Consider the following 60,948-nt stretch of genomic DNA (forward strand, 5'->3'; position numbering starts at 1 on the left):
GCCCCGCCCACTCAAAAATAAAGACCAAAATAAATAAATGATTCACATTCCGAGGAACAAGAGGGCATTGCTGGACTACAGAATTTGGAGATTTCATTCCGACTATTTGGATAAGTATAATTAACCGTAATTAGTTGACTGGGTTACAGATAACAACCTCCGATTAAGTCAAAATTACATCCCTCAGATGCGCTCTTAAAAAACTGAAATTTTGACCTCGGTCCCATATTTTTCCGATGCACTCGAATACCTCTCAAATTTCCTGAAAAATGGAAAATAATTCATTTTCTGATTTAAGAAGATTATCCATTACAAACAATAAGTAAACGTTCACTTTTTCTTTATAATTATAAAACTGTTCATACATTTCTTCCACACACTCTTTTCTGGTAAAATAAATTTCTTCGTAAACTCTGAAACACTATATGTGTCCCCCATAAATGAAAATTGTAGTTAGTTACACCGTCATTAATACAACAGAACTCTAACTCATCACATGAAATCGAGTGTATTGGCCAGGTGTAGTATTAAATTTATTATCACAAAAACAACGAATTATGTTCAACTACTTGCCTATTGAACAAGTTCTGGAAACTTCTTTCCCTATAAAAAATTATGTACATTGAATTAGGCGATAAATTAAGAATGGCTTTAAAAAAATGTAAACTTAAAAAATGGCACAACAGATCATACCGTCCGCTTTTCTTCGTAAGTACTGTTTTATCGGATCCCAATAAGTGACCTTTAACGATATTACTTCGGGATTGCTTCTACAGCGGATAAATACTTCGTAGTTAGATTCGAAAACCATAGTTGCGAATAGGGCAATACTTAACATTATGATTAAAACAAATCCACAAGTTTTAAGAGAAGTGAACACTCTGCGAGATTTTTTATTAGGTGCATTTGGCAAATTTATCCTACCATCAAGGTGATAATGTAACAAAGGTGTTTGACTACGGCTCGAACGATGCGATGGATTGGTCTCGATCATTCGCGAATTATTTTCAACAAGTTGAGATTCGGACGACGAGTGTTCGAACGAATCCCGAAAATAATAATCACTAAATCGGTCGACCGAATCTTCGTTAACTAAAAATTCGCTCTATTGAATTACAATATCGTGTTAATTGAGCTCAAACCTGGAGCACGACGTCTTAAACCACCTAAATTTTCTTGATCCTCTGTTACGGTCTCCAAACCAGAGTCAACGAAACTTTGAGAAGATGGTCCCTCTAGTCCCGAAAGGAGTCCCGTACTAGTCGACGGCTCCATTCGCGAACCACCGACATCGGAGTGGCTCGAACGAGGTAAACTGCTATAACCTACTCAAACAAATTCAGATTTACTCGTTACCGAGATAAAATTGCCTAATTCATTACCTAAGTGTGGCTGCAATGGTGTTGACGGTGTTGCAGGAACACTAGAAGCTTTTCGTCTTAAACTAGATGTGCGTTGAATTGTAGGTTGCTCCCTGCTAGGAGATCTATTATCTTCCAAAATTTCCCGTTCCGTCCGACCCGTGTACTTAAACTTAGAACCCCACGAGAATAATCCTCCTCCCGAAACCACTGAGGGAGCGTCTGAACTACTTGGTAATCTAAAACAAAGTGCAAAATACATCCATTTCTATTATTCAAATATAACAATTCAGTCACATCGCCTGCCAGAATGTCTCTGATTCGAGCCTTCGAGCATGAAATATACTTTTATTGTTCATTTACAATTAAGATTGACATTTATAGTTGGTACCATTTATAACGAGCGGTCGCATTAGAATTAAAAAAGTAATTTTTCCTATTTACACATGCACCGCTTCATAGTGAACTTGAACAAAGATATGTCTGGCGATAATGAGCCATAGCAAGAAACGTATTGCGGCAAGCGAGAGCGGTTGCCCCGATCTCTTCAGACCTAAAAGCTTCGTTACGTTGTGCGAAAATCCGAGAACGTGATAGAAACTGGTTTAATGGCGTACGCGAGTCGCGATTGTTTCGTTCAGAAAATAGGGTCCGTTTTAGTATTTCTACCGGGCGAGATTCAAATAACGAAGGAGATGGGAGAGAGATTTTGTGCGTGAAGATTTACTATAAATTGTTATTCGCGACCATAATGCACCGTTTGTAGTGCGTTGAAATTAAATTTGAGTAAAGTTATAGAAGCAGGCGTGTCATTTTGTGTACGATAGATTTTATTCCGGGGAAGATTGCGTGGTGCATTTTCAAGAACTGGAACATGCATTTTATTGAGTGAACTTTATATGGATAGTAGTAAAGTATTAGCGGTGTAATTTCGGGTAAAAACATATTAAGTGGCGAGAACTCCTAAAATTCAGATTTGTGTACGTTCGAGTACTGCTATTGCTGCTAGTTGCGCGATGGTTAAGAGCGTGTACCTGAATATCGCACACCTTGTACAACGGATTATAAAAAAAACAGCAAGTAATTTAAGATTTATTATTTTATTTGTCGACCGCCTGCGTGCGGGGTAATATGTCCAAACAGACTTTGAAAACTTTTCTTTCTTTCAGGGATTTTATTTTAATTTTTTTTTCATGTGCTTCGGAATAAATTTTTGTCATTGTCAATCCATTAATTGTGTGTTTATTCGAATCCATTTTACGACCCGAATAGTTTTCATGTCAGATTTTTCTTTTCGTGTCGAAGAATTATGTACACAGTAATACTTTTACACCTTGTGAACTAGTGTTTAACGGCTTACGTTAAAAATTGTCAAGAAAATTAATCTGTGCATCTTGCTCGCATCAAAATCTAGTAATACATAAATTAGGCAACATTTAACGCCAATACACTAGTGGTATTTTATCTCTGTGCATATAACCACAGTCTCGAATATCAAAACATGTCAACATGTCATTCTTGCACTGAGGTCGTTGTGAAAAAGACCTAGAGCATTATCTTAATGCCCAAGACATGAGGTTGATTCATTTTTAGTGACCACATGTATTTTGGTCAAAACATGTCAAAATTCATGCACCAAAATCGCTGGGAAATAGACTAAAAGCATTATTTCGATGCCCAAGATATGAATCTGATGTATTTTTGGGTGACCACATGAATTTTGCTCAAAACATGCCAAAGTTGTTATTCTTGCACCGAGATCATTGGGTAAAAAACCAACAGTATTATTTCAATGCTCAAGACATGAATTTGATGCATTTTTGTTGACTATGTATTTTGCAAGGTTGAAATAAATGGTAGTTGGAAAAGTGATGAGGATTATTATTCTTCCACATATTATAATATATACATATTTTCCTGCTATCGAAACACATTTTTCCCAGCGAATAGGCAACAGTGCAGCGCAGTTGCTCTTAAAATTTGGTTTTAAAGTGTTTTTTAACATTAGTGGTTACCATAGCTATAGTGGTTAGTGGTTATTATTAACGATAAAATGGCCATTTTACATATGGTAAAAAAAGTCAGTGTGTAAACATTGTCAATAAACAGATTGATTTATAACGATTATTGTTATTTATCACTTACTTGTACTCAAATTGATAACATGTAAACACGCGAATTTCACTATTTATCACTTCGGCATTGATATTGGAACTTCTATTAAACACAATTCAATTTGCTTACATAGCAAATCAAAAACTTCTAGAGAATTCTATAGTTAGCATATCATACTTCCTGGAAAGTACATGTCATATTCGCTTTCAATCCAAGAATAAAATCTTGCCTTGTGAATTACATTCAGAGTTGTAAATAATGCTGATAAACCTGCGGATGATTCAGTTTTTGCTCAGGGGGCAAAAAGTGGACACTCAACTCTAGTTTGTCTGTTATGATAAAAAAAGTACTTATTCTGACTTCTTGCAAATTGAATAACTGTCAAAATCAATTTTTTGGCAAGTACATTCATTTTCCATCTATAAAAAGCTCCCGGTTACAAATAAGATGGTAAGCACTGCGTATTTTTTTGACATGTTTTTCAATTTGATTTTATAAGAAGCGTTTAATTTATTTTTTAGGAAGCACTTTCTTTTTTTTTTATTGCCTTTATTTTATAGTGGGCGGAGTGTTAGCAATTTGCTATTCTTCCCACTCAACCCACTATACAATCACAAACAGCCATGCCTTACCTGGGATTCGCCTTAAAATTGCAGAAAAAATCGCTCTTAAATAAGAACTTTTTTTTGGAAAAGTGCACATAATAAATAATGACCCAAAGGGTTTCTAACAGAGCCAATTTTATGTTTCTTTATCAATGTATGTAACCGTTCCCGCAATCAAATTTTGGGTTTCTTTGATCCAAAATGATGCTAAAGTAGAACTAAGTGGCTAAGTTGACTTGTTAGCATAACTCAAAATTTAATGGGATTTTTGCAGGCGTATTACTTGTCGTGTGAAGACGGCACCTATTAATTTTTAGACCGGTAGGCCGTACCCTTTATGGATTAACAGTAGCACCTTTAAATGCAGACATTATATTAAACTTGTGTAAAGCTGCGCAAGCGCGAATGCGCATAGGTAAATTTCCTACTTTTGGGCCAATTTTACTGACCTTTTAACAGTAGCATCTTTTAATAAAAGCAAATCAATCGATTATTATAAACTGCGCACGTGCGATTGCGCAGAGGTAAATTTCTGATTTGTAGACCGATCTTGCTCAAATTTTAACAGAACAAATGTTAATAAAAACAACTCCAAAAAGTATAGTAAGTTTTTCTTGTTGTAAAGTCAATCCGGGGACCTACGGTATACTGATTTTTTTAAAATTTTTTAGCCGTTTATACCTAAATATACATTTGTATCTCTCTTCCCCATGCCTTAAATTCGAGGGATGGTCTTTTGTAAATTAGTAATGTACAGGATGATTCAAATTCGAGGGCCACCATGGGTATCTCCGATCTCGGGAACTGTAAGAGATAGAATAGGTAGGTAGTTTAAATTTGGCAAAGTTGTGTATTTTGATGCTTAACAAAATGCAGTTTTGAAAGTGAAAATTCTGACTGCTTTCGGAGATATCCGGAAAAAAACGAAATTTTGAAAATCGTTTTTGTTTTTACTGAAGGTATTTACAAAGATATTTAATAATAAATGACACATTATTATGGCCACTTTTTTCCCTCTACAAGATGCTAGTTTAAAATTTTAAACCCGACATTTCGTCTCCGGTTAACTATCATCAACTTTGTTTTTTCTTATGGAAGTAATTTTTACTTTTTGTGTCATTTCATAGAGAATTTTTTTTTGATTTCAAAAATGTACACATCCATTTTTTTAATGTTTGTAAAATATCTTTTTTTGCCTAGAAAACTTTGTCTTAAGTAACGTACGTAAGTAGTTTCTTGCGTTTTTACGAATTAATAGCGTTATTTCTTATTAAAAATAGATGTTTTATATTTTTGAAATCAGAAAAAAAATCTTTATCAAATGACACAAATATTCAAAATTGCTTCCATAAGAAAAAACAAAAATGGTTGCCTGGAGACGAAACGTCAAACTTAAAATTTAAAAGTAGCATCTTGTAGAGGGAAAAAAGTGGTCATAATAATGTGTGCTTTATTTTGAAATATCTTTTTTAATAACTTCAGTAAAAAATAAAAACGATTTTGCAAAATTTCGTTTTTCTCCGAAAGTACCACAGATCTAATATATAATAGCACAGACAAATCTGTGATAATAGGTACTATAATTGAATAAAGAGCTTTATTCAATGATACTATTGAAGTTCAAAAATTTTAATTTGCAACAAGGTATGGATTATAAATTTATGGTATTTTAATCTGCAATAAGCAAAGATAAAGAATAAGGAAGACGGTCAAACAAATCGCATTACAAATAAACACCCACACAAGGTCGCCGCTTGCCAGACATCAACAACAATATACAACCCTTTGTTCTAAAAATTACGTAAAATTTTGATATTTGTTGTAAAGGAATGTTACCTATCCTCATTTCTATTACTTATTTCATACAACGGTAGGTAGAGTGTACACCGTTTGCAATGAATAGTAAAGGGAAACCAAATAAATATCAAGCAAGGAGTTGACAATATAAAAATATACCAGTGAAAGATCTTTTTTTTGCTGTCAGCAAATTCTACTATTACACGCTCTGTTGAACCTTGAAAGAGAATCGCTAAATGATTTAACATAGGCAACTTACATAGCCTGCTATTTTTTTTTTGCTCGTAAATTTTTTGTCTTTTATTATCCCCATTACACAGTACTAGCCTAGTTAAAAAGTAAGAACAACTCCATCGTAAGTTAAAAGCGCTTATTTCATATGTCTTTATCGTATTTTTTACTGACTTCATAAAACTCTTGGTGGCACCCTCTGTGAGAAAGAAGCTACACTGTTGACCGCGATATTAGTCACAGCTGCGTAGTTTATTTCCATTTCTCCAGTTCACATGCCCATTTTTCAGAACTTCATTCACCACTTTTTTTATGAAAATTTTTGAGCTTCACATAAATTGCCAAAATATAGATAAGTATTCACGCTACCGATCCCATACACTCGTATTGCTTAAAATGCTCCCTAATTTTTGCAATTAATGCCTAAAGTATGAACTCTTTTGACGCATGTTTTCTAGATTTTATAAACATATATTAATGGACAAAATATCAGTTTATATTGTATGGAAACTATGCTCTGTACATCTATCTACCTAATACATATTTTTCCGATCATATAAACCCCTTGCTTATGAAATGGTGAATGAAGTTCAGAGGCAATGCACGCCCCATTGAATTACATGTGCGTCACCAGTTGCCCATATTCTCTAAATCCAAACCTTAAAATAAGTAGATAAAGTGTTAAGCAATTTATGCATTATGGTTAGCGTATATCTGTGGCCATAACAAATACTTACTGCACCTTCAAAAAAAAAACTGTAAGAATTAAAACAAAATAAAGAAAACTCATTCAAAAATTAGAAAGTAAGAACAAAGGTTCAAAACCTTCACCAAAATCTAAAACATTCACAAAAATGCAGAAAATTCCATGGTGTGGATCTTAAAATGATACCTGAGTAATGAAGAACTTTCCTGAGAAGAACTACTGCGTATACTTGTTGGTCGCGTAACCTTGTGAAAGCGGAGGTTTTTCCTAGTTCCCCGTTTGTCTCGTTCGTGTACTGCTAACTACATGCAGACACTGATAGGCATACGCCTCCATTAAAAGGAGCATAAAAAAATTACCCATCACCTGCAGTGAGTCCACCAAAACCTTTGAGACACTGCCCCCCCCCCCTCTTAGGTGTCATCATACACAGCACCAATAACAAAAACAATGAAAGACTTCCACAAACTATTTACGCCTAAACGCCAAAACACGCAACTTACGTAAAAAATAACATCTGCTCCATGGCACATCTCCACACGTACTTGCACGCTGCTCCAGAAGGACACTTAAATCCGATCGTATGTTTCTTCTAAAAGAATAGGGCGTCAGACAAACTGTCATTGGCTAAAATATTCTCTCGTACCTCATTATAATTAAGATGAACTATAAACATTTTACCCTCGTAATTAATCTTTTGTACGTCCAGCCATCGAAAATGGTGCGTCTTTCGACTACCTTGAACGGTTAAAATGCCGCTGTAATTTATTCCTAGATATAATTGAGCTCCCTTATGATCCTTAAAAGACGAAATGAATTTCGGTCTTTCAACGACGATTCTTACTTTAACAGGATGTGGATCGACACCGTAAGTGTCTAATTGGCATGCGAGCTTAAGAAATCCATTTTCAACCTGCGACGGTGTTTGCCCTTTTAAGGTTCTCTGGTGAATCTCCATAATTTTTTCTTCTATAGCTTCAGTTTGCTTCAACAAGATTTTGTAGCAACTCACATAGTGACCGGTATGCATTTCAGGAATATAATCTCCAATTTCGCCTGTAACACAGAAAAAATTAAGCGCTAAGGTAGGCGTGAATAATTAATACCTTGTATTATGTATCCCGCTAGCATGGCCGCTTCACTTGGTGCACAATAAAGCCTACCATGCAGTAAATCCCTTTTCAACTGCAAATAGATTTGATAACGTGTTATTTCTTCCTTAAGACGAAAAGGATCAGGCGGATAGAATTTTATACGAAAACTAAAGAGTACTGGATCCAAATCTTTAACTTGTTTTATAATAGACTTTCCTAAATCTAACCAATGCTAAAATTGTACCGTTGACAGATTGACGGTTTAGTATTTGAATGTATTACCCTTTGCTGTGAGACATCGACATAACGCAATCCAAAGTAATCTTGTTCCACAAGATTCAGTTGTTGGCACACATACTCCAATAAATATTTTCCTTTGTGATTTGGCTAGCGGGATTTATGTGGAATATAATGATAGATTTAACGTGTATTAATCTCACCTTATATTCACATTCCAATATTTCTGTATCTTCTAATAATCTTACAGTGCACTTATAAACTATGTTACTGTCACCTTTTGAACCAAACATAGGCATATTTACGTTTGATCATTTAGCTTCGAATTCTAATATACATTTTGTATAAATCGGCAACGTGCGAATATTCTTTCTAAATTGTACAATTCAAATAAGTACATTTTTTATAGAAAATATAAAACGTTTACATTTTGATAATACTTTTTAATTTTGACAGATTGCTTCGCGCACAGTCGGCGACATCTCCAGTGGCCATTAGCAATCAGCGGGAAGTGTCTCTGGTGTCGACACATATAATTAGGGACGCTTTACACCCTTTTAACTTTAACATTGCCATTGTAGGATGACCGTCGATTTTAAATAAATCCACTACTTATTTTCCAACGTCTATTTTTCGTCCTTTCCATACATTGCTAACTTCACACTCTAAAATGTACAGGGTGTTCTATATCACCTATACCATCATCATTGAAAGTGTAAAAAAATCCTACATATTTAATGATAACGATAATAACAAAATATCATAATGCAAAATTTTCAATAAACCAGAAACAGTGTTGATAGCTTGAGACTGTATCGTTTTTTTTTAATTACAAAAGACACTCTCCTCTCCATCCCATGAGAGAGTGCAGACGCAGCGCAACTGCGCAATAGACGTGATCACGTGGTCATGTTTATTTGAACCTAAAAATTAGCCTTTCCCGCTTTTGTGTTTTCTCTGATAACATGATAATTGGACATAATTTGTGTCTGCAATGAAAAATTCTCATGATTTAGCATTTGAATCGCCGTAGAAAAATATCAAATTTGCACTCTCATGTAGAATTAAAACGAAAAGCATTTTTTTGTTTTTCTCTCTTGCTCTTAAAATTGATTCTGATGACCATTAGACCATATTTTACGTATGATAAAGATATAGAGGCGTGTACCAATGGCGACTCGTGAGCTTTACAAGAGGGTAGGCAAAAGTAAAAAAAAATCACGTACTTATACGGAAATAACCGAACTCAAGCAAATGAATCAAATTATAACCGTATTTGACGCACAGACAAACTGTGCCCTGAAAGAAAGTTTTAAAACGTCTAATCTGCTTATAATCCGTTATAAAATGGAAATAGTCAAATAAAAATAACTCACTGACTGACATGTTAATTTATTTCCGCCGTTTATCTTGGCGATTACGTGGGCACGTGTTCCTGTGCCCTTTAGTATCACTCGCCACTGGCTATATGTGCTTTGCCCTGCGCTGAGTTTCAGATAACATTTGTTTAGTATTAATCTTAAAGGTTGATAGATATTAGTGTGGCAACCCTGCATCAATCAAAATTCTACCTTTCTGTTCTATTCTATTCATAAGGGGAGCCCTCACCAAGCAGCATTTAGGCACACCAAAGGCCCATTGTGCCTACCCCATTTCTTCCGCAACTAGGTTTAGTGCACGTTCCCCTCAATAAAAGATAGGACCCTGAAGTTTAGCCTAAGTTGCTTCACCTTCCCCGGCTCCAGATAACTGTCGCCAAAAGAGCAGATGTCTGTCTCTGATCAAGGCGACCACATGCTCAGTAGTTTCATCTACCTCGCCACAGACCCTGCACGTACGTGAGCTCTTCATACAAGCCAAATTATATGTTGTGCAGGTGATAGTTGACCATCCAGTGCCCCATAAGGACGCAGGTGATCTTCCTAATCTGGCTTCTATTCAGTTATAGAAGACCCAGATTTGCCAAGGGGTCCTGGACTGTCTGAGTCTGCTTGCTTGTTGCCACTGAGCCTGGCATTGACTGGTCACCCAGTCTCTAATCCTGTCCCTGACAACGGAGTGAGCAATGTCTAGGGTAGGAAAAAGAGTTACGGAAAACTTTCCAGCAAATGTAATCACTTAATTCTTCTTCAATTTGCATTTTACAATTACATTATAATAGTTTTCAACCTGTACGACAACATTGGGGAATTTCATTTCTCTCATAATCGTGATCTTGCATTGATATTTATATTATGGTTAGCAACTGCCACCACGGAAATGAATGTAAGTAGTTATAAACAGTGATGTTCCCATCGATTTCTTTGAGAGTGTACTCACTTGAGTGGATGTTTCCTTTAAAACGCGAGGGGGGGGGGGGGAGTAATCTCTTGACAAATTTATAAAAATCTAAATTGGTAAAAAAAACATGTTTGCGGATAACATACGACCTTCTTCGCTTGATGTATAATTATCATGTCCAGTGGCGCCTTGATTGAGAGTATACGCTATATGTCTATCCTTGAGAGTATACGGCGTATATGGAGTATATCCTATGGGAACACCACTGGTTATAAATTCTCTTATGTAACGGAGCTTGACATTAACACTAGGGGTCTCACGGGCGAAGAATAATGTGATTTGAGCTCAGGCGGCCGCCTTTGGCTAGGACATGATCTATCTCATAAAAATATGTATAGGGGTATCATATATTGGCATAACATATACATAGCAGGGTTTTATTGTGATCCATCACATAACAAATATTCGAAAGTCATGAAAAATAATCACATTTGGCAGTTATGCACAATAAGATAGTGGCAAAATACCATTCTCTTGTATAGCCATAATAAACTATAAAATATTAGCATAATTTGTTCTCAAAGATGGGGGGGGGGGGGGGGAGTGATTTGAAGAATAAATTATTACGCCCCCATATAAAATAAACAAAACCCCCGACCCATCGCACAAGCTGATAACAAAAATCATAATTGAATTTAGTTATAAAAATATAAATAGGTAAAAACAAATATAAATTGTGCACAACTCTTATGCAGATAAAGCGCATTTTTTAACCGAAATAGCTTTTGTTTTGAGATCACCAATGGATATACTTCTTGCAGACGTCTCAATCGCCCTTTGTGAGTACCTACCTTATTCCGACAATCTGTTCTGGAGGTATAAGAGAATATACCCGATCACGATAAGAGGGCTATGGTTGGTAGAAATTACTTCCTTTCATTAGAGTACCATGAAGGATAAAACTAGTTCCACTCTCCCCCCCCTCCCTTACTTTGATAAGAGGACAGGAACAAGGGGAGTAGTTGGTAGAAAACGGTGCCTTTCATTGATAGCTTTAATTAGAATACAATGAGAGATAAAATTATAGTGCAAGGAGCCTTATTGTAACGGAAACGCTCCAGACATGACGTCACGTTTGGCGCTCTGGAATTTTCTACGCGCGCGATAGTGGATTTGTGTAGGAATATTCGAGAGTGTACGCGAATGTTCCTGGAGTTACATTGCTTGCGTGTATAAATGGTTGCGGACCGAACATCGCGGCAGTTTTACTACCGAACGAGATCGAGCGCGGAAATATAAATTGCGAAGTGTGTGATATAAATAATCGATATAAATTGTACGGTTTTTATAGTGTTTTAGTTTTGTTTAATAAATATTGATATAAATCGAACCCGGATTTATAAATCACGTTACATTATGTTAATTAACATCGCAACAAAACAAAGAAACAGGTCTTGGCAAAATACTGGTATAAAGTAATTAAAACAAAACCAAGCGCAAATAATCAACAATCTTGAGCTTTGATTAATAAATCAAAAAAAAAGGTGGATAGCCCTAGGCACGGAACATGTGGAAATTTTTTTGTTAGCAGAATTCCACCCCTGGAACAGGTAACAATATGGGCCCTCACGTGGTAATTCCCAGCATAAACTTGAAATTCGAGAACAGTCCCGGCATTATGTGTCGTAGCTATAAGGAGAGGAAGTTCATAAAACGTGTATCACACATTGTATAAAAATTTAATTTTTTGCAAAATATTCAATATAATAACATCTATAAACTGCTTACAATTAAATCGCATACCTATGCCTATCTACAATCGTTTGTAGGATCAAAAATTAGCGCTAAAGTCATAACTGACGATGATAAATAAATAGAAGTCATCTGAAATCTGAGCTTTACTTTCTTCAATATGACTTTAGGTACCTTTGTCCGTAGATTTCAATCTGTTAACTAAAATTAACTATTCGATGTGTGCACCAAATAATTCAACAAAGTTTCGTGAAAGATCTCGTTTTTTTATAAACTAAAATAATATTGGCTAAAATATTTGCCAATTAAAACTACGCATAAAAATTAACTGATTATTATTATTTTTATGACTAGATAATAGACCAGTAACCACCACAAGGGATTTTTCTGTTACAGGAATAAAGTTTTTACAAATGTAACGAAATCTGCAACAACTGATAAATTTACAAGCATCATTTGAAGGAGTCAGACATCTTTTTAAATACATTCGAGACTAGTATCACAGTAATATAAGTATCTTGTTTCTCAATTGAGCTTACATCCCTTGACTAATCGATACTTAACTTGGCGGCGTTATTGTAACAGAAAGCTATAACATAATGTAGGTACCAAGTATTTGGTTTAACTGTATGTAGATTCTCATCTTCGGCAATAAATAAAATCATAAAAAGCTAACTAATCACTGGTTTCTCTTTCTGTGCAATCTAGACCATAAGATCTGCTTTCATTGTCTCTTACTCTGACATTAAAGTGGACGGTGTTCAACGCTGTCAAAGATAATAGCAAGATGCCCGCAATTTTGCCATTTAGTTTTGCAAATTTATTCTCCTCATAAAAACATGATGAATGCAAAATGAAGATTTATAAAATCATTAAAACAAGAAAAGTATCACGTTAAGGTACATTAGAGCACACTGATTGTTCCCGATTAAGAAGAACGGAAGACCGGTTGTATTTTAAATGACTTTTAACAATGTGTCCGGCTGTCAGTGCAGCCATAAGTGATAACTCGCCAGCTAAAACTGCGCCACACACGATTCTAGCTAACTGCTTTGCATTTTCGCCCGGAGTTACTGGATGCGCACCTTTTACACCCAGAATGTCTAAGCAGGCCGCTTGCGCGGGTAATATAGTACCACCACCCACTGTTCCAATCTCAATAGAAGGCATCGTGCAAGATATGTATAAATCTTCTCCGCTCTCTCCCCAAGGTTCCATCAAAGTGATACAATTACTGCTGGCAATGTTTTGTGCGGGATCTTGACCTGTAGCAATAAATATGGCAGTCACAATGTTGGCAGCGTGAGCATTAAATCCTCCCAAGCTTCCAGCGATCGCCGATCCAATCATATTCTTGGAGATATTAACGTCAACCAATGAATGAACGGACGTCTTCAACATTGTCTTAACGATCCTTGCCGGGACAACCGCCTCGCACACCACCGATTTTCCTCGACCCTCAATCCTAAAAACCGAATTAATTTCCTGCCCCCTTCGAAAACAATAAACGTACCAATTCACAGCGGCCGGCTTCTTGTCCGTACAGAAATTCCCGCTAAGGCTCAAAATTTCCATATCCGGATAATGTTTCTGTACCATTTTCAAAGCGACCTCCGTCCCTTTCGAAATCATATTCATTCCCATCGCGTCGCCGGTTTTCGCGACGAATCTAACGAACAGGTAACGTCCTGCGATACGTATATGTAACCTGGAGAGTCTAGCGAATCGGCTACTGCCGTCGAAACTCGCTTTGACCAATGCGAAATTTTCGGGTTTCTCCAGCCAAGCCATGGCGTTGCTGCAACATAACCAAAAGTTAATACATTTTTTGTGCACTTACTTTAGGGAGATCATGAAAAGGTGGTCCTTTTTTGGACAGGGTACTATGAAGATATAACTAGGAGAATTTCAGCCCCTTTCCCCCTTCTGTTACACACAATCCCACAAAAACTAAAAGGAGTGAGGAACTGGAAAAACATCAGAAGACTATTGGACAAAGCCAAACGACAAAGGCGCGAAGAAACATGGGAAGAGTACAGAAGCGCGTTAGTCGAGTACAATTCCATGATAAGAACAAAAAGACCACTCCAATGGCATTGGGAATCTTAAGAAACTCGATGGGAAATACAGTGAGCTCCAGAGAAACATTAGAGCTCCTCACAAGCACTCAACTTCTCATGTCCATGAACCTAGCAGGGCAAGGTCAGCAGAACACAATCAAACATATTGCATAATTAGGTGTTAATTAAGTGCCCTATTTCCGAATTAAATGCTCCTTTTTTTTTAAATTACTACATGTTCTGCCAGGTTCTTAATTTAAATAAAAAGAAGCATTTAATTCAGGACTAGGACACTTAATTAGCACCTAATTATAGTTAGTTCACTTCATTTTCTTGGGTTTTAAGGGAGTGCTCTGCTGAATTCATATGAACCTGGCAGAACATGTGATAATTAAAAAAAAAAGGAGCATTTAATTCGGGGATAGGGCACTTAATTAGCACCTAATTATAGTTAGTTTACTTTTCATTTTCTTGGTTTTTTGAGGTAGTGCTCTGCAGAGTTCATATGAACCTGACAGAACACATAATAATTTAAAAAAAAAAGAGGCATTTAATTCGGGAATAGGACACTTAATTAGCACCTAATTATAGTTAGTTCACTTTTCATTTTCTTGCGTTTTGGGTTTTCTTGGGTTCTTTGGGTTTTGTGCTGAGTTCATATGAACCTGGCAGAACATGTAATAATTAAAAAAAAAGGAGCATTTAATTTGGGGATAGGGCACATAATTAGCATCTAATTATGCAGTATGTTTGATTGTGTTCTGCTAGATTAATGGACATCAATTTCTCGGCTCACAAAAAGTAACTTTTCTTCAACAGATAGAGGCAGAAGGGCAGGTACGGTCTCACTCCAGAGTTAAAAGCGAAGCCTCAAAAATCTTCACACAGGAGAGGGTAGAATTGGCTCTAATAGCCTTCAAACCCTTTAAGGCGCCTGGTGGAGGGGGAACCTTATCAGCACTCTTCCAAAAGGTTGTTGGGCACATACTAGAAAACTGTGTGTTTGGCTTACATACCCAGAACGTGGCAGGAGGTGAATGTGCTGTTCACACCAAAAGGGGGACGTTCAATTGACCTGCCCATGGCGTATAGACCCATCGGCTTCAGCTTGTTCCCGTTGAAAAGAATGGAAAAAGTCTTAGACCAATTTCTGAGAAGCGAGGTTCTAACAAAACGTCCGCTTCACCCCCAATAACACGCCTATCAAAAGGAAGATAGACAATCACGGCCCTACATAGTGTAACATACACACTTGAAAAAGTGCTCCTGTCAAAAGAAGTGGCTTTAACCACGTTTACGGATATAGAGGGCGCTTTCGATGACACATCGCATCGAAGCGGTCGCTAAAAACAAAGGTCTCACTTTCACAACAATAGATCTGATAACACGATACAGTGGTATCTGAGCAAATGCAAAAGGCTCTGAACATCGCACTGAAGTGGTGTACAGATAACAGGGTAATCCGTTAAAAACGGTGGTGGTGCCTTTTACCAGAAGGAACCTATTATGGGGGGCACCGCCATCGATCTTAGTAAAGAGTTCAAATAACTGGGAATGTAGGCCTGAAGAAGGCTACTGAGCAGGAACTGAGGCTTAACGCCTAAAACGATCAAATGGTCGTATGAAACTATCATCAAACCCATGGTCACATATGCTGCAGTCATATGGTGGCCAAAACACCTGCACAAAAACAGCTGAAGAATATACAAAGGCTACCCTGTTATGGCATGAAAGGAGCCATGACCACCTAGTAGGACACCTAGCAATTCTTGAAGATTTTTTAAAAAAGATCGGAAATAATGCTGATAAAGTACAACCTAGAGGTACTCCCAGTAGTATCCTTACACAAAAGGGATTGGGAAAGAAACGCGCCCACCTTTAGGAAAGGCTCTACGCAGTGGTACACACACAGTTCTAAACAAAAAGACGGTAAAACTGCCGTTCATGCTATTCACGGTATTCTAATGAAAGGTCTCAATGAAAGAAACTGTTTTATACCAACTACCTCTTCATTACTCCTTATCAAAACAGAGGTTTGAAGGGGGGAGAACTGGTTTTACCCTTCATGGTACTCTAGTGAAAGGTCTCAACGAAAGGAATTAATTTCTACTGACCACAGTCCTCCTCCTTGATCCCTTATCGTGATCGTTATATATCTCAAGGGCGGAGTGTCGAAGGAGAGTACTCACAAAGGTAAAAGGAATCGTCTGGCCGAAACATATCTATTGGTCAAGTCAAAATGAATATCTCAAAAATGAAGTTTTCAAAGAGGGTACTCGTAAGCGCAAGTGGAACAGCTCTGGACGAGACACATCCACTGGTGATGCCAAAACTTTTAGTACAAATTCCTGCAGAATGAAGTGTTGGAGGAGGGTACTCTCAAAAAGCGGTTGGAAGGTCTACACAAGACATATCTACTGGTGATGCGACAAGGAAAAAAGGAAAATGCAATATTGCTAAGGACTCCTCCAACAGCTTGATTCTTCTTGCATTATTTAGCGTATATTTTAGATGTGTACCACGCAGCCTTTAGATGTTCATGTGTAAAGTTCCCCCTTCTCATTAAATACTTATCGTAGATAAACCCACGTTTTTTCCATGATTATTCATTGAATGTATTAATGAATCTAAACATTTAATAATTATGATCATATTATGATATAATTTTATAATGAAGAAAAGAGAACAAAGAATAATGAAGTATCTCTGTATAGTTTATTGTCATAATGACCTTGAATGGAACATAAAACGTGTTAAAGCTGGCTTCCCACAATCCATCGCAAGCCGGGCCGCACCAGCATACGTCAACACACCGTGGGAAGTGCATCTGTGATGTGTGGAGAGGGGTGGAGAGAGTGGTCGCCACTGGAAAAAAAATCAAAGAGAAGATCCAGCATCTATTCCCAAGGTAGAAGACGATATTCCGAAGGGGGATGAGCAGGAGCACCCAGTCGAGCCGATTAGCGACGAGGAGATAAGGGAGGTGGCAAAGAAAACCGCCAGAAAGAAAGCGCCTGGGCTGGATGGCTTGTGGCTCCAAGGATGCTAAATCCAGCATTCAACTCGGTGCTGCCCACGAGAATTTACCAAGCCATGCGGAAGAGGGTGTTAGTAGTTACCAAAGAAGGACCCAAGATCTGTTAGGCCTATAGTGGGAAGCTCCCCTAGAGAATTATGACCAGGAGGCTCGAGGAAATGTTTGCGCTATCGGACAGACGATATATACAGCTTCCAGAAAGGTTAGGGGACCAAGGATGCTCTCCATGGTCGAGGAGGCATGTGGAGACCTAGGGAGGTGGCGGTGGTGACTCGACCGGGAGGGGGGTGCCCAAGTAAATGAGAAGTTTGGTGCGCAACTACCTCACTCATAGAATGGCAGAGGCAAAATTACCGTCAGGATTGGTGTACCGTTTCGACATTAATGGATGCATTTCGCAAGGATGGTTCCTAGGGCTGGAAGTTTCCAGAGCGGTGGACTTTCTGACGTATGCAGACGCCCTGATTGTGGTGCTAACTGATAGCAGCCTCAACACGGCGGCAGAAGTAATGAGTCAGACGGCGAGCTGGCCTTAGTGGAGGCAAAAAGGCAAACTGGGCTATTGGTCCCCTATCCCGGTCGAAGTTGCCGGGACACAGGTCCCCCTCGCAAGATATGTGGACGTCCTCAGGGTGAGGATAGGTAGGAGCATCAACTATATTATGCACATGGAAAGGGTATTAGAAAAGGTTAGCCGCATGGGTGCACAGTTACAGACATTCTTTTGGAACTGGGGCGGTCCTCGCGAAGGAAGAAGGAGGGTGTGGTAGCAGAATGTCGCTCAGGATCGCGGTGGCGGTGGCCACGAAGAATCTCTTTGTGGTGACGCACACACCACAATTGCGGCTACCGAGCAGGAGGAGCAAACTGGCTTCGTGTCACACTAATAGCTGCAATTAATAGAATATGTATAGTGGGGATTCGTGATGGTTCGCCTTCTGACGTGCCGGATACAGTAGTTCATTGGAGATCACCTATTACTTTTTGGACTGTTAGATGTAGCACCTTTTAATAAAGACAAATTGAGGGATTATACTCAACATGTGAAAAGCTACGTGTGCGCATGCGCATAGGTAAATTTCTTATTTGTGGACCGATCTGATTTTAACAAAAGCGTTTGTTAATAAAAGTGAATTGATCGGTTATATACTTGAACCTGTCCAAAGCTTCAAGTAGGTTTTTTGTGTGAACTGATTATACTGAAATTTTAAGAGAAGCGCAAATGGATGGATTATATTAAACACGTCAAAAGCGGCCTGCGCACATACGCAGAAGTAAATATAATGAAGAAGAGACACTGGGTGCAATAAAATGCTTCCATGGCGAACAATTAAGTTTTGAAGAAACTCGTTTTTATTTTTGGTTTCCAAACATGGATACTCGTCAAGCGCTATTTACATACCTTGCATCAACAATTGATGGAAATCGGAGAACAGGGCCTCTAGTCATACCATCGGCGACGACACGACTCGTAACGCCGGTCCTCAACAAAGCTCGGCTGCCTCGATTCGTGCTTGCCACTAAACAACCTTCAGTTGTTGCCATTGGCACATGAATCAGTTGTCCATCGAGCAACAGCGGACCAATAATGCCGACGGGAACGGGCATGTAACCGATCACATTTTCACAGCATGCCCCAAGAACCTTCAAAAAATCGTTTAGCACATGTCGCAAATAATAAACACGATCCATACATTGCCATAATCGTAGTTTTTGTATGGCAAATTAGCTAACGCATCGATAAAATTCCCAGACAGGCCGACCAATTTCCGTCGAATGCTTACACCACGTTCGGGATTGTCGACCGCCTTTTCGATTTGGTATGCGGGCAGATGTTTATTTTCGATGAGTAATATTACTTCCTCGTCCGTTAGTTCGGCAGCACTTAACTGACTGTTGTATATACTCAGACACTCCTCCACGCTGCGTATCGGCTTACGAACTGCAAATCTTACCCTTTCTTGTTTTTCGGATGAAATCGGAGTGGTTTGAACTCCTTTATCTTCATAAGTTTTCTCATCTGCAGAGATACACATAATCTTGTAATTTGGCCAAATGTACAGAGTGGTTCAAATTCGTGGATCACCATTGGGGTGGTCTCCTTAACGGTGAGAGATACAATGTAGGTTAAATTTGGGGGTAAAGTTTTTTGTGGGTAAAAAAAACACTTGAAATTTTTAAAACAACTGAAATATCACCGAAAAACTGAAAATGTCAAATTCCGTTTTCGTTTTTTCTAGCTTAAACGGTTGGAAATGGTTCCCATTCCGTTTAACTATTTTTCTGAGAATCTGAATCTATTATCAGAATGTCCATAGCACGCTAGATGTAGAAGTTACAGATTACTACTTTCTTATTTCTTATGGACGCCATATTGGATTGACAAAATTTGACATTTTCAGTTTTTTAGTGATATCTTAGTTATTTTCAAAGTTTTTTCAAAAGCGTTTATTTTGGTAACAAAAAGGGGAAAGTTCAAAGGTATCTTTGTTTGACTGTTCCTGTTAAACCTTTGATTTGACAGATAAAATTTGTATGATCTGGTATTTAGTGGCAAGCTATACTAAAAGGGCAATTACATTAATATCCTTTTAGGTAGGTTAAGTTAAAGTAGGGTGTAGTATATATAATAGTAATGCTTGTTAGATTTGTGATCGGTGACCTCAAAAAGTATTTTCACATAAAGGGCGGTCAACGAAATAAATATTAAAAAGTTTTCCACAAGAGATTTACTCCTCCTTTCAACTCCAAGACATGTGAAAATTTAAGTTATACTTACCATCATCTGAATCTTGACTAATTAAAGAAAAGACACGTTCAGAATCTTGCCTAACGACAGGTGGTGGTGGAATTTGGTGTAAATTGGTGTTATGTAACGATGGCACTGCAGGTGATAGAGCTTCTAGGGCTCTGTAGCTCTCCTTATCCATTTCTTCTTTGTTTTCAAAGAGCACAAATTTGGCAATTAACGCTAACAATAAGGTTAGGATGATTATGTGGTCGGTACTTAATGCCACCCACCTACAATTGGCACGTTAAACTATCGAACTACATTATGATAGTCGCACTTACTTGAGAACGTAATTTCGTATGGGATCATCTTCTGTGTGATTCAAAAGAATTCCTGGCACTCTCTGAGACCCTATGACCTCAATTCCATAATCTTTAAAGGATAAATGACTGAAAACAATCGATGCATTTTACTTCTACTCCGAGCATAAGAATCACTACCTGTGTAAATGCACCAACAAAAGTCCTCCGGACATAATTAATTTGACTCTTTGCACTACAGGGTTGGATTTGTGTGATTCTGTGAGAGTTGCCGCGATGAGATTCACATTTCTTCCACCACATGTATTGGTCATGCGGGACAACTATATTGAATAAAACATTCAATAACCCTTTTGAAGTAGGTATATTCATTTTTACCTCTAATATTAATGACAAACAAGCCGGATAGAAAGTCATAAATATGATGTAGTTTACAATAACCGATAACAGCGCAATGTACGACAGTGCCTCGAGCCTGTGTACACCTACGAAAGCAAACAAAAATATTTATACACCCACGCAGCATAAATCTTACCAGACAAAGTCCCAACCCCGATAACCAGCGTTTCCACAATTGTATCTAAAGTCATCAACGGTCCCAGTAAGGACATGCCCGTCGCAATATTACTTTTAACCTCCTGTTTGGAACCTCTTAGTGCAAACTGCGCCAATTTCCCAGCTTTTGATAAGTCTATTAAAAGTAAGAAGAAGAACACAGTATCTCTGAAAGGAAGACGTTTAGTATACGAAGCCTTACATTTTTTACTACGCACTTTAGGTCTGAGACTTCGATTTTCAAAAAGTTAATAACTGTCGAAGTAAAAATAAAGCTGGAGAACACAGTGAATAGTCCCGCAATACCTGAAAATAAAAGAGAAATTTAAAGGGCAAAATTAAACAATGTCAATGACATTAATTATTATTATTTGCACCAAGAGCACATAGAACGCTGCTATTTTTTTTATTATTACTTATTAGGTTTTACAACGTAAAACAGAACTTTTGTTAAAATGGTGTTTGGATTCGCGCAGGCGCATAACTTCCAACAGAGAATGGGATCTTTGAATATGAAAATAACAAATTCGAAGTTACTTTACCGAAATTCGTTAGTTCAATCATTCAGCATTACGAGAATATGTTGCTTTGAGTGCTATCCATTTCATAGACGCCCTACGCTCTCTTTTTTAGTCGTTTAGTTTGTATTTCCACGATTATTCTACACAATAAATAAGTTCTTTAGGCCAAGGTTATGTTCTTACAAAAGCAGGGTCCAGGAGTATAGACATCAGCTAGGGCAGCAAAGAGAAAAGTCTCAGGAGTTTGTGGCACAGATTTTTGTACCCGCCTTCAAAACAGGAACAGGGAGCATGGAAGGGTAGGATGTGATTCTCGTCCCAAAAAAGATTCTTGAGTCGTCGCAGCGGACCTACAGAAGATAGGAGAAGCCTCTCCCAACCTAACCATTATGAGGGAAGAGGGGACAAAGAAGTTTCGCATATTGAAACTTCGGGGATCACTTCCAGTTAAACCGGAATTGGAGGCAACTTTTGTTTTTCAAATGCAATTCTATGTTTATTAAAGATCTTTGCAATTTACTGTACAACAACATAAAATATGCATAATGGTTGATACACAAAAAAATGGAAAAATTCGTGCTATAGTATTTAGCAAACTTATGAAATCTAGCGTGCCGTGTGCTGTCAGGAGGCGCGGTGCCTGTTGTGTTATACGGGGGATGGTATCGCGCAAAAGTAAATCTTCGAAAATGGAACATTGAGCAAGTTGATGTAGGTCTTTTATGTGTAACACAACAGATGAGGAACGCCCTGGTATAGTGTGGATCTTGAATTGACATATTTTGAGTTTTCCTAGGATCCGGTGAAATACAAATACACTGTGTCCATTTTTCGAGTGCCATTATGGGGATCTCACTTATCTTAAGAGATAGAAAGTTGGTTAAATGGGGGCAAAGTTGCAAATTTTCGTGCTGAATAAGAATTTGAAAAGAATTTGAAATATCTTCAATACTTTTGAAGATATCACAAAAAAACGAAAATCAGAAATTTTTTTAATTTTTTTATGATAAACTACTATAGTCGTAGTAGACATTTCTAATTAGCACATTATTCGGACACTTTTTAATGGAGATTTCAAATATGGCATCCTGTTATACTTTATATACATTTTGTGACAAAATATGTGCAATCCGAAAACAAAATCGATCGGTGGCGCAATCTGGGAGCTCTAAGCAACTAGGTAACGCACCTACCACGGCTGAGTCGCAAAAGCGACACCGGTCTGATGGAAGCACTCCCAAGGGAAAGTAGCTCAAAAAAGAACTCTTAGCGAAGTAGCTCCAGGCTTCAGAATGACTTTTGTCCCATGAAGACCTGGAAGGACGGGGCGAATCAAAGCCTAGATCCTTGACATTGTAGCGGTTTTGCCCAAATTCACAGTGTCATCACCGAGGGGGAGCCCTGTTGATTACATGCCAAACCAGGTATCGTGGACTGGTTGAAGTCGGAGCTAGCGAGGTAGCTCCGTGAGAAGGGGCAAAACTTCGATTCGTCAAAGTGAAAAACCTAGATTCCAGGGGGTCAAGTAGAACCGGAGAAGATCCTGAAAAGATCCACAATGCTTGAGTTACAATCAGCAATTGGTGTCTGGTAGACAGGAATGAGGGCCCCAAGTGACAAACTTTGATTATCTTTATGGACCAAACTTTTCGGGACAAGATGGGAGCCACTTGCAACCATCGACCCTACGTGAACTTTACCAGGGGGACCAAACTTCCGCGGACAAGATGGGGGCCACTTGTTAACCATTGACCCTATGTGAACTTCACCAGGATTGACGTTCAAACTCCTCTCCAAGACGAAGATGAAGGGAGAGGACATAGATAAGCATGAAGTGGAAATTAATCTGCACCACAGTAGGGCGGTATCTGTCGCCCTCTGTAAATACAAAAGCAAACATCATATTGATGTAGCCCTGGTACAGGAACCTTGGAACTACCAAGGCCTAATACGAGGAGGGCTGGTACTGAAAGAAGCGCAGTTCATTACTGAGCCAAACGAAGTCAATTTCAGACCGTGCATCTTAGCTAGGAATAGGGTTAAGTTAACTACCACTATGTGAATTCTGTTGCAAAGACCTGGTGGCAGTAAAGCTGACAGTGGAAAGGGATGGGAGCGAGAGGGGGCTTCTGCTTGGATCAACATACCTCCCTTACAGACCCGTTTCACAGTCACAAAATTATAAAAACCGGGAAATTTAAAATCGCATGTCACATTGTACGGCGAAGTTATAAAGTGTTATGTTTTGAATATTGATCTTTGAACACACAGCAGTACATAGTTTCAAATTGTTTATTAAGTTCAGAAAGATTATTTTGTTCGTATAAATGAAATTAACGGCAAATTGAGGCAAGACAAATACAAAACGCAGTGACAGGTTTGAGGTTAAGGATGTCAATTCAGATGCGGCAATTATAATTGGGAAGCAAATAGTTGCGTGTGTTACAGGTTTTGAAAATTCGGCCAATTAAAAATGTTCATTTAAATTTGCCGGGATTTTTTTGGGAGGAGCTCCTAATAGGTGTCGATTTAGTGAACGTAGGTTTGGTTTTGGATTTACACTTAATAGGGTGGTTTAGTTAGTTAGGTCGAATTCCCAACATACTTAGTTGCGATTACACATATTAGGTATACTTAAACAGACCACCAATAAGTATATAATACTGGTATTTACATGAATTTGTTACAATTAGTGTATAAAAATTGGTAATATTGTACACCAATTAGGTAATAGGTATCAAAAGTAGCTTGTTCTTCACCAACTTGAAACATGAGGTCGAAAATATAGGTGCAAATTAGGGTATTCTACTTATTAGATTAACATAACGAGAAGGCAGACATATTTATTGGCTAGCGTAGACGGCCGAAATATCATCATACATGTTTTTTAGCATTAATGAATAAATATGCGTTATACAATTAAAATCTAATTCTATTTAGGTATTATGAATGATTGAATGTTTGAATAAAATACTTAAACTGCCAAAAATGTACAACTATAAAAATGAAAAACCAATAATTATTTTTTTATTATTTTTATAATAGTTATTTCAGAGAGGCTTTGTGTTTTTTGAAGGCAGAAGATGCATTCGCACGAAATATTTCTACATAGAAATCGTGAAATTAAACATATTGAATATTTTACATATAATAGGTAATTTTTCTGACATGACGTCAGCCATAAAGTTCATAACAGTATTCTTATTATTCTTATGAAGTATGGTTATAAGCTCAAAACGACATGTAGAAAATAAGTAATCCGCCACGTCGATTTGACGTAGAAAATTACCTAATAAGGTGTCTCTAACACCTATTAGTTAAATCACACCTATTCAAGTTATTTCTCACATCGAATTGACGTGTCAAAAAACACCACTTAAGTCGATTCGACGTCGAATTTATGTTATACTGCACTTATTGAAATTGGTGTCGTTACTTAATTGAAGTCGAATCGACGTCGAATGACACCTCAATTGCTAGCTGGGTCACATAAGGGTAATTTTTTTCTTTCAAAAACAGAGAGTAGAATCGGTTCCTTGAAGAAAATTGGGGTTATACAGAGATCGCAAAGAAAACCTTGGAGTTTTTGCTGCCGAGATCAAAGACTCTCGTTCAAAATAACGAGGGCAAACCAATTACTCTGGAACCACTTTTCAGAGGGAAGAGAGGAGATTGGAATTTGGCTCAACAGATAGTGAACCTAACCAAAGTTATGACAAAAAGGTCTCGATCTGCTAGCCCCTACACTATGTACTACGTTACTAAGGGCAAGTTTTGCTCTAGGATACAATACCTATGGCGTGGGGAGACGTAAAAGTACTATTCGTACCAAAACCGAATTACGGGGTCAATGATAACGACCTCTACCGCAGCTATGGAGATCCTCTTGAACTTGCCGCCACTACACAGTACACACTGGGACCACCTTATCCATTAATGGAGATTTGCTATGATAGTAGAGACCTATGTAGGTAGTATAAAAGAAAGAAATCGAGAAGTCTAAATAAGTCCCTTATTGAATAGTATATCCATATTAAATTAAAACGAGATGATGACAGTACGTTCATGTTCATGTTTTTTAGCTCCGCCTACTGTAGCATCTCCTGATGACTCTTAAGACGCCAAGTCCGCACACACGGTCAACTTATGTAAGAGAATATTTCACTGAAATATTCACCAAATAGTCTACAAAAATCAACTTGTGGGAGAGGAGGCGAGGGGCCACTGTGCGATGCCCAAAAGTGGGAGGAATAATTTATTATAACAATACAGATTCGATATGCGCATCAATAAACATTGTCTCCTTGAATGATCTACATTCATTTGTTTTTTACGTATGCAAGTACGTCATGTTATATTTTAAGAACTTTTGTTCGTATTGTTCGGTTTTTAGAGACGTGATTTGAAATCTCATTGAAACCATTCTCTTATACAAATTTATTTTCAATGAAGCTACTATCAACTTAAACAGAAAATTAGATATGGCAAAGCCAATGCCTAATATAAATTTGAGAAATGATGCAAGTGGAAACATTTGGGTGATAGTAGGTAATCAAAGCATATAAACCGTGAGAAATTTGTCACGTTATTTCGGCTAATAAACCATGTTTGTATAAAATTGAGAAACACTGAGACATACCCAAAATATACTTCGATCCCATTTTATGTAAATTTCGGAACTGATAGTAGCTGTAGAGCACTGCCAGACATCGGATTAGTGTCATCACAATCACATCTGCCGCATTGTATTCCGCCTAGAAAATTAAGGTTTAGTAGGCAAATCGAATATCCGTTCAGTACCTCCTGTAGACAACCAGCACAATCGCGAAGAGGAGGTTTCGGTGGGGGCGAAGGGTACTGATGTTCAACTGTTAGCATGCAAGTCGTCAAGGTAAGCATGGCCATGATGATTTCCCAAGGGTGGCTGGCACAAAATTCTCCGTAACTGTAAAACAACTGTGTTGCCATTTTTTCGCAAATGTTAGAGCCCAACTGGAATTATAAAATTGGAGTAACACGTAAATTAAATCGTGACGCACTTACCTATGACTAGATGATACGAATTAATCAAAAATCTACTCCTTTTGTTGAAAGAGTAATCTGTAACAAAAAAATATGCGTCAGTATTTGACTTGCTTACAGTGTAAAGAAACTGTAAATGAAGCTTCCGGCACAAGTGGCGAGAGCATAACAAATGTTGTACAGAGACAAACACAAATTAACCTTAGAATAAATGTTGGAGATAAGAAGTGTTCATTAAATATTATAATTATAAGACTATATGCTCCGCTGATCATGTACTAACAGATCGAAAACCCCTACCTGGTTAAGTACTACTTAATTATCATTTGTATGTTTTCCCAAATATAGACAAAGATATCATGTACGCCTTGTATTTGCATTTGAGAAACAATTATTTATTTTCGAGGTACAACATTGTCTAATTTTTTTTGGGAATGTGAAGATATTCGCTTTCTTTATGAAATACCCTGTATATTGTTACCCAGTAATGATGATAAGTATTTTTGAATTTAAAATTTTGAATTAACCTGTTTTGAGTTGGCGATTAAAATGTAAAAAAAATGCATACGTTACTGCGATCCTGTGAATTTAGCACTGGACATGTGAACTCACTTTTTAGTAGTAATTAACGCATTGAGTAATCGTAAAGTATTTACAGGGTGCCTATCAACACTTGCGTGATAATAGAGTTTGTAGTTCATTTAACACAAGCACCTTAATGTAATATAGTAAACAATTTATTTGTATCAAAGGTATTTAATAGTTTTTCTGGGTTATTAAGAAAACATTAGGTATTCCTTCAGACCATAAAGGGGGGCATTATAGAAATTATACAGATTAGGTACTAATTAGAGCTTTGGCGATTTCATACGTTTGCACTTAGGTGTGATCGTTATGAAATTTGGAGTGCCAATTCTTTCGAGAAAAAAACTGCTACTAATAGTGTAAGTTCCGTCCGTCCGTTTTTGGACGACACTCAGGCTACCTAGAAAAATGGGTTTTTTTCTTGCTAACTTTGTTATACGTTCAAAAGAATTTTAAACAAGCTCTGGGGCACAACTTTGGTGTTTTACCCTTTAAAAGTGTAAAGAAATCAATTGGAGAAAAAATTCAAAAAAAGAAAAAAATGTGCACTCCCACCAAGTTTTTAGAAAAAAAGATTAAACACGTAAATCGGAGGTGTACTCAAAAAAATTTATTCTTTTCCGCCCAATTTTTAGCTTTCCAGCTTGAGCTAGATGGCAAATGCGATCACCATTTCTTGGACATGTTAATTTCATCAAATGTTGACGTTTTGGGTTATTTTAAGCAACTTTTAAAGAGTAAAATGTTTTCCGTCTGTAAATGTTCAACACAACTTTCTGTTTGAAATCTCCAACAATCCATCGTTTATAATATTTCTCCCTGCAATTACACCACGTAGAAGAAAAAGACCACCCTTTGCAGATTGACTAAAATTTTCCAAATTTCCAACCAGCCCGAACTGAAGATGTTTTTCACAGTGTAAAATAACTGATTTTTTAGATAGAACACCTTGTATATTTTCGATTCTTAAACGCCAATAGATTTCTACGAGTGCAAAGACGAGCACTATTGAATGTGAGAACACTGTGCCGAGTTCAAAAATTCCCTTACTGAAAATCGTATGCGATTCGTCCTATCTCGTTATTATCACGGCCTAATACTGTATAAACATGTAATTAATTAGTGGGTAGGTGCTTTTCTGAAGAATATTGAAAAACCATTGAATAATAGTGTTTTTATTCAATGGAAAAACCTAATAACTACGGGGTTTAGACACAGGACATTGCAAGAGAACGCAAAAGTTCGAAAAACAAGGTCGCTACGATTCGTCAAAGTAAGCCTTGCTCATGGGGAATTATTCGGGAAAAAGTAAATAAATTGGCAACATCGGCAAATGATATTGAAACAACTAAAAATATACAGGGTGTTCTATTTAAAAAAAATCAGTTACTTATTTATACCATAAAAATGGGACACCCTCTTCCGATACACCGTTTTCGAGATATTCGCTCTTAAAGTTTTAATATCACCGATGGATATATTTCCATTTCCAGACGGCCCAATCGCTATTTGTGAGTACCTCCTCTGACACTCCGCTCTTAAGATATGAGGAATTATAACCGATCATTTACTTGATGAAAATAAATTATTATTATCACGATAAGGGATCGAGAAGGAAGATTGTGGTTGGTAGAAATGAAATGAATTCCTTCCGTTGAAACCTTTTATTAGATTATCATGAAGGATAACCCCCTCCCCCTCCATTTTGATAGAAGGGAAGGAAGAAAGGCGGTAGTTCGTAGAAAACAGCTCCTTTCGTTGAAACATCTAATTAGAATACCAAGAAAGGTAAAATTCCCCCAGTGAAGGATCTTGCGGAGGAAAGTTATGGTTTGTAGAAACCAATTCCATTCGATACCTTTCGTGTGTTGACCCCCTCCCCCCCACCCCTCTTCATTGGCACCACTAGGGGCATGCGTATGCAAAGTCGGAGGCAAAATGGTGAACATTTTACTTTCAGAAACAGCATCTCGGGAAATAATTCATGAAGAAAGGGGGGAGATCTCCTTAAGACAAGTCGTTTTTGTAATTTTTTTAAAATTTCTTGTACTGCCAATTATGAAATAAAAACCAGTTCCTACGTGTTCTGAGTGCTGAGATCTAGAAATAAAATAATAAAGTTGTTACATTTGAATCGATACCGACCGAGACTAAACATGAGGGGGGGGGGGATAAAGTTTCCCCAAGCGCTTTTGGAATCTCAATGACATTTATCAACATATATTTTCAAAATCCAAAATTGTACAGATAATGTACAGTGTGTCCTATTTTGGCTGAGAAAAAAATAAAAACTGTTTTTTTAGACGTATAATCCAGTGGCGTAGTAAAAAAATTTTTTGGACCACAGTTTGGTATTTTGTAAATGCAACACCCTGTATCCGCCCGAGGCCTTAACTACTCCTACATTTTTCAAGATATTTATTGTTTTTTTTTTTGGATTCGATCGCTTATAGCTCTGGCACCTCAACCAAGAAAAATCTTGACGATTAATGCGTGCATGCGCAATGTCATCTTTCTTATTTATGGAGATATCTTTTTGACATTTTAACCACAGATGCTTCTAGTAAAGACACGCATATTGTATATTGTAACAATGTGCGCATACGCAATTTGCGAAATGTCAACTTTCTTATTTAAGGAGATAAGTTTTTTTTTAATTTTAACCAAGATTCGAAAAAGATTGCAGATAATTCTGAAAATTCTATGTAGAAAAAAAATTATAAAAAAAGTCAGACTATTTTAAGGGTTCTAAGAAAATTGCAAGATGATAAAAAAATGTTTGGGAGATTCTAAGAAAATTTAAAAAAATTTTTGAAAGATTCTACAAAAATTCTAAAAAGAGTCTAAGACAATTCCAAGATAATAGTAAAGTTTTCAGAAGATTCTATCTATGAAAATCCTGAGGATTATTAAAAGCTTAGACTTGGAGTTTAACAAAACCTAAAAAGTGCTAAAAAAGGATTCTAAGAACGTTTCAAGAGTGTTTTTAAAAGATTCCAAGACGATCATAACGTCCTAAGAAGATTGTAGGGAAACTAGAGGAATCTAGGGAGACTCAGAAAACTCAAAGGAGACCCTTATCTGCTTATTTCCAGAAAGATTCTAAACATTCCCATAGTTTCAAAAATATTTTAACATGGGGTTCTAAGATAACAAGAAAATTTTAAAGAGATCCTAAGATGGTCATACGAAAATTCCATGGAATAAAGTATAGCGTCACCAAAACATCCAATAATTCAATTACTTACGAGGAACGGCAAGGCAAAATTAGACGTAAAAAAAATTCGAAAGGAACTAAAATAAGCTCATAAATTCTGAAAAATTTAGAAAATTTTAAAATCCTTGCTGGAAATGTTTTCCAAAATATATATTCCTAACCTTGTGACAATCGCATATGTCACCTCGACCGAATTGGAATTCCGATAAATACAACGCTTTTAACTAACATTTGAGTGACTGCATGTACTCTCAGAAAATTACCGAACATGTGTAAAAAAAATCTTAATGATGATGATTTCGAAGAACTAATATGGCACTAATTTAGGTTAATAAATTAAATAATGGCTGGAAAAAACAAATGGGAAAACCAAATTTCTCTTGCATCCGGCTTAAAGATGCGTCTATTGTATATATCACTTTCATTTGGGCAGCCACGTGTGAATATTATTCACGATTAATGCGAGCGAATTTTATTAAAAACCATTAACGTGTAGAGCAGAAAAATTAATTCAATTAACGCAAAATCTGCATTATACGAGGAACCTCCAGCTCTCCCCATTCTTTGACGAATTTATTATTTTATATCCTTGAAGTGTATTGAGGCTAATTAACTTAATACCACAATATAAAAGTAATCTGCAGGTCATACAATGAATAGATAGCACGGTAGCATTAGTGATAATGACGTCTTGGGAAAAACGATAACCTAAAACAATGCCAATACATGGATTAAAGTAATTTAATGCGACCAAGATTGTAATAGGTTTTTTTTGGTCAAATTACGCAAAAATTAAGAGAATTAATCATTGGTGCAAAATTTAACAAAAATCGAAAAAATGAGGAGAAACGAACAGAAATACGAAAAAATCCAAAAATTTACTTTGTGGGGAGCACTTGAGTTCTTGCTTTTTCTCAACAGTGTTAGTTCATAAGCTATAGCAGGTTTTGACTATATGGCTTATGGTGCTTAGTTTACACAATGCCAAACGCATTTCTAAAATATGGAGAGGGGAGCCTCCATGAAAATTTCTTCGAAGACGTGACCAAATTGGCTCCCTCATTACTCGGAGCTAATTTTTGTAGTACACGAGTTTTTAAGTCAGCATTCTACTTTTACAGAAGCCGAACATAGTTCCACGTGATAGGGTGCGATATGTCATGGATAAGAGGTCATAGACAGAATCAAAGCAAACATTTTTGTTTTTGAAAATTCCGTCCCCAAACTTTCAAAATTTGAACTTTTTCTCAATACATACCAAGATGAGCCTTTCGTTAGATTTGTTCAAAATCCCACAAAAGTTTGCGAAAATCTGCAGTTCTTGGTGGGGCAATGAAAATTGCTAAAAAGTCAAAAAAATAGCAAAAAAAACATAAGTATGTACTTACGTAATGTAAATATGTTGCACACAATGGCAGATGTGTGCCTATTTTTTATTTAACCGTTTCAGCGATTTTATTGAATGAGACAACAATAATTACTCTCCTAACAACTTGCATAATAAATCTGACAAGTGGAAAGGGAATTAAATCCAGACTACAGCTTAGTAACGAGTTTTTTTAATAGTTACAAAAATTAAGGAGAAATAAAAGGATTTCCAATGTAAATTTTATTATCGCGTATCAACTTTATCTCAGGTCGCCTAATCCTTCTAAACCTACAACCATATTTGTTTAGGTGAGGTAACGGAACCTTCCTGTTTTACACATTCTCGATTGTGAAGATTAACATTACAAAATGTGATGAGGGTAAGTATGATACACACCTACTTGCAGGGTTCCATCAGAACAGGAATCAAGTCCAAGTAATCGAGTTGGTTAAAATCAAGAATAAGAGTAGATGACGACTGGTGGACTATTCCAACCAAGCCTATGCCCTACCTGCTACCAAATCAAGAGCTACTGCAGCCTCCGATGTGTTCGTGGAACAAGTTTGGTGTTCCATTATAATTTAGTCCACGAGCGTCTACTTACATCTTCAGGTTATGCGACTTGGATTGGTACTTGCACTACATGAGAAAGCACGGGCAATGACTACGTGGAAAACCTTCGCCTTATCCTAGATGCCACTTGTCAGAAAGTTATCGATATCAATGCGTCAATTTATTTGACTATCGATGGGAAAGATAAAGTTTATCACAAAATTTACAAGACAGTAGAAATATAGTGCGTATCAGTCAAATGGAATAAATTTGGAAATGAAGGCGTGTCAAAAAACGCTCGGACTCTTCGAGTGGTATTTTTAGTTGGTCAATTTTCAATCATGTAAAATTGGACAATACTAACTTTGTTCTTTAAACACTCTGTATATAATTTGTGGATTTCTTAAAACATTGTACCCTTATTTCATGCAACCTATTTCGGAAATACTAAATATTTTCCGCCTTGAAGGTTACCTACTTTCATGATCACCCGGTATCTGAAGGCGCTTCGTTACAAAGTATTTGTGTTGGTTCTAGAAGTTGAGCATAGAGGTAATTAATGTAATTTTTAGAGTTCTGTTCTACCACCGTTAGCGTAAACAAAAGGTGTAATTAATTCGTCGTTTGCAACCGTTCCCGTCAAGAAATTTCAATTATCTTTGTTGCGGTCGAAAGTGTATATAAGGTAAACGCTTAATTTCGAGCGGATCTTTTGCCTTTTGCATGTTTGCCAGTCACTTTAGCTTAATCTTTATCACCGTTTCGAGGAAGGGGGGGGTACAGCTTCTGTTTTCAGATCCTTCGCCAGAAGCCGAGATCGCCGCTGCCCACAAGGTGTCTGGAGACCGTTTCGCAGCCGTTCCGAAACTTTGCCCAGGGACAAGTCCGCATCCCTTGATGGCGCTCGAGCCCGTCTCGTTCTGTCAACCTCCGCTTGTGTTGGAAGTGAACTAATTACACCGTTTAATTTTAAAAGCTCACCAATTTCGTGCGAACTACCGAAGTTGGTCGCACGGTTAGGATTAACCCGGCTTACGACGTTAAAAGGATGCTTCCGATCGATTCAAACAACCCCGTATGAAGAGCCCGTAGAATCTCCCAGTATTCACGGACGACAATGACAATTGTTTGAGTCAGGTCGATCGACCAGTGCACAAACCGCAGGTTCGTTATCGATAGTACAGGCAAGTTTTTAATCTCTTTAGGTATTAATTTCGACAGGAAAATACCCAAACGCATTGCCTTATGCCTATTAAGTGAATTTTAGGCATGTTCGATAGAGAGACAAATTGTCTCAATAATGTTACTTATGTATAGGGTTTCTCAGCGTATTTCGACTTCCTGTAGATTCTCACCACCATTGACATGACCAATATATTTCAAATTTGAGTAAAATATCTCAAACACTGCAGGAGATATAACGAAAAAACTTTAAACATCTTGAAATTTTAACACCCTGTAGACCGGTAACGAAGCGTTTGCGGATCTATGTTTAAATGAACTTTTAGTCATTAAGTCAAAGTTTATATATAGGAACACCCTGTATAAAGGTTAGTCTACTTGGTTTCGCCATTTTTTCATCGTCATTTCATAAGGACACACTTTACCTAGTAGAATTTGGTATGTGACGATGTCAGATAAATGTACGAAAGGGAATCGAATTGATGTTTATAAGCGTAACTGACAAAAGTGGCAACACTGCATGAAAAAAAGATCCGAGAATCAAATATTACCAGCGTTCAAGTTAGGTCAAGAGGAAGTAAAACGAGTTGCTGTGAAAGTGAGAAATCGATAATAGGAATGAGGTACAAATAAGGGACAAACAAGGGGGCCCAAACAAGATTTCATACTTCTTTGGATCGAACACTTTTTTTATATTACATTTTTTTGGGGAATAAGGCTAGCAAAAACCAGTCAGCACTACGACTGGTTTTTGCTAGCTTCACATGATCTAATTTCGCCCACCTGAATACACGAATCTTGGGGTCCAGAACTTAGCAAATCAAATTCTAATGCAAACAAAAACCTGGAGACATCTAAAATTTTTAAAGAGAGTAGGAAGCATGGCCTAATAAAAGTATATTAGGTCATGGTAGGAAGGTTCCAGGATGAGAATAAATAGAAAAAAGTGGTGAAACATGGTGGAAGATTCTTAAAATCTATCAAATCGCTATTTTGTGCTGGGATAACTCGACGAGAAGGGGTACCTGCATGGTCACCTTTTGGTCCACGCCTTTTTAGATCGCTCAAGGAATTCCTGATTTCGTATTGCTTAATTCACTATTACCAAACATTATACAAATGAAAATAAACATACTTCTTATCGTGTTTGTGCCATGTCAAACTACTTGATTAGATAGCAGAGACGGATCGACTCACAAAAATACTAACTACGCTTCCACGTCCATACCGACTTTTTTCATTGGGTCATTCTGAGGAGTGTTTCACTTCACCAATACATGTACAAATGCGCCACAGTACCAACAATGAGGGGGAGCGAATTAGTCAACACGCAGTGGTAAACACTTATGATAAATGAAATCTAGAAAGAAATATTGTTTTACAACAAAAAAAGTGAAAAGAGATTGTTTATTACAAAATTTTTTTTTATAATGATTGTTGAATAATCTATCGTTTTCAGAACTATATGTGATTAAGTAAAAAAATTACCAGACCGAACTTCATTTTTTTAATGGAATAGCATATAAAATTCTCTTTTCAAAAATTCCAAAAGATTTAAACCAAATTCAAAAAAATTGACAAAAAATGCAAAACTGTCTTGAATCACTTGAATCTTTTTTTGCATTTTTAAAACTCTTTTTAAATATTTTTTAATCTTTGAATTGTTTTGAATCACTTGAATCTTTGTTAGTTATCATCCATGTGTCGAAAAAATTTAACATGCCATTTCTTCAGATAAAAATATACAGGACGTGCCATTATAAAAATATGAGGTTAAATCCGATAACTCTTTTATCTGACCACGTATACTTATTCTAAAAACGGTATATTAGTCAACAAGAAACTTGCATAAAACATTTTTATGTAGCTCTTTTAACTAAGAAAATACACTAATTCCGAAATTGACAATTTTTTGGATTTTCCCCGTGTCTCTTAAGCGAGTGAATATTTTCAAATATGGATTTTACCATTTTCCTTTAACCCAAAAAAAAGCAGATTACTTTTTTCACTGTCTCTGTACATGGTGCCAAAATTAAGTACGTAAAAAAAATTAGGTGGTAAAAAGCGAACCACATCTTTTCTGTAATTTGACCATCGTCTTATGTTCTATGGTTTCAGAGATCCTCAAGGCCCTTTTGACATCTCCATTAGTTATGAACCGAATTTCACGAAATTTTGTATGTAGACGTCTCCGAGTAAAATTAATGCCGAATCAAAAAATTTGCTTTGAGCGTGCGCAATACGATTTTTTTAAATTGATTTATTTGATTATTGAATTATTTCCCGAGATGCTGTTTTTGAAAGTAAAACAACATGCGACAACCAATTAAGTCTTAGATTTGACATGAGCATGCCTTTCGTGGTGTAAAGTAAAACTTTTGAGAATGGGAGACGGGTGAACACATGTTCTACCCTTCCTGGTATTCCAACGAAAGGTCTCATCGAAATGCATTTGTTTGTACAAACTAAAACTTTCTTGCGGTGGGGGTGGGGAGTGGGGGTTAATGATAGGTATCTTTCAAAGTATCCTCAACAAAAAGAACTGATCCCTACCAACTACCGCTCTTCTTTCTGACCCCTTATTGAAAGAGGGAGTTTAAGAGGGGAGGAGGGGGGAATGGTTTTATACGTCATGAATCATGATACTGTAATGAAAGGTCTTAATTAAGCAATCAATTTCTAGCAACTATAGTCCCTCTCCTCGACCCCTTATCGTGATCGGATATAATTCCTGATGTCTCAAGAACAGATTGTCGGAGGAGGGTACTCACAAAGGGCGATGAGGACGTCTGGAACAAATCTATTGGTGATGTAAAAACTTTAAGAGCGAATATCTCTAAAACGGTTTGTCGGAAGAAAGTACCCTCAAATGAAAAATAGATCGTCTGGACGAGACGCATCTATTGGTGAAATCGAAGCAAATATCTTGAAAATGAAGTGTCGGAAGAGGGTCCTCACAAAGGGCAAGTGAAAAGTCAGGACGAAACATAGCTATTGGCGATGTTAAACCTTTTAGTGCAAATGTCAGCAAAACAGAGTGTCGGCGAAGGGTACTCTCAAAGGGCGGAAAAAACGGATTCTCACGAAAATACACGAGATTCAAAAATGCCAAAGCATCACGATTTTAAAAATTCCTATACTGCAAGTTTTTAAGCTAGTCGGTCGGCTTACAGATTGCCTAGTTGGATTTGTATACTATAGATTTGATATTCGTGAAGACACTAATATTAATATTCCGAGATTTCGAGGATTCATGGTTCCAAAATCTCAAAATTCCAAGATAAATAACTGTTAGCCTCTACAATGCTAAGGTATTCCAAGATGCCATGTTCCCGAGAGTCCAAATTTCTGAGATTTCAAGGCTTGAAAATTTCAGAATGCTATTATGCCCAGAATTTTTGCACCGAGCTATTATTTCTAACAAATAACTAGGTGGTAGCTTCACGTGAGCGCAAATAATACATAAATAAGCAGTGAGAAATTCAAAAGAGTGTCTTACAAAGGTGTAAACGGTGTTTTATATTTTGAAAACCACTGCATAAATTAGTCAAAATAGCATGAGGTTTAATCTTGATTATTATGTAAATATACATTCAACGTTTTTTCGCGTGGAGAAAACAAATTTTGCATAACTGAATGTCAAGTTGGCTTTAATTTATAAACATTTTGGATTGTGAGACTTTATCAGCTCCCTGGATGTTCCATTGCAAAAAGCCCCAAAGTGTCTCTGGTTAATAATCATACATTGAACTTCGAAAAAAGTTTAACTACAATTGGTAATGCAGTCGTGACTGGTAACAAGCTCTACTTATAGCTCAGTTTTGAGGATTGAGTAACACACACAGGCTACGACTGGACAATTGGTGGCAACTTCTCGAATGTAGTTTTAAAAAAAAGTTTGTGGTTTGTGACACTGAAATTTAAAAAAAAAGTGTACTTGCAATAAAAAAATATTTGTGGTTTAATCTTTTATGTATCTGCCTAAATCTACAAATACTAGGCTACGCCGCCTCACCTCGCACACTTGGCGAACTATATAATCACGTAGCAAATTAAATAAACATTAAGACCTTACACATACCTACCAATTATTTAAAAAAAAATTAGAAAAATCGGTCGACCGGAGTAGTACGGCCTCAAACAAAGCGATACGAGATTGTTAATTATTGACACAACTCATTCGAAAGGTTTTGAGGATGGAGTAACGTAGAATAAAAAATCCAAACCAAAAATAATAAAAAAATGTAAGCCTTACCGATCACTCCCAATCATCGACACCACTCAACTGAAAGTGGACAATTGGCACGTTGTATCTCAGTGAAGCAAATATATTTTATTCAATGACTTCTTTTTAACAATTAACAAAATGTGTACTTGCAATAGACACTCGCGAAATCAAAAAATAATCTACGCCTTACCGAACACCTGACAGAAGTCAACTAAAAGGTAACTGCTAACCAGTCCTACTTATAGCTCGGTTTTGAGGATTGAGTAACACAGACTATGACTGGGAAATCCTGTCGGTCACTTCCATTCACTGGTGTGAGGCATAACTCAAATTGATAATGGGCCCTACTCAGGTATAACAGGGTTTTAAGGCTTGAGAACCGAACCGTCAATTTCGCAAATGATCGAGTACCAACCAAAGGCACATGACATTTATTTACAAACATAACACAAACAGTTAATGTAAACATTGAATAATGAATGTTATTTTTAAATGTGTCTACTAAGTTTTATGTAACAGAATACAAATATTAGTTATGTGAAAATGTGTAAGTTACACAATGGGCATGACAAAATATAAGAGACAATTCTTCATCCATTCTCACTATAACTAAACAAATATTTTCCAAATTGTCCCAAAATATCATAATTTATGCTTAAATATTGAAATTTTCCCGTTAATTTTTTCGCATGTTATTTATAACATAACAATATAAAGAGTGTGCTTATTTTTTTCGTCAACAGGTACTCCGCTCCCAAACTCCCGTTACCTGGTTCGTGCAAAAGATAATCATCCACTTGAACGCAGCCAATTCTTCTTTTGGTTTTGAGATTTTGGGTTTGGTTCACGTTCCAGATTAAATAGAACACCTTATATGTTATTTCATTTTTGAAGTGACTACTTATCGCGCGGTATATGCACTATATGGTTTGGACGGGAGTAAAATCATCTCATGCTGTGGTCGTCGCGCGTAACGCTCGGCAATCAAAGGCGAGCTCGACTTAAAATTTGAAAAGCGAAAAATATGTCATTAAAATCGTCGATGTGTATTTGCCTGATAGCTTCGAAGTGAATCAAATGAGTTTAAAATTATTGTTAATTATACTATTATACGAAGATAAAGATAGTGTTATAGGTCAGTGGCAAGGCTCGTTGCCTTTCGGTGGCGATGTCGCGGGTTCGAACCCAACCGCGCGCATTTTTTTTTTCTATAATACATCGCGGAAAAAAATGGAGCGATTGAATATGAGAGAGCTGCCGAATTTTTAGATTCTACGCAAAATTCTATATAAGTTTCATGGTCAATGTCTTATACCTACCTAGCCGTTTTGGGCATATGTAAAATTTGAAAAGTGACGTTTCAGTCCAAATCATAATTGCCAATTTTAACATTACAAATCGTTAAAACTAACTGTGACTTACTAAGTATAAAGAAGTACGCGTTTGATTTTCACGGAGTAAAGTCGATCGGTCACACGATAAGTGCCAGACCGCAGAGCCTGATTAGTGCTGTACCAATCAACATGTCTAAGAACTTGTTATTAATCCAAGTTCAAATAAAAATTCCACAACTCCCTATAATGCAAAGTAATTCGGCATCACAGCGGATAACAAACGTTTCTGCACATGCTATTGAATAACAATAGCCGGACATTCATAGAACCTCAACCTCAGATGCACTGGTATAGGTACCTATTCCAAATTGTACCTCAAATTTACAATTTACAATGACAACAATCGTTTTTCGAATATCCTCAAAACTATCAACAGTAAATTCCAACTACACATTCAAGAATACTCAGATGCGAACCAATGAGAGAAGGAGCCACTACTATCCCTATCACTCACTCCCGACTGTAATCTAGAAACTGCATCCATCGTTAGTGGGGGATTTTAAACCAAATGAATTTTAGGAATATAGAACACGGAAAAACAAAAGAAAAAAAGTTGGAACATCTGCTACTAAACCAAATACTCTTGCAAATTTAACAGATCTCACAGCACCAACTTCGTCCTAAAATAAAACAAGTTAGAAAGTCCTTATGCAAACACAAATGACGAGAGCGTATTTTCCTCCTAATAGTTAATGCTGTCCCATTCTCTACATGAAACGCTTTTAAATGCTTTCTTAAATAGCATTGCGCATTGTCTACATTAGAAATTTTATTGAATACCTTCATACATTAAACATACCAGCATGTGTTAACAGTAATTTTGAAAGCGGTATTAGTTTTAGTTTCATTCAAGGTGCCTACATATGATATTTCGTTTAACTGCTTTCATAAATAAGGAAGTTGCCATTGCGCATGCGCAAAACCAAATTTTAAAACTGGTCTGAGATTTGGTTGTATTCCAAGTGCCTATGTATTAAATTTCATTTAAATGTTTCAGTAAATAAGGAAGTTGCCATTGCGCATGCCCAAAACTAAATATTGCAACTGGTGTTAGATTTGTCTTTATTCCAAATGCCTATGTATAAAATTTCATTTAAATCCCTCCATAAATAAGAAAGTTGCATTGCGCATGCGCAAAACAACATTTTGAAAACGTCGTTCATTTTAGAAGGAGTACGTGTGACGGACAGATGGACGGTCGGACGGGCGTCAAAGTGCAGCCAATAGCGATTTTTCACTTTGAGGAAAATACGCGAACAAACGAGGGAAAGGTACCTCATCTCCCACCTATATTTATATCCGGCACACCTTCATACTACCCGCGGATACAGCTTTCAGAATAGTACAAAACTCGCAATTTTTAAGTAGTCTAGTGGTTCTATTCGGACCACAGCCCGATAGTACCAACTATAAGCACCTAATTAATAAACGGAACCAAACCACCAACCCTGACCAATCGCAAAACAATTGGGACTGCTTTAAAGAAATATAGAAGAACAACTATAGATGCTCCCACTAAAATTAACATGTGAGAATCAAAATGTAGTGGAAGAATTAACAGTCAACACAAATGGCAGATGTGCAGATAAAGCGAATGTTCGTAACACCAATCGCTCTTTGTGAGTAACATCTTCAGACACTCCGTTCTCGGCATAGATATTCGCATTTAAAGTTTTGACCTTACCAGCCCTAGAGTACTCTTCTCCGACATTCCATTCTCGAGATTCGCACAGCTAGTTTTGACATCACCATTTCTTCCATACGTAACGGGTCAAGGAGGAGGACTATGGTTGGTAGAAATTAATTCCTTTCGTTGAGACCTTTCATTAGCGTACCATTAAGGGTAAATCAAATTCCGCCCCCCCCCTATTTTGATAAAGAATAAGAAAGAAAGGAGGAGTTTGTAGAAAACAGTAGTGCCTTTTGTCGAAACCTTTAATTAAATATCATGAAAGATACAACCAACTTCCTCCCTCCCCCCCCCACTGATGAAGGGCAGAACGTGTGTGCCCCCCCCCCCCACCAGTTTCAGTTTTACTTGACACCACTAAAGGCATGTGTATGCAAAATCTGAGGTTGTCCCGTGTAAAAGTTATGAACTTTTTAACGTTTCAAGAAGAAATAATTGAGGAGGGGGGAGGGAGCTATCAATAATGCCTTCAAAGATAAGTAATACTGTTCTCCAGTCCTTCTTGATGTCAAAAAGGCCTTTGATAGGATCTGGCATAGGGGTCTAACGTTTGATCGCTTTGGCACATTTCGAAAACCGTAAGTTGTTATTTCGAAAACTGTAAGTTTTTGGAACAAACTACTATATATAAAGTTGCCCATGTTTTTTGTGCTTAACAAAATAGTTACAAATCTAGGAGGCTTCCATTACAAAATACTTAGATGACGGTTTTTGAACCCCCTGTATTTATTGATAATCAAAATATCAACACAGAATGGCGAAACCTCTTGTAAAAATAAAACCACGCCCGATTAAATAACAGCGCTCCCTCCCGTAAGTAAATTGAATGAAGTATATGAAAATATTTCAATTTATTAAGTCAATCTGGGGGGTTATTTCTGAAATAAGCACAAAGTTAGTTCGTCTCATTTGAATTTGTATTTCCGTATTCCGTATTGAATTTTGTTGGTGCGTAATTTTTCGTTTTAATTTGATTGCTTTTGAAAATTGTTCATTTTAAATAACGTGTTAGAAGTAAGGGTACATCTGCTCAAGATAGCGTACTATATAAAAGGTTTGTTGTCAATTGTAAATGCTTAATTTAATTAACAGGTGGATGTCATATCGCCTTTTCTGTGTAGTTAAAAGAGATGAATTTTTATTTAACCGTTTGCGATAAGAATTTTTATTATCAAGCAAAAGAGATTTCATAGGGTGGCATCGTGGCAATAACGAAGGGCAGGTCTTTCGAAAAATTGCACGTTACATCTTGGAGAAGTGAAGGCGTTCGGCGTATTCCGTCGTGATTGGCGATTTATTTGAAAATTCTTCAAGGAGTTTATTTTATGGTGGAAGTGGTGTTTCTTTAAATACCGGAGACAAGAAAATGACACGGCTAGTTTCGCCACGGTTAAAGAGCTAAATTGGTTCAATTGTACCTTTTTAAAAATTAGAGGGTACGTGTTAAAGTTAAAGTTTCTACCGTCGGAACAACCATCCAAAATTTCACTTCTTAATTTTGTATTATAAAGCAAAGTGAAGAAACTGTCAGCATCTGTGTGTGACTTAAGTGCGTCTAGTATCACAAACCTTTTACCACCAGGTTATTTGGATGGATTATTAAGAAAAAAAAACTCATTTTCAGATTTCTTCATTTAATTGTCGACCGCCTGCGTGCGGGGTAATAAACAACTTTTGTAAGCTTTTAGGAATTGTGTTTTTAATTTTCCTGTCATATGTATTTCGCAAGAAATTTGTTTCATTGTCAAATCAACTAATTGTGTGTTTATTCGAATAAATTGTGCCACCTGGATAATTTTCAAGTGATATTTTTCTTTTCGTGTCTAAGAATTATGTCAGGTGTTTGTGTAGCTTAGTTTTTTCGAAAGTTGAACGAGGCTACTGAGTCTCCCAAATTATTAATTTAAAGTCAACCTTGAGATTTTTCATTATGATGGGAGCCGTGCTTAACGGTTGTTTTGTTTTGAGCTAGCTGGACAGGTGTTTGGTGGGTGACTTAATAACCGTATGTCATTGTACACAGCAATGTCTAGGGTGTTCCATTTAGAATAAACAAGTTGGCATCAGCTTCCGGTATAAATACTTTGGGGTCTCCACTCCAAGATATACTCCTACGTTACCATTACCATGTCAACTATGAGGCTCCAAAAATTAAGAAAACTCTAAGGCTTAAAGGTTAATTGAATAACCGAATACATATGATGAACACGTTTGACGTTGACCATTTAGACATTGAATAGTTTGGCATGTCACACGCCCAACAAGTTGTTATGTAACAGATCCAAATATGAACTATATTTGCGTAAGAAATGATTAACAATAGCAACAATTTACATAACTAAGCGCAAAATATTGTAAACATTTTGGACATTGAACACATTCAGTTTATAAAACTTTGTAATTTCCTACACGCGTTAATGTTTTCGCGTGACATACCTACATGCTCTTAATAATGTTGTTTTTTCTATTTAAAATATGTTTTTTTTAATTGTAAGTATTTCACAACACGTAGGACTTACTTCCCCAAAATAGCGTGTGTCAAAACACATTTAGACCCAACTTTGCGTTCTTCCACATAGAAGAATATGGAAAGTGGTTGGTACCAAAAATTTTTCAATGTAAAAATCATTAAATCAAAAGGATCGATTCATACATTCGATCCTTGATGTTTTGCCACATCAACAAATCGATATTAGAAAGACATGGATAACGATATATCTCCCACCCTTAATGCATGGGATTAAAAACAAGGTATGTACGAAAACAAGATACATAATTCATGATTCTAAAATTCCAAAATAAAATGATAATTTGCAAATTTAATATTACATTGGTAAGACCTCAAATTTTCGAAAATGCATACTTACGACATTGTGCTTTGCTCCTTTATTTAAACAAATTGAGATGGAATCGAGCCGAGCCGAGTCAAACTTTTTGATAACTCGACGTTTTATGTACCAAAAAATCGTGCTGCGCATACGCAATATGTTAACTTTCTTATTTGTGCAGTATTTGATTGCAATTTTTATGGTAAGTTCCTCTAATAAAAGCAAAGTGCAAATAATCGTATTGCACCCCACAAATGAAGACAGAAACGTAAAATACACCCATTTTTGGCGGAATTGCTGTGAAACAAACTCAAGCTAGCCAAGTCCTATTGGCATTTTTACAAACCTATACAATGAGATTGATCGAAAAAGAGACTATCGATATATTGGTGCTTTTTGAGCCGAATCAAATTTCTTTGCACTTTTTAGATTTTTCCAACGCCACAAATCAACTACAAAAAAATGGACAAACGGTAAAACAATAAAAAAACAGCGTTTGCTAAAAAAACGACAGTGATAGGTCCGTCTAGTTTTTAATTTATAAGAATATTTATGCCATAACCCATTTTCCTTTGTACGCAGTAGTCAATTATATGACCTTTCGGAAAATACTGATCAATTCATGGAAAATGCACAAAAGCTACTTAAGGCAAAAAACGTTTGGCGCATTTATTTGTAAAAAGGTAGCTTTTAATCTCACTTTGGTCGCCTGGCTGGGTGGCAGCAAATGAGAGTCTGGACTGCCAATAGAATATTCCACATTTGTCTACTATGTGATAGCATTGAATAATAAATGACAGACAGATTTTAATTAACTTTATATTGGCAAACTTGCAAAATTAATTAAAGTACAGGTAAAAATTATTATGCCCTTTATATGTTAGAGGTGATCTCTATTGAAAGATATTTTGAAATATCAAAGATTCATTGTCGTCGTAATTTGCACCACCTAGAACGGCCGCTTCCAATATTTCTTCCATCACACATCATAATTCATTAACATACAATTAAATTACCACTAAAAAAAAGTTGGGTTATGTAATTAAATAACGCCCGAAGTTAATAGTTAAGGCATGGGGAATGTGCCGTAATTGTTTTCAATTGTATCAAATAGTGACTATCAGTAAAAGTAGTAATACTGCTGGTCAGTATTCAGAAGGTGCTATATTTTCCATTCTCCAAAGTTTTAAGTAGATAAACTAGGTTAGTTTTGCAAGTTATACCAACATAAAACTAATTAGAATCAGTCACTACCAACGTAAACAAGTAAAAAGGTTTTCGCCCTAAGGCGAGTAACTTCAGCGCATTTTCCATTAATTATCAGTACTTCCCAAAAGGCCATAGCTATGTGCGCTGTGATTTTCTTTACTAGAGGCATATATGGTTAAAATTTCAAAGAAATATCTTGATAAAGAAGTTGGCACTGACTGCGCATGCGCACATCTAATTTTTGCAATATCACTACCTTTAACAGAAGCATCTGTGATTAAAATTTCAAAAAGATGATAAATAACAGTTGATATTATTAACCTTATGTTTGCAATATGCGATACGTTTGGTTACACTAAACTCGACTTTGGTTAAAATTTAAAAAAAATATCGCCATAAATAAGAAAGTTGCCATTGCGCAGTCGGCGCATGCGCACAACTGATTTTTACTACATGCGATTAATGCCTTCACCAGAAGTATCTGTGGTTAAAATTTCAACAAAACATATTAATAAATAAAGAAGTTAACATTACGCAGTCTGCGTATGTCAAGATTCCCTTGGTTTAGGTGCTAGAGCTATACGCAATCGAATGCAAAAAAACTGTAGAAGTAGTTAAGGCCTTGGACAGACGGACGGACAGAGAAAGAGGCTGCAATAACGCACCCAACTTCGTTGAAAAATGCGCTAAAAAGCACGCGATGGCGGATTAATCAAAGATGGCGTCCAACATAGGTTGGGACATTTTTATGGTATCATCATAGGGTGATTGGCAGTCACGAACTTATAAATTAAGATGGACTGCTAATGCTGAATTGACAAATGACAGGGGGACAGCCATGATGTGCACTCACTTGGCGCGAATTTCAAATCAACTAATAAACAAGCATTAACCTCACGTTTTCTAAATAAATTACTGTCACACATGTCATTTTCCAAGCCTGCAATAGCGCTGGAAAATTCCCCTAGAAAATACCTAAAACGTGCACATCATGGCCGCGCCCATGCTGGGGCAATTTCTACCTCTATGCAACTGTTTGATGAGCAGTCCATCTTAATTTATAAGTTCGTGTTGGCAGTCCATTTTTGTTTAAGAGGTCCGTGACGGGGTTAGACGATGTGGGGTCGGTGACATCTGGGCGCCATCCCGGGGCGTGTTATACTAACGTGGTGATTTTTCAGTGTCTTCCTATCCTCTACAGCAGTGGTTCTCAAAGTGGGTGCCGCGAAATTTTTAAATTACATAAATTAAAAGGAATTAAAATAATTATAAAAAATGAATATTCGTTTTTTATTACAACTCTGTTTTTTAGTTTCTATTTCTATTCTATTTTATTTATTTCTATGGTTCATAATTCATTAACCAATCATATGCTGGTATTGCATTACATCAGACTTTCTCAATCGTATAACTTATATTTGGGGTGCATATAAGGTGGTATGGGGAATCGAAAACGTCCTATTTTGGTTTTGATCCGTAACCATCTTCAAGGTTGTTGAGGGTGTCAACATTTTAAGAATCATAACGGCTTGAAAAAATTTTTTTCGCATACACTGGCCAAAATGGCTTAAAAAACTCTACAAAAAAGTTCATTACATTTTTTTTGTGAGTTCCTTTGTTTTTGAGAAGTTTTGAATTGAAAAGTTAAACCATAGGCGCAACTATGGGGGGCTAAGCCCCCCCCCCCCCCCAAATCGAAATCAGCCCCCCAAGCCATGCGAAAAATCATAATTCGTATGCAGCTGTACTTATTTGCCCTGAAAACCTGTATTTTATTTTTGAACTCGCTTGCTACCCGAGCGGAAGATTGTACACGTCGGCGTCAGTCGGTCGGTGAACTAGTGAGTCATCTCTCAAGCTGCAATCATATTACCAGTTTCTTCAGCAACCTGTGAAAGGTCTTTTTCGGCTATGCAACACTTATGAGCTGGTTAAGAACAACAAAATGGCTCAAGACCGTTTCTCTAATATTTCTCTTTGATATATAGAAAGAGTTGTTTCCGTTGATTCCGAACAAATTGTTAATAAATTTGCAAAAAAAAACTAGAAAAATACCTTTACCCCTGTAGTAACATCAATAAAATTTACTTCTTGTATTTTTTTGTAATAATAAACGTGTAAAAAAATATAGAAAACGAGCTCCTAGGTATTGCTATAGCATGTGGAAAACCAAATTTTGAAACTGGCGTTAAATTTGGTCTTATTCCAAGTGGTTATGTATCAAATTTCTTTTAAATCCCTCCATAAATAAGAAAGTTGGCACTGCGCATGCGCAAACCAAATTTTGAAAATGGCGTTAAATTTGCTTTTATTCCAAGTGGTTATGTATCAAATTTCATTTAAATATCTTCATAAATAAGAAAGTTAGCAATTCGGTCTGTAAATGATCGAGATGCGCAAAAGGAATGCTGATCGATTAGGCTCAACTTTTGGAATTGCGTCTTATGTGGCTAAAGCCATGAGCATAATGAATTTCATGCAATTCGGTTCATAACTAACGGAGATGTCAAAAGGGCCTTCTTTATTTTTTGGCCTACATTTCCAATTCACGAACTCCGATCTACAAATATGATAATGAATCCACCTGCAAAATTTCATCGTAATCGGTCCATTCGTTTACGAGATATCGTGCTAACGGATGAACAAACGGACAGACAGACGGACAGGCACCGCAAAATAATAATAATAAAATAATTTGATAAATTTACATTTGGTAATGTCTTTAATAAAGTGAATGTGATGCTCAGAATTCAGACAATTTTCAACTTAGTGGAATGGGAATGCTAAGGAAAAGATATAAAACTTGAATGGTTTTTTGGAATGGGCTTTATAATGTACACCGCGCTGTAGCCCCCCCAAAAGTTGAAGTCTAGTTGCGCCTATGAGTTAAACTATTTATTTTATTTTTCTAAATTTCATTTTTCTCTCAAAGTAAGCATCAGAGTGAAAAATGTCAATGTGTCTTGATGAGGTCTACAAAAAAGGATTCTACACTTTTTGCGTCGGGTTCAAAATAAAGGCGCTAGAGGGGATTTTCTTAATGTAATACTATGGCCAAAGATAATTGCAATGACTATTAAAAGTAATCGTAAAGTCAAGTCAGGAGTTTACCTAACAACTAGACTTCTCATCCTTCATCTCTTTACTAACTGTAAAAAAGCAAAAAAATAATACTAGGGGTGCCGCGAATTTTGTTTAATAATTTTAGTGTGCCGCCAGACAAAAAAGCTTGAGAAACACTGCTCTACAGATTTGGTCCGATTTGTTTCTTGTGTGACGGAATTTTGAAACCACCGTTTACAAGGCGCGCGTCTTCGTGAGGTAGTCGACTTCGAGCGCCCAAAAGTTTCTGAAAGCTCGAATCGCGGTCTCTCTTTCTCATGTCTCGAGCCATGAGGAGTGCCCCAAAAATTGAGTACTATTTTATGGAGGGTTTTTAGCGAAATCCACCAAAATGCGAATTCCGGGTGTACGGGACGGCGGAAGTGGGTACTGACAAAGGGAATGTTGTAGCCCTCGGCAAGATCTTATTGATTGTGGATGGTGGCAAACATACCCCCCCCCCCCCCTTACGTGTTAATTAATATGAATGATATTTATATGATATGTCGGGGGCCAAAGTGGAGTTGAATCAAAACAGAGTGAGGGGGCGAAAGATACACGCTAAAAATTACAACTAAGTACATACCTTCAAAATACTGAGTACGGGTTTCCGAAGGAAACGTGCACCGATTTCGTTGGAAGCACGCGCAATCCTACTACGTCGATGCGTAAGAAATGAATTTGATACTGAGGAATGCATGCGATAGAGGTACTTACGGAATGGTTCAAGAAGATTTTGGAAAGTATTGAAATACAATTCGATTACACGCGGGGTAACACCACATTGAAATAAAATGTTTATCGTAACACTTTTTAAAAGTTTTTTTTTTTGCTTTATTGCAATTGTTTGTACTTTATCATATTTTTTTGCAGGTTATCGTGTTTTTTGTACTTTATCGCATTTTTTATGTTTCACACTATTTGGTTATACTTTTTCGTAACTCACGTAATGCTTTATGGTAACTTTACATGGTTTAATCAAACGAAAATAATGTCATTAAAGATGTTGGAGACAAGCTCAACACTTGAATATTTTTAGTTTATTTGAAAAATTTCAGTCTTCTGCCACTGTTTTTTTACACTTACCCTCTACATTGTTGTATCTCGGCCGAACTATGGCTTTTTTTTACTTTACGTTCGAATAAACAAAGCAAACACTTTCAAAATCCGAAATATGTTATACCCATCTGACAGAATCCGAAATTTCTCATGACTATAAACTCTCACCAAATTTGTGGCACCGGCACCGAAGGCGTTTCATTTTAAATGCGACGCGAACGCATTCATGGAAAGAGTTTGACTAAATTTGAATCCATAAGGTTCGGGCGTGAAGATGACAATAATGACAAAACAATACACGGTGAAAGTGCGGTAACTGACCATTTATGTTCCACTTAATAACAACTAAGACAGGTGTTAAGCATGCACGCAATGCAACATAATGCTTACGAATATGCAACATGGAGACTTCCTGGTGTATTAAAGCGCGTCAACTATGTGCCCTCAATAGCTTAATTATGAAACGATTTTTACTTTCGACAGAATAACATCAAAATGTCCACGCAAGGACAAATGGACTTTCTCTAAAGCGTATATGGAATTTTTTTTCCCGAATAATCGTGCCAAGGGCGTTCGGCGTCTGCGGTCCAGAGAAAATTTTTAATCGCCACCCATTACTCCGGTTTGTTGAGCCATTAAAATACCATCGCAATCGATAATCATATGTTATTTTATAAAATAAAAACCGTCAGCGTTTTGAATGCGTATATTTAATTGTTATTACGGTGATGTACTACAAAGTAATAATAGTTTATTTCTAAAGAGTAGAGCTTCTTGGTAAATGATTATTAAAGATGTACATCCGAAACGATATACGAATCACCCTATATAAATTATAATTTGGAAATTTCAAAAAATGACCAGGGACATGTTTGGTGGCAGGTCAACGGATTCTTAACAACCCGCTGTGGTTCAGCAAAATGGCTTGCTACGTTTGATCGACACGGGTGTTATTATCGTGCACACCGACAGACAGCAATACATGATTTCGAGGATCGTTAATAATATAGAATTGCTGTGCCGCCTCTATGAAACATCACGTTAGTAATCATTTGCCGCAACAAGCGTGCACCAATACTAAAACATAACCTTACAATTCAAAATAAAGTAAAGCTTTTGCCACGTGTGCTTAAGTCATCCAGACCTGTGTGAACTTGGCCCCCCCAACTTTAGAAAGCAATAATTTTCGTGATTGAAATGGATTGCGCTTCGTTTGCGCACAATGCACAATTGCATTTTGTTTGCGCGCTGCTGGTTTCAAAATTACGAAGGAATCAAATTCGGGGGGGGGGGGGGCAACTTCATCATGACTGCCCCCCAAGTTTATAAATTGAACTTTTTTTCTTGTAATTGTTTGCGCTTCGTTTGCGCTCCCAATACCTTCGTATGCGCCCCCGTCGTTTTTGAGTTATTCCAAATACAAAATTCCATACTGGCCCCCCATTTTTCAAATTTGCCATTTTTTTCCATTTCATCGTTTGCGCTACGTTTGCGCACAATTGCATTTTGTTTGCGCGCTGCCGGTTTTAAAATTACGAAGGAATCAAATTTGGGGAGGCCAACTTCACAACTGCCCCCCAAGCTTACAAATTTGACATTTTTTTTCTTGTGATCGTTTGCGCTTCGTTTGCGCATGTTTGCACTCCCAATACCTTCGTTCGCGCCCCCGTCGTTTTTGAGTTATTCCAAATACAAAATTCCATACTGGCCCCCCATTTTTCAAATTTGCCATTTTTTTCCATTTGATCTTTTGCGCTACGTTTGCGCACAATTGCATTTTGTTTGCGCGCTGCCGGTTTCAAAATTACGAAGGAATCAAATTTGGGGGGGGGGGGAACTTCACATCTGCCCCCCAAGTTTACAAATTTAACATTTTTTTTCTTGTGATCGTTTGCGCTTCGTTTGCGCATGTTTGCATTCCCAATACCTTCGTTTGCGCCCCCGTCGATTTTGAGTTATTCCAAATACAAAATTCCATACTGGCCCCCCATTTTTCAAATTTGCCATTTTTTCCCATTTGATCGTTTGCGCACAATTGCATTTTGTTTGCGCGCTGCCGGTTTCAAAATTACGAAGGAATCAAATTTGCGGGGACCAACTTCACAACTGCCCCCAAGTTTACAAATTTGACATTTTTTTTCTTGTGATCGTTTGCGCATGTTTGCGCTCCCAATACCTTCGTTTGCGCCTCCGTCGTTTTTGAGTTATTCCAAATACAAAATTCCATACTGGCCTCCCATTTTTCAAATTTGCCATTTTTTTCTTTTGATCATTTGAGGTCCGTGAAGTTAGCACGGTCATTGAAAGCACTAACGACGGTACATGATCACATAGTTAGTGCTTCGTTAGTGCCTCTTAGTGCTTCATAACTTGCATCAGCACGACCGACCGTTTCCGAGAAAACGACCCCCCCCCCCCTTATGTAGTGCTGACTTCCTACCCTCGTTGAAAGCACTAACGACCGGACAAGTACTAATCGTTAGTGCTTCGTTAGTGCCTCTTAGTGGTTCATAACTTGCATCAGCACGACCGGCCGTTTCCGAGAAAACGACCCCCCAGAAATAAATGATCAGAATCATGGAGTAAAATAATTTAAAAAGGTGTCATGGGATATGATAATGTGGGAAACGCAGACAATGATACTATCAGCAATTCAGTGGTCGAAGCGGATAAAAAAGCAGGGGTACGTATTTATTTTGAAATTGACATTTAAGATTTAACTCACTCAGTTGAGCAGACTAAATAACATTACTTATGTAGGTACACAAAAGTGCAGTTTATAGGACGTGGGACAAGAGTCATTTTACTAATACAAAAAATATGCCAAAGACGCTGACAAGTGACAGTGACGACTTTAAATACGAGACCGACAAGTACTTAGAAACAGAAATTTGTTGTTTTTACTACCAATCCTCTTTCCTCTTTAACCTTAATGGTAAAAAGTGCAACAAATGATTGTGCATTCTAATGATATTTGTCATTCTTATTGAAAATGGGACGCGCAGCGCAAAATAAAAAGAAATTCAGAACATACTACAATGCTGTTTCTATGGAAACGACCGCGACAGCAGAATCTAAGCTTGCTATTTTTACGATCAAATTAAACTCAGAAATTTCACAAGTTTTACAATGATTTACACGGCTATAATCGAAAATGTACCCACATTTATATTTGTTAAAGTTACAGTACAGTTAAAGATACTTAAAAAAGAATTTGAGGAACTGACCGGCCCATAGCTTTCTTGTCTGTTTACTGAATAAACACTGTCCGTGCTTATTATTGTATTAGAATGATACAAAACCCAACTATTTAAAATAAAAGTGAATTAGTCTAACTTTGCGGAAAAAAGCGTCAAATAATCAAATTTGAACAATTATGGAATTTTGTATTTGTAATAACTGGAAAACGGCGGGGGCGGAAACGAAGGTATATTGGGAGCGCAAACGATCACAAGAAAAAAAAATGTCAAATTTGTAAACATGGGGAGCAGTCGTGAAGTTGGCCTCCCCAAATTTGATTCCCTCGTAATTTTGAAACCGGCAACGCGCAAACAAAATGCAATGGTGCGCAAACGAAACGCAAACGATCAAAAGGAAAAAAATCGCCAAATTTGAAAAACAGGGGCGGTACCGCACCTCAGTGGGCGCTCGAGAATTCAATGCGGGCGGTAGGGGCACTTGGGAGTAAGTGGGGATCAGTGATTATTGTACCAACCTCGGTACCAACATAAGTCGTGGCGTAATTAAATTGAATCATTTTGAATATAAGCATACCACGTGCACGTCTATACAGGGTGGTTAGAAAGTAATGAAATGGTTTGATGTATTGATTTCAAGTTTAGAGGACTTGAGACACAGCTAAGCATGTTTAGGAAAAAAAATTAAATTTCCTCATTACCCCCATTTTGAGGGCGCCGGCCATCTTGAATTTGTTTAAATGACAGCGAGGGTCATATTGTTTTCTCTTTCTAGTGATGTAAATATTTAACTCCATTTTGTTGGAAAATGTCGGATCTAAACTAGCTCTCCGAATGGTTCGAGATATTGATTTGCAGATTGCAGGACTTCAAAGAGACATTGTTGCGCATACTTCGGAATGGAAAAGAAATTTAAATGGCCCATGTTGTCATTAAAAAAAATTCAAGATGGTGACCGCCCGCAAATTTGGGATAATGAAGAAATTCCTTTTCCATTCCCAAACATGCATATCATGGGGGAAATTAGTTTTGAAGGAATCTAAGAAGTATATTACCAGCAGTGACCGAAAAGTCAGTCATGGTACCGATGACTATTGATTAAACGACTAAGGCGAGGGAGCGATTTTGTTTGCTCCTTCATAGAAAATGTTGGGAATCTATGCCTTAGAGTCCTTAGACTATCGAAGAGGGGGTTTGAAAATATCCATCAAGGGCAATGTTGCGCGTTGAAGCAAATGTTTGTGTGGCGGCCATATTCTTGGTGGGCAAAAGAGTTTGTTTACACCTGGTTTACTCCGTCAGTTGTTTGCATTTTCAGCCGTGCATTACCAGTGGCGTACCTTCATTGTACATAAATATATGCACAAATTTATAACGTATTGGTTCATTTGTTGTGTCGTGCACAATTTGATACGTTTATATTTACGATATGTACCTATGGACAGGTTTCCGACCGGACAGTCCGATTTTCTATTTGACTGTCCAAACGAAATTACTCATTGAAAATAATATGTCAATGATAGAACAAAATACGGCTTGCTTGACCCTTACTTCCATGTACTTGATTGACATGTAAAATTAACAAACAAACAATTCTGTCAAACCGTTCACTTTCTTAACAATATAATATGTTAATTTAGAGAACTTCAATTATTATTAGTAGCGAGATTAGTAGTGAAAAAAAATGATATACACTGTGTCCAAGATGAGGATGTCTGTCATGGGGACCTCCGAAACCATTGAAGATACGACGATGGTGAAATTAAGAGTAAAGATGCGCAATTAAAGAGTTATTATCATTCTGAAAAATTCCGATTACTTCCGAAGATATGCCAGAAAAACCGAAATTTACCGATTTGGTTTTTCTGGTCTTATTTGAACAGATTACAAAAAAATAAAAAACACTTTATCATTGCTACTTTTTGAGCTCTACGAGACACCGTTCAGGAATTTTCAATACCTACAACGTATCGTTACAGAGGAATCATCAACTTTATTTTTTTATATAATTTTTAAACAATGTTAGTCTATAATTATATGTATGATGCGGGAGTATTAAAATTACTTAGCGACAATACAACTTCAGTCTAAGGTTACGGCATCCAGTACCTTCAGATACCTTCCGGACTGGAAAAGGTATAGTTTAAGTATTTCATGCACTTTATATAAGAGACTTCGAGATGTTATTTTTTACAAATGGGAAAGGAATGGAGTTGCTTTTAAATCTATTTGAGCCGGCTACTTTTGAGCATATCAAATTTTGTATTAGACTCTCTATTCAGCAAGTTTTAAAAGAAAAGTATATCTACATTTTCGATTACCAAACATAAATAGGTACATTTAACCTCAATTAAAGGTTAAGCCTTTTCGTTCCCAAATTATGCAAAATTGCACAGTTAATTAACACAAAAATTGTGAAGTAATTGGGTAAACCTCGGGGTAAACTAGATTGATCTTGATGCATTGTTCCGAACATTTTGTGTTGTACGTAAATAATTTTCGGATTTCCATAAAATTGAATGTAAATTAGTGCTGTATTGATTTAAGTTCACATATGACCCTTTTTTGCATATTTTAGAAATCCGACCTGTAAATAACAAAACTAGATTGAAATCAGTTTTTTGTACTTAAATGTGTCGAACGTTAGATACACCGTGTACCTATATACAATTGCAAATGAAATAAATCTTTGCCTAAAAACAGACACGATAACAAAGTGAGGAAATAAAAAAAACGTTTCATACTGCTGAAACCACCATTTGGTAACACTGCTGTTGGTAGAAAACTGCTTTACCAAATAAAAAAAAGAGAATTCGCCGTTTTTCCACACCAGACTCCAAAAGCCCCGCCCAGAATAAAAAAAAAACACAAAAATTCTTACCAAATGTGGTAAAGCTTTTTTGGTACTACACGCTGGAGCACTGACAACAGAAAACCGATCCTAACTATTTTAACTGTGAGCATTTGCGACGCTGGTGGGGATATCTATGGATGAAAAGGGAGCGAGAGATCATCTTGACCTTTTTGAAAATGGGACAATTCTCAAGATGATCTGGATCTTGCAAATAATTTGGCTTTAGTCCATTCTTCACGGCCAAGGCAATTTTTCACTTTTAATCTGGACCTGTCTTCTGTAAGTGCACCACAATTATATTATTACACCATAAATATTAATGGTTCCATAAATTAAGCACTTAAAATCATTTTCTTTTTATGCAACAATTTTTTATCTAAATTATGGACCGAAGTGCATGGAAAAGTTCCATCTCAATAATCACGAGGAGCGTCATGTTTTTTAAAGAATGAATCACATGTTGGTGTAGGTTGAGTCAAAGCAAATGCACCAGCCAATAAAATGCTACAAATTCAGAAAAATCCCAAAAAGATGTTGGCGATAAATATTTACAAGCCACGTCCACTTAAAAATAACGGGCAGAAACAGTTTTTTCAACGCAGTGCAGTAGAGCAGATAGTGAGCACTCGAAATGCGTGTCGTCCAGACGTTCAATTTTCGCTTTGTACGTACCCATCCCAGTCACCGTACAGTGATGATAGTCCTAGTTGTAGGAAGACGGTAATTACGTCGATAATTACTAATAAAAACGCGCATGGTAAGACAATATACTTACACATAAACTAAGGAAGGTACCTCTGCGCGTACCAATATATTTTTAGCGGATTTTTTGCGTTGTCTGTCCGGCCGGTCGGATCCACTTCTACCGTTTTGAACTACTTGTAGGGGAGTGGTCCTAGAGTCCTGGAATTTTGCAGTAGGTAGCTATACCTTGTGCCAGACGGCCATCGAATTTCGTTGTCTAAAAGCCCCCTCCCCCCCTCCCGCTACGAATTATTTCCTGAGATGGTGTTTTTGAAAGCAAAACGTGCATAACTTTTACATACGACAACTAGTCTCAGATTTTGCTTCGGATTTTGCATACGCATGCCTTTAGTGTCTTAGTGGAACCGTTTTCTACCAACTGCTGCCCTTCTTTCTGTCCTCTTAACAAAGTACGGGGTGGAAGGGGAGGGGGGGGGGGAACTAATTTTATCCTTCATGGTACTCTAATGAAAGGTCTCAATTTCAACCTCGATTTCAACCAATCATAGCCCTCCTCAAGAACGGATTGTCAGAAGACGGTACTCACAAAGGGCGATTGAGACGTCTGCTAGAAATATATCCATTGGTGATGTCAAAACAAAAGTTATTTCGTTTTAAAAAATGCGCTTTATCTGCACAAGAGTTGTGCACAATTTAACAATTTATACCTGTTTTATTTGTCTTCAATTCACGGTTATAAAACGCATCTTAAGTTAAAATTTCAAAAAAAAAGTGATGCAATCGAGGGTGCAATGCACTTTTGACACGTGATTTCAATTTGCCTTTATAGGCAGCACCGTCCGCTGAAATGTCAAACGAAAATGAGTCACAAATACGAAATGTAAGTCTGCGCGTGCGTTCTCTTGCGTCTTTTAGTCTGCCGATGCGCAATCGATTTATTTATGTGCGTTTAATTTATCATCAGCTGAAATTTCAGAAGAGGAGATTTGATGACAACTGTCAGGGTAGTTTTTGTGAAAAAGTAATTGATTCCTTCTGTATCCTGGAGGGGGGGGGGGATGCAACCCTATGCCCCAGGATAATGATAATTATTTTGTACGGAGTGGCATAAACTTTTTCTTTTCTGGGAGATATCCCCAGCCGCCAATAAACAATGTGAATCTGCGCATGTGCAGTCCGCGGATGCACAGTCCATTGTTTGATGTGCGTTTAATTTATTTTTACGGGAAAATCCGTCCATAAATATGAAATTTTCAATTTATTTTTTACGTGTCCTCCGTTAAAATTTCAGAAAAATAACAGAAATGTATGTATTGCAACTGCGCAATCTATTTTTGACACATGGTTTTAATTTGCACGTGCGCAATGGTGTAACAAATTCGTTTGGCAAGTTAAGGGATAATTCGCGAAGAAAATATTGTTACCAAAACGGACAAGCGAGTAAAGTTTTAAACGCGATTTTAAAATTCTCAATGACCACGAACTATAATTTATGACTTAGAAACTATTTCCCCAAATCTCAACAATATTGGAAGTACAAACGCGTGAAATTGCGGATGAACATTTTTGGCGACCCTTATTTACGGCTCAGAAGCTATTACGTTATATACGAACAATAGTGGACGTTTTAACCCACAAAAATTAAAACGGCCGGCGTGACCTTAAACAAAGTCAATTTGCGAGACCAGATGTTCGTTGCAAATACGGCTAACGGGCCGATCGATTGTGCACAAATAATATTTTTCTTTAATATTTTATTTTTATTTTTATTTTATTATCCCTCTCTTGTTTTGGGCCCTCAACAGGCATGCGCCCAATTACAGAGTGACCCGCATAATGACATTGTTATTTACGGCCGGGTCGCGTAATTTAATGAGTGACCGTATTTGAACTTCCAATCAAAAGAGTCATTCATTATACTAGACTTATGATCTTGTATCAATCATTTGGATCAACTCATTATTATTGCTGTAGACTTTTTTTGGGCGAAATTTGGATCGAGGCGAAGGCGAGTTCGGCATAAATTCGGCCCACCCTTTTCCAGTTTTTGAAAGAAAATATCAGAATGTGCATTTCCAATGTACGTATAAAACACGATTTATGCCGAACTCGCCTTCGGCTCACTGGGCATTGGTATAAAAATTGAAAACAGTGACAAATTTTGTTATCTAAGTCTGCGTCTACGAATGCCGAGCGAGCCAGAGGCTACCCGTTACAATTGTCGCCCAATGGCACGGCCGAATAAACGCGATTAGATTTTATATTTTTTTTTAATTATAAAGCAGTAATATAATTTTTGCTGGGTCACATTCGGATTCGGTGAAAAATTTTTGTAAGCCCCGCCCACTTAAAAATAACAGCAAGTGCAAAAATAAAATTTAACGCCCAGATCACAGATTTTCAACGCAGTGCAGAGGTGAGTGATCCGAATGGTCGCATAACATCTTCAGGCATCAAGTTCTCCAGATATTCGCACTGGAAATACGTGCCTGCTACAGCGCATTGCCAAAAATCGAGTGAGCGCATGCGTATAACCGACTTTCTTACTTGATTATCTTGAATTTTGACAGTAAACACTCCCTTAAACAGGGCACGTATGCTGAAATGCCATCAGTTCATAGAGATCATACGAACACGTATAGAACCGGTAATTCTGATTTGTGGAGTAACAGTAAGCTCATCCAATGAAAACAGGCAGACAGCGCATGGTCAAATGTCAAGTGCGCGCAGCATAGGCTAGGCTATGGGCGCATGCGTACACTTTTCAAAGCGTGACAAAAAGCAATATGCTCTTCTTAATGAAAACACATATAGGAGGAATAAAAAACCAGAAAGCACGCACGAGCAGAGCCGAACTTCCTATATGTGGGGAAGTTTTCACGCAATTTTGACATTAAGAAAATAATACCAAGTGCCTCCGGTCCTAAAAATGTTAGGAGTTGTGGTCAAAGCGCTACAATAGATAGTAAGATATCGCCGTTGCACCTAAAAAACAGAGTTTCAAAAACCTGGCAAAAGAAGTACATGGAGAGTTTGGTTTTGGTGTACTTCACCTTGATCTTCATTCTGCTAATTGTTCCGTTCCGAAAAACTTTGTTTAACGTTCCAAAGGCGAATCCTATTGGTTCTAAATATAGCATCCAAATCCGGGAAGTAAATTGGTCAAACCAACACAAATAAAACTTTTCTCCGAATTCCGCCGTGAGGATGAGACTAGAATCTCCGATAAGCACTTGACGCAATGATTCCCGTTTGACCTAATCTAAACCGTAATCAAAACGATCATATCTCAGAATAAGAGATATATCTTTCGGCATGCGCTGGTTAGATCAAGTTCAAGGGTTTTGTTTTGACATGGCCAAGCGCATTTTTGCTTACAAAACCGTAAGATCCGCGAGAAACAATTGCACATTATAAATTACTTTCACTTTATTGCGAAAAAATACGAAAGAGTTGCCTGACCTTGTATATATGAAAAAATCCACAATTTTGCCTGGCCTTAGGAACAGATCTGGAGGCGTACCTAAAGGTTTTTTTGTCGGCACAATTAACACCTTCCAATTCGCGCGGATTTTCTTTCATAATGATTATTTCATTTATTTTCGCTATCAGTATAGATTTTGTAACGATCCATCCACTTTCACAGAACTTTCTCCCTTGTAAATTTGAATAATTTGCGCGACGCACTTGTGCCCAAATTTTTATTTTGTACAAAAATCGCTCCTCGCCGCCGGTGAACGATATCAAACAAAGCTTAGTACTTACTGTTAGAACGTTCCCAAAAATTTCTCAAAAAACGGAGGTAAATACGGGTTTTGTAAGAAAACTATCACTTTCTGAACTGAAAAAATACACTACTGGCTACCTGCCACTACGGTGTTCGATCACATACCTAACAAAATGAAAGTGATATCGCTGATATTGACCTACTTGGTTCCTTACTTCAAGATTTCAATGTTACATCATAAAAAAGCGCGTACGAAAAACGAAGTGTATGTCACAAATTGCCCAACACAGACAGAACTGATAATTCAAATCGGCTTCCCGCCTCTTGTACACTGGGGAACGCCGGTCGGCCCCCATGAAAATCAAATTAAACAATTAATACTCACGTTTTCTACTGAAGATGATATTCTCGTTTTCTCAGTCTTCTTTCGTGGAAAAGCAATGTTTGATGGAACTTCCGCCGAGACTTTTATTAACCTCGATTATTCACAAAACTGTAGGCCTTCGAATATTTACGTATACTCTTGGAAATGAGAGATATTTTTACAATTATGTAGAACTTCCATCAAATTTGCTTTAATTTTCCATTCCAATTACGTCATGTGAATTTGTTTTTTTTAGGTTAATTGTAATCGAAAATCTTCATTGCACCGTCACGAAAACATTTACACTTATGCAGATTGCCGCGTTTTAAATTTATATGTTTCACTTAAAATTTTCAAAAATTTCATCTTAATTCGGCTTTATTTACATTAATTAAAATAGCTATGAGCGCATTCAAGCACTTCGACTCGAGTTGGTCGAGATCAGCTGGAGGTTTTTCGATTGGTCGATTTGCCATGAACAGAGTGCATTCTAATTTCTATAAGTCGATTTGCAATCGCGGTACATGCACGCGCACTAGTTATTGCAATACCCTGTGCAATTTTTTGATTGCAGATCGCTTACTCTAATTTCTCTTTAGTTAGGAACACGACGACTCGTAGCTACTGCCCATGGAATACTTTCTAAAAGAGGGAGACTTATTGCAAAATAGTACGACATTGAAATGCTACAATGTGTTTTGTTTACAATGTAGCATTGAATTTAATGAATGTAGCTCTGCCTACAAAATATCCGCTTACATTTTAGTTAGTGCACATCGCCATCAGAGGGCAATAATTTACAATGCAATTTCTCTCTAACCAGGAAAGCTACGCGTGCGCATACTACATGTTAATTCTAGACGTCCCTAAACAAACACAAAGAAATACACATTTTAATAAAATACCAAACAAATGCTAATTGAATTAAAATGAGGAGAGGAAGAAGTAAAGGGAGGGGAATGATGAACGGTTGAGAAAAGTGTGAAAAATGCTCGAACCCGGCATGTAGGAGAATATAGGAAACCTAAAGAAGGCATGAAACAAAAAATGAAGGAGGCGTGAGGAAGAGAAACATGAAGCGGTGAAGAAGATGCACAGGAAGTGTGAGAAATGGTTGAAGGAACAAAAAGAATCGTTCAAGGTGTGATGGAAATGTAAAACAGTTGGCTGATGGTAGGGGAGTGTTAAGAAAATGCGCACAGGAGCTGCGAATTATCCGCGAAGGAGACTATGGCAGGGGGTGGCTGAAAAGGCTTGGAACA

General features: G+C 37.1%; 2 protein-coding genes across 12 annotated transcripts; both read right to left on the reverse strand.

Moving 5' to 3' along the window:
* Nucleotides 1-323: 323 nt before the first annotated feature.
* On the reverse strand, nucleotides 324-8,630 carry LOC116165678 (FERM domain-containing protein 5). Of its 2 annotated transcripts, XM_031480326.1 has the most exons (10): nucleotides 8,350-8,627; nucleotides 8,192-8,296; nucleotides 7,922-8,141; nucleotides 7,660-7,871; nucleotides 7,462-7,614; nucleotides 7,319-7,407; nucleotides 1,383-1,600; nucleotides 1,143-1,325; nucleotides 694-1,092; nucleotides 324-603 (listed from the first exon to the last, which is right to left on the reverse strand). In XM_031480326.1, the coding sequence occupies exons 1-10, from the start codon at nucleotides 8,443-8,445 to the stop codon at nucleotides 566-568; spliced, it is 1,713 nt and encodes a 570-aa protein (XP_031336186.1). In that variant the 5' UTR covers nucleotides 8,446-8,627; the 3' UTR covers nucleotides 324-565. The 2 variants fall into 2 exon arrangements, with proteins under 2 accessions (XP_031336186.1, XP_031336185.1); XM_031480325.1 differs by having other exon boundaries at nucleotides 7,462-7,871; nucleotides 8,350-8,630.
* A 3,518-nt stretch (nucleotides 8,631-12,148) lies between these two features.
* LOC116165673 (3-hydroxy-3-methylglutaryl-coenzyme A reductase-like) lies at nucleotides 12,149-60,141 on the reverse strand. 10 transcript variants are annotated; one of them, XM_031480309.1, is made up of 14 exons: nucleotides 59,708-60,141; nucleotides 26,446-26,502; nucleotides 26,203-26,394; nucleotides 26,042-26,156; nucleotides 21,100-21,187; nucleotides 20,862-21,049; nucleotides 20,705-20,811; nucleotides 20,507-20,649; nucleotides 20,348-20,455; nucleotides 20,055-20,296; nucleotides 18,970-19,295; nucleotides 18,678-18,919; nucleotides 13,692-13,976; nucleotides 12,149-13,643 (listed from the first exon to the last, which is right to left on the reverse strand). In XM_031480309.1, the coding sequence occupies exons 3-14, from the start codon at nucleotides 26,368-26,370 to the stop codon at nucleotides 13,073-13,075; spliced, it is 2,583 nt and encodes an 860-aa protein (XP_031336169.1). In that variant the 5' UTR covers nucleotides 26,371-26,394; nucleotides 26,446-26,502; nucleotides 59,708-60,141; the 3' UTR covers nucleotides 12,149-13,072. The 10 variants fall into 10 exon arrangements, with proteins under 10 accessions (XP_031336169.1, XP_031336171.1, XP_031336170.1 ...); XM_031480311.1 differs by lacking the exon at nucleotides 59,708-60,141 and adding an exon at nucleotides 59,361-59,484; XM_031480310.1 differs by lacking the exon at nucleotides 59,708-60,141 and adding an exon at nucleotides 54,918-55,043.
* Between the last annotated feature and the right edge of the window lie 807 nt (nucleotides 60,142-60,948).

Source organism: Photinus pyralis, unplaced genomic scaffold (assembly GCF_008802855.1).
Source record: "Photinus pyralis isolate 1611_PpyrPB1 unplaced genomic scaffold, Ppyr1.3 Ppyr1.4_LG3a, whole genome shotgun sequence".
Classification (NCBI taxonomy): domain Eukaryota; kingdom Metazoa; phylum Arthropoda; class Insecta; order Coleoptera; family Lampyridae; genus Photinus; species Photinus pyralis.

What these genes read in the sequence shown, in the direction of transcription:
- LOC116165673 (XM_031480309.1), bottom strand. Translation starts at nt 26,370, where the DNA reads ATGGCAACACAGTTGTTTTACAGTTACGGAGAATTTTGTGCCAGCCAC. An exon ending in AAAACTACGATTATGGCAAT is followed by an intron (nt 18,920 to 18,969) that starts GTATGGATCGTG and finishes GATTTTTTGAAG; the next exon opens with GTTCTTGGGGCATGCTGTGA. An exon ending in CCATCAATTGTTGATGCAAG is followed by an intron (nt 13,977 to 18,677) that starts GTATGTAAATAG and finishes GTTATGTTGCAG; the next exon opens with CAACGCCATGGCTTGGCTGG.
- LOC116165678 (XM_031480325.1), bottom strand. Translation starts at nt 8,445, where the DNA reads ATGCCTATGTTTGGTTCAAAAGGTGACAGTAACATAGTTTATAAGTGC. An exon ending in AGCGGGATACATAATACAAG is followed by an intron (nt 7,872 to 7,921) that starts GTATTAATTATT and finishes TCTGTGTTACAG; the next exon opens with GCGAAATTGGAGATTATATT. An exon ending in GAGCAGATGTTATTTTTTAC is followed by an intron (nt 1,601 to 7,318) that starts GTAAGTTGCGTG and finishes ACTTTGTTTTAG; the next exon opens with ATTACCAAGTAGTTCAGACG.